The sequence below is a fragment of the Ursus arctos genome, unplaced genomic scaffold, assembly GCF_023065955.2.
Source record: "Ursus arctos isolate Adak ecotype North America unplaced genomic scaffold, UrsArc2.0 scaffold_15, whole genome shotgun sequence".
Lineage (NCBI taxonomy): Eukaryota > Metazoa > Chordata > Mammalia > Carnivora > Ursidae > Ursus > Ursus arctos.
This window is the reverse complement of record NW_026622819.1, coordinates 32,843,369-32,915,457: the sequence shown is the minus strand read 5'-3', so window position 1 is coordinate 32,915,457 and position 72,089 is coordinate 32,843,369. Positions and strand designations below refer to the sequence as shown.

Genomic DNA, 72,089 nt, shown 5'->3' with positions numbered 1-72,089 from the left:
TTTGGTTTACTATTTTCCTAGGTAGAGGCAGCCTTAGTGGCTTCTTAGTGGCTTCTACTTGGCCTTTCACACTGCAATAACACCACTTCATAGGTCAGAAAACCAACGTGGGGCTTCTGCCAGCTGCTAACTATGTCAGTACTATTATGAACTCTGAACTGGGGAAATAAGCACAGGATGGGTTTGGGGACCCACTGGGCCCACTGTGAGACAGACGTGAGATAACTCTCCATTGATCAGGACACCTGAGTGCCTCAGTTCGCTGAGCATCTACCTTCAGCTCAGGTCATGATCCCAGGGTTCTGGGATGGAGTCCCTGCATTAGGCTTCTTGCTCAGCAGGGAGCTTGCTTCTCCCTCTGCCTGCCACTCCCCCTGCTTGTGTGCGCGCGCGCGCGCGCTCTCTCTCTCTGACAAATAAATAAATAAAATCTTAAAAAAAAAAGTCCATTGATCATCTGACTTCCATAACTCCCTACTCTGACTTGTGGACCACAGAGACATTTTGGGTCTCCCAGAATTAGTGGCACTTCAGAGCCAGTGCCCAGTAGTCCACAGAAGTTTTCCTGAATGCACAGTTACCCTGGTAAAAGGCCAAAGATCCCTTTGGGGAAGGCTGGAAGGAAAATAAACAGTATACATTTTTACAAGTGTACTGGGGACCTTCCTCAAGGGGACCTGGCCTCCCATTCGTTCAAGGGGTCTGCAAACTGGCTCAATGGATTTAAATGCCATGACTCTCTGTTTTTATGATTCAGGTTAGACTTTTGTTCCCTTAAGCTAGAACTTTTCTGCTTTACAGATCAAGTAAGAATTTAATAGGCTTCCTATCTATTTACCTCTAGGAACACCATAATCATCTAGCCACAGCCATAGGGGTGCAAGAATCAGACTATTCTGATTGCTCTTTTGACTCTGCTCTTCCTTGAGGTTTAACACCCCCATCTTTTTTTTTTTTTAAGATTTTGTTTATTTATTTGACAGAGGGAGAGACAGCCAGCGAGAGAGGGAACACAGGCAGGGGGAGTGGGAGAGGAAGAAGCAGGCTCCCAGCGGAGGAGCCTGATGCGGGGCTCGATCCCAGGACTCCGGGATCACACCCTGAGCCGAAGGCAGACTGAGCCACCCAGGCGCCCCTAATACCCCCATCTTGCCTTTGGTAGTTGAGTACCATCACTTGTCACTCCAGGATCCAATCACTCCCATTGCATTTAGGTTTCCTAATTAAGTGACTGTATCACCCACAGTAAGGTCTGGGCTACAGACAAGAGCGATTACAGACCCTTTGAGGGTACTGGAGATGCCTTAAAATGTTTTATCTCACAGTATTGGTGAAAGGTATGTCTTCTGAACCCTCTCAGTAAGGGTGAGTATGGGCCTGCTGGGACTTGAATTTAGTTATAGGTCTAGAAGCAAAGAGGGGTGGCAGGTATGGATCTGAGGAGACTCATCATTGTCTCTCATGCAAACTGCCTTAGGGGAAGCCATTATCTTTTCCTCAGGCAATACAGTTTTCCCCCTCAGATGGAGAAGTGACCAATTCCACTGAGGGTGGGAGTATACTTCAACTAGCAAAGAAGATTCATCAAAATTTGAAGGCTCAACGTCCCCAGCTTCATGAGGGTCTTCCTATGTATTCTATCCCACGTTATAAGATTCCACTGGTTCCCAATCAATGTCCTACTTTAACAGTGAACTCCCTGGCCTTGCAACTTGGGTTGCAATTAAGACAGTCACGGTATGAGATATTTGTGAAGTTAATCATCAGTTAATCTTGAAAAAAAAAAAACTTACTCTTCTCTAGAAACTCTCGGGTGATTTTTTTCTTTTCAAATCAAGGAAAACTGTTCCTCAATAATTTTCATATGTAGAAATGAATTTCAAAATAAGTGAGGCATATCTTTTGGGAAGGTGTTTTCATATTAGTGTACTCAAGAGCCTGATAACCTTGAATTGTAACTGAATGGTGAAGAAACCTTTGTTGTGAAATAATAAGAGATATATGTATTGGTCTCTGCTCCACGTTCCTGATACAGAGCTACTAAACCCTTGCACTTTTCTGAGTGGTGGGGCGGTAGGAGGGTCTTACACAGAGCTCCTGAATCCCTTGGAACTTCCTGGGTGATAGGAGCATCTTTCATTCTAAGAAGGCAATGACTGGTGGGTTCCTGAATGGGGGTCTTGTTACCAGAAAGTTCAAGCCACGATTAGAAGCTTGGAACTTAGAGGGGCTCCTGGGTGGCTCACTTGTTAAGTGTCTGCCTTCGGCTAAGGGCGTGATCCTGGCATTCTGGGATCGAGCCCCACATCAGGCTCCTCCGCTGGGAGCCTGCTTCTTACTCTCCCTGCTTGTGTTCCCTCTCTCGCTGGCTGTCTTTCTCTCTGTCAAATAAATAAATAAAATCTTAAAAAAAAAAAAAAAAGAAGAAGAAGAAGAAGAAGCTTGGAACTTAGAGCCCCACCCCACATCCTCCAGGAAAGGGATAGGGTCTGGGGACTGATTTAACAATCAATCATGCCTATGTGATGAAGATTCCACGAAAATCCATAAACCCAGGTTTCAGTGAGCTTCTGGATTGATGAACCCATCCACATGCCCTGAGGTTGGCAACCCAAAGCAGTTCTCTTTCCCCTCCCCATATCTTGCCCTATGCATCCTTTGCATTTGTTTGGTCCTGAGTTGTATTCCTTGTAATAAACCAGTATTCACAAGTAAAATCCTTTACCGAGTTACGGGAGCTGTTATTGCAAATTATTGAACTCGAGGTTGGATGGTGAAACCCCCAATTTATAGCTCAGAAGTATGGAAGACAAGGACTTGAGATTGGCTTCTAAAGTAGGGACAGTTTAGTGGGACTGAGCCCTTAATTTGTGAGATTGGATACCTACTCCAGATATACGTGGTTAAAACTGAATTGAATTGTATGACAGTGTCCTGAGAGTTTGAGAATTGCTTGGTGGGGGAAAACCCACACATCTGGTGTCAGAAGAGTTTTGAGTAGAGTAAAACAAGTAGACTTGTTTTTCTTTTATTTGTATAACTCGCTTGCATGAAAGAAGCTTTGTTTTTACTGTTCTAATGTTAGCAGGATGACCTGAGGAGGAATAATTTTCATCATTGGGAGATTTGCTTATTTACACAAAAATATAGACTCCTAGAAGGCAGCATAAAACCCTGTAGCTGGGCAGTTGTTGAATCCTTTGCCTTATTTCTCAGCACAACAACGTGGAGGCTGTGGTGGGGGAAGGAAAGTCTCATTTGGAGCAGACTTAGAATTCACCACCTCTTGAGATGGAGCCCCAACTGCCCCCTAGAGGAATCAATAGCAGAACAAGCAGGCCTGGGATACCTGGGTCACCTGGTGGGTTAAGCGTCTGCCTTTGGCTCAGGTCGTGTTCCCAGGGTGCTGGGATCTGGTCCCAAATCAGGGCTCCTTTCTCAGCGGGGAGCCTGCTTCTCCCTCTGCCTGCCACTCCCCCTGCTTATGCTCTCTCCCTCTCCCTCTCTCTCTCTGATAAATAAATAAATACATAAATAAATAAATAAATATCTTAATTAAAAAAAAAAAAAAAAAAAGAACAAGCAGGCCTGACTTTTCCACTAGGCAAAATGCCTGGGACCCCACAATACCTTCATGGGCCCACAAAATTGTTTTAATTTCTTTTATTTTTTTATTTTAAAAAAAGATTATTTATTTATTTGAGTGAGTGAGAGAGAGAGGGTGAGAGAATCAGACTCCCGTTGAGCAGGGAAGGCTGATGTGGGGCTCCATCCCCGGACTCTGGGATCATGACCTGAGCCAAAGGCACAGGCTTAACCGACTGAGCCACCCAGTGGCCCCTGTTTTAGTTTCTTTTAAACCCAGAAGAGAAAAATTAAATTCTAGGTCAAAGAAAATGTATAATATTTAATATTAATATATTGTCTTAAAACCAATGCACATATAAAATACATGTTTTTTTCTTTTATGGATCAAGGGGCCAACGAAGGCAAAAGTGTGCCTAGCGTTCACGAAGATGATAATATAGTCACGGGACGGGCGGCGACGCTGTTCCAACCCAGGCTGGAAACCGCTGCGACTCCTGACGCGGTGCACACGTGCGGGGCCGGAAGCCTTGGTCTGAGTCAGCAGAGCGTGCGGAACACCGCACGGCAGGGGTGAGAACTGCGCCTGAGCCGATGCCAAAGTTATCTATAAAATTAACTGGCTAAAGATTTCATTGGTTTTGAGAACATTATTTCGTAATGACATTTTACCGTGTACCAAAGCTTTTCTCTTACGTTTTACAGATGTGGTTGATTCCGAGTCTGGCCGCTGAGGCGGAAGGAGGGTCGCTCCGAGCGAGTGGGTGGGCGTGAGGCAGCAGAGCTGGCAGTTACCGCGGAAGTGGGGACGCGGGGAGGCCCCTTTCCGAACCTACGCGACCCGGAGCCGCCAGGTCAGGGGCGCAGGCAGAGGGGCTGAGGGCGGGCTGGGGGCGCGGGCAGCGCGGGGACTGGGGAGGCCTCGGGAGCCATCTGGCGTTGTTAGGACCTCAGACGCCGAGCGAATCTCGGCATCCTCCCAATCCGCGTCTAGACTGGCATTCCGTTGGGGCGTTGGAGGAAACTGCGGGCCTCGAGTTAGGCCCCTGGTCCACGCGGACTCGGGAGGATGACCCCGGAGGAGGAACCTGGAAGGCCGGGCGGAGCAGTCACCAAGAGGCCAATTGCGGAGGAGTAGATTTGGGGAAAAGCAAAAAGTCTCCCTTCCTCCAGGCTATGCAGTTTTCCTTCCTCGCAATGGACAGCTCCAAAATTTCTAGGATGGAGTCGGGGGGCGGGGGGAGGCACGATTCTCCTGGGAAACTTGAGCGTGTAATTGTGTTTGGGTTACCGTTTACACTCAGGCTCACAGAACGTCAGGTCTGTGAGACAGAAATGGAAGGAGAGGGGGAGAGGGAGGGAGGAAGGAAGAAAAGGAAAGAAAAAAAAAAGAATGGGAGGGGTTTTTGGAGGAGGGTAGTAAGAGACTAAACTATGAGTGCTTGGAGAGCTAGGAGGCTTGGCTTGGCATTAAGCAGCCCCCCACCCCGTCCGTTGTTAGGCTGGTTTCCTGCGCACTTTAAGGAGTGTGGCGGGCTCTTTTCTGCTTTCTTTCTAGCGAGCCACCCCAAGTGTTTTCCATTGCCCTGCTCTTCTAATCCTTTCTCATGTTAACTTCTGCTCACCCTACCCTCGCCTGGCGGTGTTAGGTCACTGCAGCCCGGTGGGGATCCTCATATGGAGAAAGGAAGTAGAAAAATTGCTTCCATTTTTGTGGTACTGATTTGGAGCCAAAAGTGGGAGAAAAGTTATTCAGCAGCTTTCCCACAACAGCTCCTGAATGTGCCCGCGCCCGTGCACGGCTTGGAGTGGGGCAGAGGGGGTAGTGGGGAGTTAGGAGGGAATGCCCCGCACCTAAAGCCTTATAAGTTGCAGAGGAGGCTTTCCCATCTTTCTTTCTATAGCATATTTTCCCGGAGCCATTGTGACGGATCGAATAAAATAATACAGCATGGTTAATCTGAATGCTTATAGGAAAATAAGTTTTGTACTAACATATAAGTTAATGGAGGGGGCCTGGGTGGCTCAGTTGGTTAAGCATCTGACTTCAGCTCAGGTCATGATCCTGGGGTCCTGGGATTGAGCCCCACTGAGAGCAGCACCAGCAGTGTTGGGTTTCACGCTCAGCAAGGAGTCTGCTTCTCCCTCTCTATACCTCCCTCCCCCACCACTCGTGCTGTCTCTCTCTCTCAAAAAAAAATAAATAAAATCTTTTTAAAAATATGGTAACAGAGATACATTAAATTTTTGTGTAAAAATATGGGTATGTATTAGTATATATATAGGAAATATGTATTTTCAGGGTACCTGGGTGGCTGAGTCAGTAGCTCAGTCGGTTAAGCTTCTGACTTTTGGTTTGGCTCAGGTAATGATCCTAGGGTGAAGAGATCCAGCCCCACCTTGGGCTTCCTGCTCAGTGCGGAGTCTGCTTGAGATTCTGCCTCTTCCTCTCCCTTTGTCCCTCCCTCTGCTCTGCTCACTTGCTCTCTTCTCTCTCTCAAAATCTTAAAAAGAAGAAAATATGTATTTTCAGATGAAAATAGAAAATTCAAACTGTAAGGATTATCTTGAATATTATCTTTCAGTTTATAAGAAATTTCTATGAAATCTTGCACAAAATTTGTATTTTGTAATGAAAATGTCACCAGATTCCTTATTATTTGATCTTAGGCTTCAATCTTTTTTTTTTTTTTTAAGATTTTATTTATTTGAGAGAGAGAGAGAACAGAGGGAGGGGGAGATGGGACACTCTCCTCTGAACTGGGAGTCGACTAGGAGCTTGATCCCAGGACTCTGAGATCCTGACCTGATCCAGTCAAATGGCTTAATTGAGCCACCCAGGTGCCCCAAGCTTCAAATGTTTTTTAGTTTCTCCTCTTACGTACACGAAATCTGGAATTTCTATCTGCACCCATATAAATAAATTTTTTATGTTTCATGTTATGTTCTGACCTTCTTGATATAGTACCTTTATTATTCATTTCCATACACATTCCAAAGGTTTCTGCCAATATAAATTATCTACCTGTTGCAATTGCTTTGATATATGAACAATAAGTACAAATTTAGACTTCACCGTTGTCCCTTTGAGGCATTCTAGTATCTCCATCTAGTTATGGGGTTTGAAATGAGTTACAATGGTTATGACTTGAGGCTAATTGGCATTCTTCCAGAAGTTAACTTTCTCAGGTGATATCTCAGTGTCTTTAATCAAGAAAGGGCTAGCCTCCTCAAACAGAGGTTTATTTCTTTAAAGGAAGCTCAGATGTGGGGATGCAAGGTTCTTATATTTACAAAGATACTCCCAAATTAACCCATTTGAATCCACAGAGTCCTATTATTTGCTAATCAATCCCACTGCTTGCACATGAGAGGTGTGGTGAAGGTGTGAATTCAGCTTATATTTTAATTCTGCCTCTAAAAGGATCAAAGTTGGGATCCGATTTTTGGCTCTCTCATCACTGTACCTGTAAGAAATAAGACTTCTTTTAGGGGCATTACTGAAATTTTTGGTTCAAAAAATTTAAATCCATGAATCTTTTGTTTTTGTAAATCCTGCAATTCAGTGGAGGTAGCCATCACACCCTACAGTCATTGTAGCCCTCAATCCCATCAAAATGGCCTGTAGAGACAACCAATTAGACATTCACTATTTTGACTTCAGTAGATTCTTCACTACAGACAAAAAGTTATAACCTGTCAACCATGTTTCAGTAGAAATGAAGCAATCATCGTGTTCAAGTTTAGCAAATTTACCAGCACTCATCATCTAGGGTTATGTTTATTTCTAGGTCTGAAAACCAATTCTAAATTCTCATTTTTACATTGTTTCCTGACAGTTACTTTGTAGCTTTGGACTGATACTTAAATTTTTATTTTGTGGGGTGCCTGGGTGGCTCAGTCGGTTAAGCATCTGCCTTTGGCTCAGGTCATGATCCCAGGGTCCTGGGATTGAGCCCCACATTGGGCTCCCTGCTCAGCAGGGAGCCTGTTTCTCCCTCTGCCTCTGTCTGCCTCTCCCTCTGCCTGCTGTTCCCCCTGCTTGAGATCTCCCTCTCTCTCTCTCTCTGTCAAATAAATAAAATCTTTAAAAAATTAAATACAATAGGATGCACTCTTAGAATAAGTCATTGAAAAAAAAAAAAACAGCCCTACATTACTAGAAGCAATTGTATCAGGAATAAAGAAACCAAGAAGTAGAAATTATCCGGAGGCACACTGAAGATGACAGCCACAGAGCCCTTCTGTCCACTGTAGGACTAGAAGATCCTGGGGTTTGTAAGCTATCAGTCTTTTGTGGAGCATGTCTGAAAAGAAACCCCTCAGAGTTGAAGAATGGATACAAAACTAAGACTAGATGGGAAAAGGGTACAGTGAAACTTCAATCAAGAATACCATAAATAGTCCATTTTTGGGGAATCGATCTAGTGACATGGTGGAGTCTTCTATTGCCACAAAAGGCAAAAGTGAGCATTCTTCACTTTCTAACTTAAACCAATCCAAATAAGGAAAGACCTTGATGAAGGAGCCACCTTTTTAGACCAGGTGGCTTGTTCTATGATTTTATGTAATGGAATTTCAACTTCTCCACATGTGCTAATCCAGGTACAGCAGGTGGTATTAGTCACAGCACAGACACCTCCTTGCTCAGCCAAAAGAGAATCAAGAATTATCCTATTATTAAGAACTACCTTGGACAGAGAGTCTAAGGGTCTTCGTTGGGCAGCTATTGTCTTAGCAACGGAGTCTGCAGTATCTTCGAGAGTTAAAGAGAGGCTCCAGATCATATTCTCATTTACATTTACTCCTATTACTCCTCACTCCTCATTTACATTTACTCCTAACCAGCCAAGCCAAAGGAAGCAAATCATGAGTCATGAATGCCTCCTGGTAGGCCCTTTCTACCAGGGGATTTAACCAATGAAGTGTCTTAGTTTGTCTGTGGAAAGTTACAGGCACAATTAGTAACCTACAAGGCCTTGCCTCGCTGTGCACGAGCCATCTATGTGTCATAAGCCCAAGGAGAATGACAAAGACAAACCCTGTTGAGGACAGACCATTCCCATTAGGATGGTACTATTAATGGGTTCATTTACAGGGATTACTGCATTTTACTTGTTCAAGCCAGCAGTCAGTCAGATTTTCAGAACAAGTGGAAAGAATCCCCAAGCCTGAAAGAAGAAGTCATTCTAAATGTCTTGAAGACACAGGTGCTGCCAGTAAGTTCTTTTGATGAGTGGGGGCAGATCTGATCTAGATAATCATGGGAATGTGGGGGTGCCAATGTACTAAGATTTACATAGGTATTTCTATCTAGTTGGGTATTCCATGAAAGGGACAACAACCTCCAAAGGCAGAAAGAAGACTCCAAAGACTGAAGAAAAAAGTCTAACAAGTCCAGCTTGACAAGAAATGGTTTATTAAATGGACTTACAGGCAGAAGTGTGTTTGTCTGCGGCCACAAGATGAATAGATCCCCACAACCCCACCTCCCATAGGACCTTCTTTTATAACCCTAGAGGCTGGGGTATATGTACTGGGGGACCACCCAGGAGGAAATGTTTTAGGGTAACATTCATATCTCCAGAACAGGTTAAGAACATTATACCCAAAGAGCGCACTTCACACTGTGGTTAAGCAAAATTTAAATGTGCAGTTAAACAAAAATTAAAAATGAAGAGGGTGTTGTGCTCAAGAAGTCTTCAGGTCACAGGACGATCATCATGGCAGATTCGTCCAAGATGGTGTTAGTCTGGTTCACACACTCCACCTCTCAGATCCAGCTCTTACAATCTCACGCGCCCATCTCTTCCGCAATATTCCCTGAGCCATCATGGAGGGGTCCTGGGGGTAGGTTTTTGCCAGACAGTGTTACAGTTGAGGACGTAAACCATAGCAGCAGTACAGACAGCAACAGTAAAAGAGACCTCTGAGAAAGGGAGCAAAAACCACATATCCAGCATGAATACCACTGTAAACCATTGCTGTAGGTCTGTGCCCATTGCAGAAAAGGGTTTCCTTTACCAGAATAAGACAGGAGAAGCCAGCAGCCTAAGGACAAAAGAATAAATGCTTAGCAGGTACTTGTCTGGGAAAATCCTCTCCCCAAATTAAGATAATGCTAGTGGCTGGGGTGCCTAGGTGGCTCAGTCGGTTAAGCATCTGCCTTCAGCTCAGGTTGTGATCTCAGGATCCTGGGATCAAGCCTCACATTGGGCTCTCTGCTCAGCGGGGAGTCTGATTCTCCCTCTCCCTCTCCCTCTGTGCTCTCCTTCTGTCTCTCTCAAATAAATAAATAAAAATCTAAAAAAAAATAATAATAATGCTAGTGGCTTCACTCCTGTCATGAGGACTGAGGCAGTCTGAGCTGCCTGAGCAGGAGGGACACACTGAACATGTTGCCCAGGGGCCAAAGAATCAGCCTGTACATGTAAAATTAAAGGTGGCGCAAACAACCACGTTAGGTAACCAGCTATATAGTGCCTTGTGGTAGAGGTGCCTGTCTGGAACATATATGTTGACTGTTTTGGCCCCAACTCCAGCAGGATCAACGGGGACCACTTTAGCTGTCCAGGATACTTCTCACACTCTGGCAAGAAATAGCCTATCCAACCTGGGGGAAGTTGCCGTTACAACCCCCACTCAAGTGTCCCCTCCCCCGTGGAGAATGGGCTGAGGAGCACAGAACCACAGTTGCTTCTGGCCTGCTCTGAGCTCAGGAACCAGGGCCTCAGGCCTCATTTTCCAGACAGCAATAGTCATAGGCATGCTCGTCATGCTGGTCTTGGTACCTAACCGTGTGTATGGGGTGTGGCTACAGGCTGTCAAAGTTAACAAGTGTATGGCCTCTGGCAAGATGTGCAACTGTGATGTCTGTTAAGAGGGCTCTGAGTTGAGCTTTAAGAATGTCTTTCTTCCTTTCAGTGAGTCCAGCAGCTTGTGGATTATAGGGTAAATGTATGTCCTGCTCATAAGCCCAGTCCTGCACATGATGTGCAGTGAAATGTACTTCCTATCACTATCTATCCTTCAAGGTTATCCATACATGACACTAAGTTGTTCTAGGCCATTGATGTTGGCATTTTGATTAGCCCTTTTACAGAGGAAGGCTTGTGGCTATATCAACACAAGTTAGGATGTACGTTTTTTCTTGACTCATGGGTAGAGGACCCATATAATCAATTTGCCGGTCTAAAACTGGCTGGATCCCAAGGTGAAGGTATGCTATGTGGACACTTCCTAGGTCTCAGATGCTAGGAGATCAGGCAGTTGCTGATGGCTGCTAGGACGTCAGTACAGCAAAGGAGCATGCCAGCTCCCTTCACTATGTTCAACCCACCTGAGCATTGCATTGCCCACTGTGCTTATGAACCCATGCAACCAATTCTGAACTTTGTACGGGGGTGAGGGCTCTGATCTTTGCTAAGGTGTCCATCTCAATATTGTCAGGGGGTGAGGGTGGCCTGCGCTCTGAAACACGGAAAACAGTAAGCAAGGCAGTGGGGTCCTGCATCCTTTCCCATATATTTTTCAATAATTCTGCTCCCTATAATGGTTTCTGTAAAACTTTCTAGTTGTCCCTAGCCCATTGGCCTCCCAGGTTGTCAAACCCTTATAGACAGCCCAACTGTCTTTGCAGAGGGTAAAGAGCCAAGGTTCATATGTACTTATACCATCCAGGAAGCCTTCAGTTCAGCCCCTTTGTTGCTTTTATTATCCCCAGTCTCAAACCAGATAGTATCAGTCTGGGGTTGGATTGCTATTGCAGTCCAGTGACTAGGACTTTCCCTACTAGAGCCATCTATATACCAAGCATTTTTAGAAATAGGGTATGTGCCTTCTTTACTTATGAGGAGGTCTCCATAGGAGGGGGGGGGACATTAAAGGTCATATTTTACCGGCCCAAAGATAGCATGTAATTCAGCTCCCAATGGACTAGTGGAGAGAACACTCCATTGTTGTAAATAGGTATCGTAGAGGCTTGTGCTATGGCAGATGCCAGTCTTGCAAACATCCCATCTATCCTCCCCTTTATAGGCAAGCCAGTCCAGACATTTACCAGAAGAGTGGTCATTAAGAGCTCCACTTATTAAAGGACCTTATAGACTCAACACTTTTTCAGTAGGAGAATATCAGATCTTTGCTCCCTGCCATTGTTGTGACCAAAAGCCCAATGGAGTTAACTTCCCATGCTGTTCCTGCCATAATGCCCAATTCATCTAATCTTGTGTAACAGCCACAGCTATGGTCCAGGGATACAAGGTAAAGGATCATTCCATGACCTGAAGCCTGTGCTTGAGCAACTAAAATCTTAGCTTGGTCAAAGGTAGCTTGATGTTCTTCTATCCAATGCTAATTCACTCCCTTTTTTACCAGATGGTATAGAGAGTGCAGGCATGCTAAATGTAGTCCTCACGGTTGGGGAGTATGTGCTGGGGGACCACCCAGGGGGAAATGTTTGAGAATCACAGTCATATCTCCAGAAGAGATCAAGGATGTTATGTCCCAGACTGTACTTAAAAGTGTGGTTAAACAGAAAGAAAAAATGGGGAGGGTGTTATGCTCAAGAGGGCTTCAGGTCATGGAATGGTCATAATAAGTGGATTTGTCCAAGATAGTGTTAGTCTAGTTCACACAGTGGGTAAATACAGTTATTACTGGAGAAAGGTAAAAACAAGGCAATGGAGGTTCTGGCCATAAAAATTGAACTTAGTAAGAGACTTCTAAGGGTGATTGATTGTATTTTGCAGTGACATTAGGAGAAGAAGAGAAATTGGTCACAGGGAGGATGAGAGGATGGATCTCTAGCATCATGGATAGATCAGAATCTTTGATGACCAATCCAACAATCTGAAAAGTTATGCCATTTAGCAATGGCCTGGTGATATGAATGAGGGTGTTCTTTCCAGGCCAATGCCAAAGGAAAGGAAAGGAAAAGAGGGAGAAAGTATTTCACGTTTAAAGTATGATGTCTTGATCCACTGTCTTAGGCAGAAGCAGTTTACCTCAACGTCAGCTACTTCTCTTCCTTGTCAATTTGTTTCAGAGGTCTCCAGTGTCTATACAGGACCAGATATCAGGTGGAGCCTTCTTCAGTTGTAAGATGTGTATCCAAGGCACAATGCCTTCTAATTTTGCAGCAGTGTCTGTGGTCAGGAGCACTTGATAATGTCCTTTCCAATGAGGCTCAAGGGCTGTTTTTCTCTAATGACATTTCCAGGATAACCAATCACCAGCCTCCACATTGTGACCAGCAAGATCCTCTGAATTGGAATCTGGGGAGGCTTCTTTAACCTGTTGATGACAGGCTTTAGCATAAGACATTAAAGACAATAGCCAGTCTTATTAGCATGAGATAATAAAGGATCAGCAGAAAGTTGTATACCAATAGACATTGGTCTGTTGGTGATTATATAATGTAGAATGAGTTTATGTTTCCCAAAAGGATACCATGAGCAGTCAGCAATATCAAAAGCATACCTTAGGTCAGGGAAGTCCAGTTGTTTTGGCAAGTTTAGAGGTTTTAAGTTTGAGGATCCCATTAGTTCTCTCAACCTTGCCTGAAGATTGAGGGTGATAGGGACAATGATAATTTCAAGAAGTTTGCAAGGTTTTCATTAAGGTTCATATTATTTGCCTGGTGAAGGAGGGTTCTTAAATCACTGGAGACTGGGAAAGATATACCAAGTGGGAAACACATTTTCTATCAATTTCTTTGCTACCAAGAGGACATCAGCCTTGCAGCAGGGGAAACCTTCAACCCATCTGGAAAACCACATATAATAACAAGAATATATTCATAACCCATAATAAGTGGTAGTTGAATGAAGTCCAGCTGCAGGTGTTCAAAAGGTCCAGAAGGAGGTCTGAAGCTTCTGGGACCAAAACCAGTTTTACAGGATTATGACCTATGTTCCAGGATTGTTGTGGTAGGCTATTTTTTCAGTGCTATGGAAGTTTTTTCACCAATGTCTATTCATAATTTGAGTCATTTTAAATGTATTAGGGTGGGTGAAAGAATGCAAAACCAAAAAATGGGGTTTGCCAGGAAGCTGGGAAGAACCAAGCAGGTGTCTTGGGTTTCCCATTGACCTGACCATTTCATTTACAACCATTGTTCACCCATCTTAATATCTCTGATTCAGGAGCAGAGTGCTGCCATTTTACAAAGACATCAAGATGGCAAAAGCCCAGCAATGAGGGACCATTTCTTGCAGAAGGAGAATGGACTTCATCCACATGTGCCACAATCTTAAAATACAATATAAAGAAGGCTTCGTATTACTTATTTGACTATAGATTCCATGAAATCTACATATCAAATAAGCGTAACTTAACAAAAACTTTACATTTGTTTACATTTCAGATAAGCCTAGTTTAACAAGTACTTTGAAATATTGCATGTCAAAAAGACTTCACAATTTGACTTTAGGAAGTTTGTAAAAAATATTTTTAAAAAGGTTTCAAAGAACTTGTCTAAATAGGACCACAGATTATGATGAAACTTAAAACTTAAAAGGTAAATAAACTTGGGAAGTGTAGCCAGTCAGTGGAGGGAGGCAGTGGTGGTGGGAGAGGTTTGGCGGTTGATGGTGGTATAGGCTCAGAAGCCTCTCTAAGGCTCCCTCTGTCCCGGAGTCCTTCGAAGGTTTCATAGTGACATCCCTTCAAGAAGTCCCCTTACAGGCTTCCAACTTTGCCCATGTCATCTTTCAAAATGTGGCCGAGAATTATCTTCCTAATGCACACCTGGAATGTCATTACACCTTAACTCCATATAACCATCCACATTCAAAAGATTGGGTTGGTATACTCAAGGTTGGATGGAGTACTGCTTGTGATTTTTACACAATTTTATGGTCTCCTATGCCTGAGCACATCATAGAAGGATCAACAGTTAATTGTGTATTAGCCTTTCAAGGATATTACCTTCCAAATGATGATGGAGAATTTTATCAGTTCTCTTATGTTACCCATAAGGGTGAAATTCATGGAACAAATACACCTTTCCAGTTTCAAGCTTCTCCAGTTGAAGAGTTACTTACTATGGAAGATGAAGGAAATTCTGACATGTTGGTAACCAAAAAGCTGGCCTTCTTGAGTTGATAATTGAGAAAACCATGAAAGAAAAAGAACTATTAAAGGTGGGAGAATGGAAAGAGAACTTAACCATCAGAAAGAAAGATATGACCAACTGCAAGCAGAGCAAAAGGGTGTTGTTGAAGTATCACAAAATGAAAAATGGAAAATGAAGAATTTAAGAAGAGATGCAATGATGCTACATCCAAAGCTCTCCAGTTTGAGGGAGGTATCGTGTCAGTGACATATAAAGCAAATGAAAAAGAAACTGAATTAGACAGTTTGAAGGACAAACTCAGTTAGGCACAATATGAAAGAGAACAACTGGAATGTCAGTGGAAAATGGAAAAGGATGAGAAAGAAGTTCATAAGGTACATCTGAAGAACACTGAAATAGAAAATACCAAGCTTGTGTCAGAGGTCCAGACTTTAAAGAATCTAAAGATAACACGATTACTCAGGGGTACCAGACTGGCTCAGTCGGGGAGCATATGCCTCTTGATCTTGGGGTTGTGAGTTCAAGCCCCATGCTGAGTGTAGCTGTTCCCTAAATAAACTTAAAAAAAAGAAGAAGAAAAGAAAGAATGATTACTCATTTCAAAGAAGAGATTGGCAGGCTGTATTTCTGTTTGGCTGAAAAGGAAAATCTGCAAAGGGCTTTCTTGTTTACAACCTCAAGTAAGGAAGATACTTTTTTTTTTTTTTGAAGGAGCAACTTCATAAGCAGAGGAACAGGTTCAGGCAACTCGGCAAGAAGTTGTTTTTCTGGCCAAAGAACTTAGTGATGCTGTAAATATGCAAGACAAAACAATGGCAGATCTGCATACGCACTCTTGGAAAAAAGCTGATGCAGTGGCAGAACTTAAACTAAATGCTGTGGGGGGGAAAAAGGCCAGGAAAAGACTGATATATGGGAACGTGAACTGAGAAGACAAGTTGAAGATTTGAAACTTTGTCTTCAGATGGCAGCAGGATCACTATAAAGAAAAGGAATGCCAGAGGCTCCAAAAACAAAAAAATAAACTTTTAGACCAATCAGCCAATAGCAACAGTGTCTTCACAAGGAAAACTGGGAATCAGCAAAAAAGTGAATGATGTCTCGATAAACACAGACCCAACTACCGCTGGCTCTACTATCCATATACAGCCACCACCATCTGCAGACAATTCTGACATTGTAACAAAGGGGCAAGTCTGTGAAGTGAGCAAAGAAATTGCTGACAAAACAGAAAAATATAATAAAGGTAAACAACTCTTGCAGGATGAGAAAACAAAAGTCAACAAATATGCTGATGAACTTGCAAACATGGAGCTGAAATGGAAAGAGCAAGTGAAGACGGCTGGAAATGCAACACCAGCACTAGCTGAGGTAGAGGACAATTACAAACTTCAACTGGCAGAGAAAGACAAAGATAAATGGTCTAACTTCACAATTGGAAAACTTCTCCAGAGAGAAGGAACCTACAAGGAGTCTAGAAAATCAAGCAGTAAGGAAAATGGAAGGTCAGAATTCCCAGAGTCCTCAGAAGATCTCACGGTGTCTCAACACCTGCTCAGAGCAAAATGGTCATGTCGCTGCGGTGTGGAAATAGACAGCCAGTGCTGCAGTATGGTCATCTGTATGCAACACAGAAAACCAGACACAGAGCAGATGGTGCTTTTTACCCAGATGAAATCCAAAGGTCACCTGTGAGAGTACCTTCTTGGGGACTGGAAGATCATGTTGGCTGCAGCCAGCCTGCTGGAAACCTTAGTGGGCCCGATGGTTTAGAAGACCCTGAGGATAGTAAAGAAGATGAGAATGTGCCCCCTGCTCCCGATCCTCCAAGTCGGCATTGCATTGACGTGGGCACAGAACAGGCTTGTGCTTTGATCCCAGCTTTGACGTTCACAAGAAGTGGCCTCTCTGTGAATTAATGTTCCCTCTCAACTACGATCAGAACGACTTTGAAGAACATGTTGAAGGTCACTGGAAGGTGCACCTGATGTGCAGGCAGCAGTTCCCTCCTATGACCAGCAGGGCTCGCTCTGAAAGGCATATGCAGACCCATTTTGATCAGAATGCTTTAAATTTTGACTAATTACTTTTTATTATGAGTTAGTAATACAGTTTAGCAATTTAAAAAAATCACCTCAAATAGACCACTATGGAGACTACAAGGTATCACTTCCATGCACCCTTACCACACTTTTCTGAACAAGAGCTGCTTTTGAGTTTTGTGTTCCTAGGGTCAGGGTGAATCATTGGCTTATCACTAAATAGAATTGTAATCTCCATTAATCTTACCAGTTTAAGAAAAGAAGTTTTTCTGTGTTTGTATCCTTATTTATTCCCCAGTTTGCAAAACTATGTGAATAAAGGAAATGGCTTATTTCAATGTTACCACATTGAAAATATATGTATGTAGAGTGTTGTTATTTTGCAGAATATTTACAAGTTTCTGTTGACCTTCTTGAGTAGGACTACTAAATATTATGTAATAAAAAAAGTTTATTATAAAAAAGTAAAGAAACTTTACACAATCTGTTATCAAAAACATACCCCAAATCCAAGAAAACTGTCCTTTTAACAGAGAAAAATCCAAATTCTAATTGTGCACCAGGTTACTTTTGAAATTAAAATTCATTTTTAAGTGAATGAATTTTAATCTTAGCCAGTTTGACCACACATTAAAATTCCTTTTCATACATTCCTTTTCTATAATCCTTCTACAACTTTCTTTTCTACATTCCAATTTTGTCCTGTTTTTCTTCTTTAAACAATCAGCCTCACTTTAAGACAAAATTACTTTCTTTTCCCTTAAGAAAAAACACACCTCCATTCTTCACACCTTGTCTTACTGAAAACACCTACTACATTTCTGGCATATGAAGATGCTTCCCTTATTATTTCCAGTAGCTTTGATTATATATATTATTAAGGATTCCTAACCCATAGAAACCTTAACTTCTAGGGAAAACTAAGAAGTAAGTGTGAACTGAGTGTTATACCAGCATTCTTTAAATCTGCAAATTTATAAATACATTACATAATTTCTTTGTTTTACTTTTTTTTTTAGAGAGAGAGAGGTGGGGAGGGGAAGAGGGAGAGGGAGAGAAAGAATCTTAAGCAGGCTCCATGCCCAGCACAGAGCCTCAAGACCCTGAGATCATGACCTGAGCTGAGATCAAAAGTCAGACGCTTAACTGACTGAGCCACCCAGGCACCTCTACATTTCATAATTTCTAGAAGCATATGCCTTTTTCAGTTTTCCTACAGAGGAGCAACACAGCCAATATCTTTTAGTGTTTCTGCAATGAGAGGACCAGATGATGCCTAGAAACTTGACAGATAAAACTGGGCCTGCATAAATGTGAGGTGTAAATGTGACTGTGAGGGTGTGCAAATCTGCCTATACTGGCTCCTCAGAGGGAATAATGTCATAATGTCCCTCAACAGAATGTCATCAATATAAAGCCAAAATGGCACCTTTCCAACTGTAAAGTATTTAAATCCTATAAAGCCTGATAGCAGAGATTATGTGCATTTGCAGGACTGTTTAAATATCCCACTGGGAACTGAGTAAATGTATATTGAGTCCCTTCAAAGGTGAAAGAAAATTGGGCCTGAGATTCCTACACAGTGGGAACAAAATAGAACATATTAGCTAGGTCAGTGACTGTGGAGGATGTTCTTTGGGCCTGTCATATGTCCTCAATCGGTTCTATAATATCAGGAACTGGAGCCTTAATCTGGGAACCTGAGCAGTGAGGTCTGAATAGATAGTCAATGGTGAGATGCCACGCGTTAGTGACTGGCTTAAATACTGGCCAAATGGGGCTATTGACAAGGGAGCTTTTGGGCTAATGACTCTTGTCTGAAGCATATCTTTAGTGACAGGGCATAGGCCTTCAGTGCTCTGTTTAAGCCATATTAGGGAGTGTTCACCATCCTTACTGGAGAGGGGTAGTCACAAGCATCCCTTTGGCAGTCCCACTAGGAAGTACAAGAGCTGGGGCTTATTCCATGGGGCACTGGCATCCTGTCAATGCATCCATGACTATAGTAAGGAAAGAAGGGGGGGGGAACACCACCAGAGGAGGCCATGTAAGTGAATGGTTCCAATAGTTACATCCCAATGGGTCTGTACAACTTTGATTGTTTTATCAGCAATGCCCTATAAGTAGAAGGACTTTCCGTTTCGGATTTGAAAGGGATTTCCTGGAATGACAGTGACTTGGGCCCTGCTATCTAATAGGGGATAAAAGACTGAAATTTTATTGTCCCAATGGACTATGAGAGTGGCATAGGAATGATTGTCCTAGAAAGGTGGGACAAGTTCCAGGGAGCCGCCAATTCCTTGGTTAGGGGCTTGAGTGGCTGCCAGTCCATGTGGTTAGGGAAGGGGGCAGAGGGAGTAGTGGAATCAGGCTAAGGGGAGGTCAGCGGAGTTAGAGGGCTATTACATGTCCAGGGATGGCCAGCAGAAGGGGGCTGTGGCTGGCAGAATGCTAGTTCAGAACCTGGAGTTTAGAAACTGGCTGTCGAGAGATGAAGTGGCCAGGAACCCTGAGTCTTCACAACTCCCAGTAGGGGTTTGCCTATGTATTCCCATAAAGGGAAAAGTTAGATGAGCCCAATGGTACTGAGAAGGGAGTAGGGAACTCTCTCCCTTGAGGAAAATTTGTTCCAAGGAGAACCTCCTGGCTTGGCCTAAAAAAAAAAATTTTCCTTATACCCAAGGGGATTGATTAGGGGATGGAGAGTGGGAGCTTTCAGGCGGTTTATGGGCTGCAGGACAACCAGTTCAGAACTAAGGGATTCCCACTGACAACGCAACTTCTTGTGAGTGCCCGTGGTTACCGCGGGCAGCACAGTTGATCTGGAAAGGGGATGTTGGTCTTTGGCTCCACCGCTGCCATTTGCTGGGCGGGCGCAGGGCGTGTCCCAGAGCCATTCCTTCAAGGGGGCCACGGGTCCCTCCCGCAGCTCCTTGTGGGATCCAAGCTGCGATTTCTCTTTATCAAAAATGCTGGGAGCAGCGGGTCCAGCGGCGGGTTGGTGGCGGCACAGCTCCCTTACCTGAGCCCGACGCCTTCCACACTTGCACCGCTCTGCGCTCCCTGCGGCCCCTTGCTGGTCCCAGCTCCGTTTGGTGCCCTGTGTTGGCCTGTGTCAGCCTCGGCTCCACGACTTGCACGGGCTGACCGTGCGCCCTCCCCCTTCCTGGCAAGCAGAGCCTGGCTGGCGCTCTCCCGGTGGCAGTGGCACTGGAGGCGCAGAGCTGGGTGTGTTTCCTTGGCGTCGCCCCTCTTTCGCTCAGCGGGCGGTTCCGTTGGCGGTCCTAGTGGAGCCCGGAAGCCGGGGGTCCGGGGTCCGGGGCAGCACCTGAGCCACAGTGAGGTCCTGCACCCCCAGGCCTGTTTCTCATCAACACGTTCACTAGCAGCGCCCACCAGGCAGTTCTGGATCTCGGTGCCACTAACTGGCCGAGAGCAAAGTTCAGGGTCGCGGGGTGCCATCCCTTCCTCTGTCCCAGGACGGCTAGCGCCGGGCCTTCCCCTTAGCACTTGGACCAGTAGCTCCTAGCCGCCGACCTGTCACCGCCCAGATTTGTGCCCCGTGTCCGCCACAGCGCCGCGCATTTGTCACAGCCGGACTGTTCTCAGCGACGGCACCATTGAATTCGTAACGCGGCTGTTTCTCGGGGGCAACACCGCTAGTTTCGCCCACTTTGCATTTCTCTAGTCACGCCCATCTGGCCATTTCCAAGGTGCAGTTCCCCTACTTTCTCCGACCATAAGGTGTCTTGGTGGCGGCGCGTCGGCCAGGGACCAGCCCCGCCACCTCTGCTGGTCCCTTTGCTGTAGAGACTGGCCGCCCTCTCTCTTTCCCAGAGACCACAGCGACGGTAGATCGCCTCCCTCCTAACATTAGAACAATTATTCTCTGTCTCCGAAGCTCGAGATTCCGCGGTCACCATCCATTTCTTGCTTTTTAGCAGATTTTGACTTAGCGGTGCGTGGGATTTCTTTGTGGTAGCAAGTCCGGTGTAGTCCGCCCAAGATTTCCACAGCTTGTACCAGTCCCGGAACCGCGGCAAGGACATTTCCCAGCCGCACCAGACCAGGCTTTAGGCGATCAAGGGTTTAGCCCTGCGGGGACTGCTTACTAAGAGGAAGTCCACGTGGACTCCTGGCAAATCAGTATTTAATCCTGCCTTGGAGATTTCTTACTGCGACCAAATCCCGGTTTAGCGATTTCTTAGCGCAACGTGAGGCGCTTTCGTTGAGCCAAAGTTTTCCAGTCCTCCTAAGTCCAAATAAACCCATGCCTGGGATATCTAAGATCCGGTGAATTCAATTCCAGACCAAACATGTCCAGATTTTCCAGGAAACTGTACCTGTTTATCAGGCCTGTCATTTCTCAACGGTAGCAAACTGTGGTTTGGAAACAAATATGCTTGTTATTAGGTCCGATGGAAGTAGGAGTCTATTGGCAAAACGGACTTTTTTTGGTGGCATTTAGTTGTTTTCCCCTTTGTGTTTTGTTTTGTTCTGTTTTGTTTCCAATAAGAAGTCCGCCTGAGCTATGCTTTTTATTACTAAGTCCAAGAGAAGTCCACTTCAACAGACTACAGAAATTTCTTATTCTTGGGAATTTTAGGAAATTCAGAGTTAACTGCTATTGATTGTCAGCCTCATAGAAGTCGATGTATGTTTGCTAAAGCCATTTTTGACTTGGAGTAACTCTGGGTATTCTCCCTGAGCTATGGTTGCATCAAGTCCTTAGAAGTCGATGCGTACAGGCAAAAGCGATTTTTCAGTCATACCGATGATGGATTCGCCTCTTCAAAGTCGGTATAAACTGGGGAAAATAATAATGTCTTCATCATAGCAACTTCTGTAAATCTAGATTTAGCTGCGTTTCTGTTTGTTATGGCACCAAAGTCGGTGTACATAGGCAAAAATGATTTCTTAATCATAGTGAGTTAGGCCTTAGGAAACATGAGGTCAGCCAATCATTTGTTAATATGAAAGTCTGTAAAATCGGTATATACTGCTGAAAACAGTTTCTTCATCATCGGAAGTTTTGGTTCTTCAAGAGACAGTCTGCCTTAGCTGGTCATTCCTAGCAGTACCAGGTTATGTTTTGTCAATGGGAAGTTCGAACTTAATTGTACTTTTTAATACAGAGTCCAGGAGAAGTCAGCGTCCGCTAGCTGAAAAGATTTCTTGTGCACAGCGAGTTCAAGGCAGTCCTGATTTCGCTATGTTTTTGTTTAATGACCCTGTAGAAGTCAAGTTCTTAATCATGGCAATGCTGTGTTCACAAGTGAGGGTAGCTGTGGAGTCCACGCAGACAGGCTGATGAGATTTTTTTAGGTGTAACAAATACCAGTCTGGTCGAGTCAGCCATTTCTTAGTCCTCCTTCCTCTCAGTCTGTGTGTACCGAATACCGGATTCCGCGGACAGGAATATCATAATCACAGGACAGCACCATTTAGAATGTTTGCAATTTCTTTCCTTGGGTGAGTTCTGTAGATGTATTTGCTCCGTTAGTTTCTTATTTTCCTGCGGTGTATTTTCTTCTGAAATCTACGCATTTTGATTTCCTTTTCTGTTAACAAGGGTTACCACTGATGTCTCTAGATTTCTATGTACATTCTGGCAGTTTATCGAACGCTTATTTTATTCGTTACTTACTGAATTTCACCCTGAATTCCACCCATATTCTACTTATTTCCTGGAGCATTTCACCACTCAGCTGCATGCTGGACCTGTGTTCACCTACAAGCCAGAGAGCAAAGCTCGGTCTCGGCCCAGCAGGTGCTGGGTCTCTGGGCTTCTTGCAGGCTGCACCAGCCCTTCTGCCAGACAGAAGGAGCACTGTGTCTGCTTTATGGCCTGTAGCTCCACTCCGACCATTCTTGGTTTGGGCACATTTCCTAGTAGGCACTAGGATGAACCCTAGTAGAACCCAGGGTTCTCTGTGCCATCTCTTTCTCAGTCCCAGCACCACTGGTTTCCCTGGGCTGGCCTGTCCATCATTAAGCGACGACATGTGAGGTCAGCTGGTTTAGAACTCGAGCTCGAAAGCTATCCTCTTCATGCCCTTATTATCCTATGTTTTCTTTGTTGGGTTAGTTTCTGTACGGTATGCTTATTTTTCCCGTTTCATTTCGGTTTGTTTTCTTTCTGCTTTGTTTTGGTAATGGAACTACCACCTCCTGCTTGAGTTCTGGGTGTGCTCTACAATGTTAGCCTGTTTCGTTTTTTCTACTGATTTGTTGCCACCGAGTCTCATGACTTCTACCTTGCCTCCGCCCACAAGCCCAGGAGAGCACAAATACCCAGACTGTGTGTGGTACTGCCGCAGGCTTTGCCAACTTATTCTGTGCAAAGCTTGAGTCCTCCGGACCAGAGGCCTCCTCTGCGATGGAGCGGCGTTTTCTGGGCTGTGCGAAAGGGGCTTGGGATTCCACCGAGGTGGCACCAGAGCCCCAGCCTCCATCTGTGCTGTGCTCAGAAGGTTCTGGGCCTCACCTGCTCCCTTTCTATCCTGTGCTGGGAAAGGACTAGGGAATATCAAGTGGGGTCCTTCTGCAGGTTAAGATCTCTCCACCACTTGCATTCTACTCAATCTACTCAGATGTTAAGGCTCACTTTTTTTTTTTGAGGCTTACAGTGTGGCAGCAACTTTTGTTAATAGTTATGCTCACCCCCTAAACCTTCCCCTCCTTAGGGAACCTTCAGAATGCCAGGGGAGGGGGCGACTGGGTTGCTCAGTGGGTTAAGTACCGGGTTCTTGGTTTGGCTCAGGTCCTGATCTCAGGGTCCGGAGAGCCAGCCCGGCCGTCTGCTCAGTGGTCAGCAAGGAGTCAGCTTGAGATCCTTTCACTCTCTCTCTCTGCCCCTCCCCCCCCTAAAATAAAATAAATAAAATCTTTAATAGAAAAGAAAAAGCCAGGGAACACACTTCTTCAAGCCTAGTCAGGCTAGGCCCTCAGGTGTTAGGGGATCCTTGCTTTCTCCTTACACATTCCACACTCCCACCCACAGCCACCTGGGTGGTACTTAAAGCTGGAGCAAAGACAAACAACCCTCCCCCCCAAAGAAACACTACCTCCCCAAACACCCCTCCCCGCCTTTGATATTTCTCTGTAATTATACTGAGAAAGACAAGGAGCATTTTGCAAAGGAACATGAAAGCAAACTTTTTTCGTTAGGAAACGGAAAGATGTTACTGTAAACGATATTCATTTCAAAGAGGAAGATACAGTGGAAGCCATGAGCGGAAATCTCAAGGCTCCTAGACCCGGAAAACCCCAGACAAAGTTGCGGTGACTGTAAAGCGAGCACTGGCGGCTAGGTGGGAGGGGAAAGCCTGCTGCGGCATCCGGGGACTGCGAAGGGCGCAGCTGCCGAAGGTCCTATCTGCCAGGATCTCTCTGGCTCCGGTCTGCACTTTTTGCTCCGGGGCGGGCCAAGGAAAGCAGCCTGGGTGGGCATAGGTCGTGCCCTCCACTAGCGGTGCTGGGATCCAAAAAGCCCAGACTCGCTCCGCTAGTGAGAGTGCTAAAGAAAAACTGCACACGCGACGTCCCAAGCGTGTTGCTAGCAAGACCCATCCGGCTTGGAGGAAAAGATAGAGCAGCGACCAAGAGACAGCCCATCCCAGGAATTAGCAGTGCTGGCACCCAGAAACTTTTGCCTTGGAGGAATGGTGGTGCCAAGAAAAGGCCAACTTGGTGCAAATGGGCTCAGTGACACAAAAAGTGGCGCCGTGCTGCTAGCGAAGGTGCTAACAAAAGGCTTGCACTGTTCCAATGCCCTGCTGCCCGCGCGTGAACCAGCTGAGGCGACCAAAACTGCCCAAGGACCCACACCACGACCAAAGGGAGCACCTACCATCTAAGAGAAGTGAAAACCATCTGCTCCTGGCCTGGAGCAGTGCCGCAGAAAACGAGGAAGCGCCACTAAGCTGGTGACAAAGTCCTGCAGGAAACCCGGGTGGGGAGGGGAGGGGAGGGGAGGGGAGGAGCCGCCAGGAACCGCAGGCTCCGGCAGCCCACCCGCTCAGCTCGCACACAGCGGAGACCTGAATGACTCACGCCGTTGGAAAGGTGAAAAAGGAAGAGGTAAAATAATAAATGGAACAAACACATTTTAAACAAGAAATGGATTTCCCCAGTTTATCTGAGGACTTCCCCGGGGTTAGCAAACACGAACAAACCCGAGTCCTGCACAGAACTGGCTTGGAGGAAGTTTCCCTAGTGTACACCGACTTCTAGGAAGACAAAAAACACAAAGCAAAGTCCTATGTTTTTGTCATGGCGAGGAGGAAGATACTGTCTTCACCAGTATACAAGGACTTCTGAGGGTAAGCAAGCAAACAGAGCTGCGTTCTGTTTTTCAGCAATGTGCTGGGACCAAGAAATCGTTTTCACCAGTATGCAACGACTTCTACAGAGATGGTAAAATAAAGAGTTAAATCGTGATATCCTAAATCTTTTGAGGAGAAAGAAATCGTTTTTCCCCACTGCACACTGACTTCTTGAATGTGAAGAAAAATGAGCCAGTCCATGTGGTAATTTGTATGATATTGCTAGCAGGACGATACAGTGTTCACCAGCATACAACGACTTCTACAGAGATGGCAAAATAAACAGAATTAAATCGTGATATCCCAGAACTTCTGAGGAGAAAGAAATCGTTTTTCCCCACTGTATACCGACTTCTTCAGTGTGAAGAAAAATAAGCAAGTCCATGTGGTAATTTTTGTCCTATTGCTAGCAAGAAGATATCCTGTTCATGATCATAAAATGACTTCCACTGAGGTGGCACACAGAAACAAAGTTAAATCGTAATATCCCAGAACTTGTGAGGAGAAAGAAATCGTTTTTCCCCACTGTATACCGACTTCTCGAACGTGAAGAAAAATGAACAAGTCCATGTGGTAATTTGTATGATACTGCAAGCAGAAAGATATCGTGTTCACAATCATAAAACGACTTCCACTGAGGTGGCAAATGGAGTTAAATCGTAATATCCCAGAACTTGTGTGGAGAAAGAAATCATTTCCCCCTACTCTACACCAACTTTCTGAGTGCGAAGAAAACATGTCCATGTGGTAATTTTTATCATATTGCTAGCAAGAAGATACCCTGTTCACGATCATAAAACGACTTCCACTGAGGTGGCAAATGCAAACAAAGTTAAATCGTACTAGCCCAGAACTTGTGGGGAGAAAGAAATCGTTTTCCCCCACTGTACACCGACTTTTTGATTGTGAAGAAAAATAAGCAAGTCCATGTGGTAATTTGTATGATACTGCAAGCAGAAAGATATCGTGTTCACGATCATAAAACAACTTCCACTGAGGTGGCACATAGAAATAAAGTTAAATCGTAATATCCCAGAACTTGTGAGGAGAAAGAAAACGATTTCCCCACTGTACACCTACTTTTTGATCGTGAAGAAAACAAGTCCATGTGGTAATTTTTATCATATTGCTAGCAAGAAGATACCGTGTTCACGATCATAAAACAACTTCCACTGAGGTGGCACATAGAAACAAAGTTAAATCGTAATATTCCAGAGCTTGTGAGGAGAAAGAAATCATTTTTCCCCACTGTATACCGACTTCCTGAATGTGAAGAAAAATGAACCAGTCCCTGTGGTAATTCGTATGATACTGTAAGCAGAACGATATCGTGTTCACAATCATAAAACGACTTCCACTGAGGTGGCAAATAGAGTTAAATCGTAATATCCCAGAACTTGTGTGGAGAAAGAAATCATTTCCCCCCACTCTACACCAACTTTCTGAGTGCGAAGAAAACAAGTCCATGTGGTAATTTTTGTCATATTGCTAGCAAGAAAATATCGTGTTCAGGATCATAAAACGACTTCCCCTGAGGTGGCACATACAAAGTTAAATCGTAATATCCCACAACTTGTGAGAAGAAAGAAATCGTTTTTCCCCACTGTATACCGACTTCCTGAATGTGAAGAAAAATGAACCAGTCCATGTGGTAATTTTTATCATATTGCTAGCAAGAAGATACCGTGTTCACGATCATAAAACAACTTCCACTGAGGTGGCACATAGAAACAAAGTTAAATCGTAATATCCCAGAGCTTGTGAGGAGAAAGAAATCATTTTTCCCCACTGTATACCGACTTCTTGAACGTGAAGAAAAATGAACCAGTCCCTGTGGTAATTTGTATGATACTGTAAGCAGAACGATATCCTGTTCATGATCATAAAACGACTTCCACTGAGGTGGCACACAGAAACAAAGTTAAATCGTAATGTCCCAGAACTTGTGAGGAGAAAGAAATCGTTTTTCCCCACTGTATACCGACTTCTAATGTGAAGATACTGAACCAGCCCATGTGGTAATTTGTATGATACTGCAAGCAGAAAGATATCGTGTTCACAATCATAAAACGACTTCCACTGAGGTGGCAAATAGAGTTAAATCGTAATATCCCAGAACTTGTGGGGAGAAAGAAATCATTTCCCCCCCACTCTACACCAACTTTCTGAGTGCGAAGAAAACAAGTCCATGTGGTAATTTTTGTCATATTGCTAGCAAGAAAATATCGTGTTCAGGATCATAAAACGACTTCCCCTGAGGTGGCACATACAAAGTTAAATCGTAATATCCCACAACTTGTGAGAAGAAAGAAATCGTTTTTCCCCACTGTATACCGACTTCCTGAATGTGAAGAAAAATGAACCAGTCCATGTGGTAATTTGTATGATACTACAAGCAGAACGATATTGTGTTCATGATCATAAAACGACTTCCACTGAGAGGCAAATGCAAACAAAGTTAAATTGTAATGTCCCAGAACTTGTGAGGAGAAAGAAAACGATTTCCCCACTGTACACCTACTTTTTGATCGTGAAGAAAACAAGTCCATGTGATAATTTTTATCATATTGCTAGCAAGAAGATACCGTGTTCACGATCATAAAACAACTTCCACTGAGGTGGCACATAGAAACAAAGTTAAATCGTAATATTCCAGAGCTTGTGAGGAGAAAGAAATCGTTTTTCCCCACTGTATACCGACTTCTTGAACATGAAGAAAAACGAACAAGTCCATGTGGTAATTTGTATGATACTGTAAGCAGAACGATATCGTGTTCATGATCATAAAACGACTTCCACTGAGGTGGTACACAGAAACAAAGTTAAATCCTAATGTCCCAGAGCTTGTGAGGAGAAAGAAATCGTTTTTCCCCACTGTATACCGACTTCTTGAACATGAAGAAAAACGAACAAGTCCATGTGGTAGTTTTTATCATATTGCTAGCAGAAAGATATCTTGTTCACCATCATACAATGACTTCCACTGAGGTGGCAAATATAAACAAAGCTCAACTGGGATTTCCTGGGATTGCCTCTGTATACACCGACTTCTAGGAAGTGAAGAAACAGGAACAAAGCTAAGTCCTACTTTCTGATGTGGACTATGTAAGGAACCTGAGTGTCGTCAGCGACCTGTAAGGAAAAGGAGAACTTCAGAGCCAGAGAAGCAGAACTAGACATTGAAACCTAAAGCCACATCTTAATACTTTTTTATTTTGCAAGCTTCACAAATGAGAATCCCTTTCTGAAGGAAGCTAGAAAAGGGCTCCTGCCCCAATCTCAGGGATCCTTAGACCCAAAGATGCAGGGGCAGCAGCTGCAACTCATGGTATACATGGTGCGACCAATCCACTCCAGGCAGCCCGAGAACACCCGGATGTGGCTCCCCCAGGCGAGGAGGGGAGGCCTCCTGTGCCCCTGCTCTGAAGGATGCCCACTGTCAGGTCTCCCTGTCCAGCCTCGTGTCGCCAGGTGGGGCATCCTGGTGGAGGAAAGCTGCTGGTGGGTGAGTGGCTCGGGTTCCTCTGCAGGGTCCACCTCTCCTGCAGCTGCCTCTGGCTTCATCTGTGTCCCGGGCCAGAGGCCCGCAGTGGGCAGAGCAGGTGTTGGTTCCAAGGTGCTCTGGGCTCTGGGACAGACTTCGTTTTGCAGGTAGACCCAGCGAAGCCGCCAACAAGGACTGGAAAGCAGTCCCGAATCCAAAACACTGCCCTGACCTGGGAACTCTCCCAGCACAGGATAGAAAGGGAGCAGGTGAGGCCCAGAACCTTCTGAGCACAGCACAGATGGAGGCTGGGGCTCTGGTGCCACCTCGGTGGAATCCCAAGCCCCTTTCGCACAGCCCAGAAAACGCCGCTCCATCGCAGAGGAGGCCTCTGGTCCGGAGGACTCAAGCTTTGCACAGAATAAGTTGGCAAAGCCTGCGGCAGTACCACACACAGTCTGGGTATTTGTGCTCTCCTGGGCTTGTGGGCGGAGGCAAGGTAGAAGTCATGAGACTCGGTGGCAACAAATCAGTAGAAAAAACGAAACAGGCTAACATTGTAGAGCACACCCAGAACTCAAGCAGGAGGTGGTAGTTCCATTACCAAAACAAAGCAGAAAGAAAACAAACCGAAATGAAACGGGAAAAATAAGCATACCGTACAGAAACTAACCCAACAAAGAAAACATAGGATAATAAGGGCATGAAGAGGATAGCTTTCGAGCTCGAGTTCTAAACCAGCTGACCTCACATGTCGTCGCTTAATGATGGACAGGCCAGCCCAGGGAAACCAGTGGTGCTGGGACTGAGAAAGAGATGGCACAGAGAACCCTGGGTTCTACTAGGGTTCATCCTAGTGCCTACTAGGAAATGTGCCCAAACCAAGAATGGTCGGAGTGGAGCTACAGGCCATAAAGCAGACACAGTGCTCCTTCTGTCTGGCAGAAGGGCTGGTGCAGCCTGCAAGAAGCCCAGAGACCCAGCACCTGCTGGGCCGAGACCGAGCTTTGCTCTCTGGCTTGTAGGTGAACACAGGTCCAGCATGCAGCTGAGTGGTGAAATGCTCCAGGAAATAAGTAGAATATGGGTGGAATTCAGGGTGAAATTCAGTAAGTAACGAATAAAATAAGCGTTCGATAAACTGCCAGAATGTACATAGAAATCTAGAGACATCAGTGGTAACCCTTGTTAACAGAAAAGGAAATCAAAATGCGTAGATTTCAGAAGAAAATACACCGCAGGAAAATAAGAAACTAACGGAGCAAATACATCTACAGAACTCACCCAAGGAAAGAAATTGCAAACATTCTAAATGGTGCTGTCCTGTGATTATGATATTCCTGTCCGCGGAATCCGGTATTCGGTACACACAGACTGAGAGGAAGGAGGACTAAGAAATGGCTGACTCGACCAGACTGGTATTTGTTACACCTAAAAAAATCTCATCAGCCTGTCTGCGTGGACTCCACAGCTACCCTCACTTGTGAACACAGCATTGCCATGATTAAGAACTTGACTTCTACAGGGTCATTAAACAAAAACATAGCGAAATCAGGACTGCCTTGAACTCGCTGTGCACAAGAAATCTTTTCAGCTAGCGGACGCTGACTTCTCCTGGACTCTGTATTAAAAAGTACAATTAAGTTCGAACTTCCCATTGACAAAACATAACCTGGTACTGCTAGGAATGACCAGCTAAGGCAGACTGTCTCTTGAAGAACCAAAACTTCCGATGATGAAGAAACTGTTTTCAGCAGTATATACCGATTTTACAGACTTTCATATTAACAAATGATTGGCTGACCTCATGTTTCCTAAGGCCTAACTCACTATGATTAAGAAATCATTTTTGCCTATGTACACCGACTTTGGTGCCATAACAAACAGAAACGCAGCTAAATCTAGATTTACAGAAGTTGCTATGATGAAGACATTATTATTTTCCCCAGTTTATACCGACTTTGAAGAGGCGAATCCATCATCGGTATGACTGAAAAATCGCTTTTGCCTGTACGCATCGACTTCTAAGGACTTGATGCAACCATAGCTCAGGGAGAATACCCAGAGTTACTCCAAGTCAAAAATGGCTTTAGCAAACATACATCGACTTCTATGAGGCTGACAATCAATAGCAGTTAACTCTGAATTTCCTAAAATTCCCAAGAATAAGAAATTTCTGTAGTCTGTTGAAGTGGACTTCTCTTGGACTTAGTAATAAAAAGCATAGCTCAGGCGGACTTCTTATTGGAAACAAAACAGAACAAAACAAAACACAAAGGGGAAAACAACTAAATGCCATCAAAAAAAGTCCGTTTTGCCAATAGACTCCTACTTCCATCGGACCTAATAACAAGCATATTTGTTTCCAAACCACAGTTTGCTACCGTTGAGAAATGACAGGCCTGATAAACAGGTACAGTTTCCTGGAAAATCTGGACATGTTTGGTCTGGAATTGAATTCACCGGATCTTAGATATCCCAGGCATGGGTTTATTTGGACTTAGGAGGACTGGAAAACTTTGGCTCAACGAAAGCGCCTCACGTTGCGCTAAGAAATCGCTAAACCGGGATTTGGTCGCAGTAAGAAATCTCCAAGGCAGGATTAAATACTGATTTGCCAGGAGTCCACGTGGACTTCCTCTTAGTAAGCAGTCCCCGCAGGGCTAAACCCTTGATCGCCTAAAGCCTGGTCTGGTGCGGCTGGGAAATGTCCTTGCCGCGGTTCCGGGACTGGTACAAGCTGTGGAAATCTTGGGCGGACTACACCGGACTTGCTACCACAAAGAAATCCCACGCACCGCTAAGTCAAAATCTGCTAAAAAGCAAGAAATGGATGGTGACCGCGGAATCTCGAGCTTCGGAGACAGAGAATAATTGTTCTAATGTTAGGAGGGAGGCGATCTACCGTCGCTGTGGTCGCTGGGTAAGAGAGAGGGCGGCCAGTCTCTACAGTCTCCTCTAAAGGGACCAGCAGAGGTGGCGGGGCCGGTCCCTGGCCGACGCGGCGCCACCAAGACACCTTATGGTCGGAGAAAGTAGGGGAACTGCACCTTGGAAATGGCCAGATGGGCGTGACTAGAGAAATGCAAAGTGGGCGAAACTAGCGGTGTTGCCCCCGAGAAACAGCCGCGTTACGAATTCAACGGTGCCGTCGCTGAGAACAGTCCGGCTGTGACAAATGCGCGGCGCTGTGGCGGACACGGGCACAAATCCGGGCGGTGACAGGTCCGTGGCTCGGAGCTACTGGCCCAAGTGCTAAGGGGAAGGCCCGGCGCTAGCCGTCCTGGGACAGAGGAAGGGATGGCACCCCGCGACCCTGAACTTTGCTCTCGGCCAGTTAGTGGCACCGAGATCCAGAACTGCCTGGTGGGCGCTGCTAGTGAACGTGGTGGTGAGGAACAGGCCTCGGGGTGCAGGACCGCACTGTGGCTCAGGTGCTGCCCAGGCCCCCGGACCCCCGGCTTCCGGGCTCCACTAGGACCGCCAACAGAACCGCCCGCTGAGCGAAAGAGGGGCGACGCCAAGGAAACACACCCAGCTCTGCGCCTCCAGTGCCACTGCCACCGGGAGAGCGCCAGCCAGGCTCTGCTTGCCAGGAAGTGGGAGGGCGCACGGTCCGCCCGTGCAAGTCGTGGAGCCGAGGCTGACACAGGCCAACACAGGGCACCAAACGGAGCTGGGACCAGCAAGGGGCCGCAGGGAGCGCAGAGCCGTGAGGCGTCGGGCCCAGGGAAGGGAGCTGTGCCGCCACTAACCCGCCGCTGGACCAGGTGCTCCCAGCATGTGTGATAAAGAGAGAAATCGCGGCTTGAATTTACTGAAGATTATTCCAGTTTTTGTATACCTGGAAAACATGTGGGTTTGTTTCTATATTTCTGAGAGTTTCAGATATAATTTATGCAGATGCCGTCCCACTTTTTGATTATTAATTAGAGCTCTTTAGAAAAATAACACGTATACCTAATGTGAACCGAAAGCAAACCTCAAAATAGCTTAGTAAATGCTATATTCATTTTCTTACTGAGGATTATAGCCCAGGAGACAGTATTTTAGATGCTCTGAAGAACTGCTCTGAAGCTTGTTAGCTATTGGAGATAATACATACAGAGAGGATAAGGGGGTATTGGTACTTGCAAGCAGTTCTCCAAGGACTTGCACATCACAAGGTATAATTTGTTTACTGATTTCCACACAGACATGTGAAAGACCCTTAGGTCATTTTAATATATTGTTTCTAGCATATCTGATTGTTCAAAAATATTGCTTGCCTGCCTCTACTTAACTGGTTTTCCAGTTGTTCCTATTTTTGATATCTCCTTGAGTTTCACTTGAAATGGCCCACTGAAGGCTAACATCAGTCCTCTACTGCAGTTTTAGTGCACAAAAATATATATCCATACATAGATATAAATAAACACATAAATGCAAATATTACAGCAATCATTTTAAAATCTTAGCCAATGTGTCAGGTATAATAATTCAAAGTTCAAAAGAATAGCTGAGTCCAAACTGTGTTTTTGGTAGATGCCGTAAAATTAAGCTTACCTGATGGGATGGGTACAGGTTTTCAATAAAGTTTTTTAATTTACTGGTATAAAATTTTCAGAGAACCTATTTTTGGAGTTTTTGTTTTTTAGAAACTTCTGCATACCAATAACAGAGTGCATTCCCTTGTCTTGGAGAGGTCAGGGGTTCTCTCTTTTGAAGGGCACCCCTGAAATAGACTTTTTTATTGAAGTTAAAAGTTCCCTAAAGTGGCCACTGCAACTTCAGATTATCCACAAGTTTTTACCAGTTTTCCAAAAAGGCACAAGATCCTGCTCCAAGTGTTGGATCAGGTGGAACTCATCTCTGCCTTTAGATTTCCTAAGACAACAAATCTATTGGGAGCCAAGGAATTTGCCACTGTTCCAAAACCCAGGGAAGCCTGGGCATTCTCTCCTTACAGATAGGAGTGTGACTTACCCAGAAGCTTCAACGAAGTTGCTCAATCAGTTGGAGAGGTCAACATATGGGAGTGAAGCTTGGATTTGGGAGAGATTACCTGGAACTCCATGATCAGCAAGAAAGCAGGGAGCAGAATGGACTCAATGGGTACAGCTCTCAGTTACTCACCAGACTGGGGGTTCTTCAAGGGTCTTTTTCAAATTCCACTTCTGATGCCAGTAACTTTACAAAAAAAATATACCAAAAATCAATATAAATACTTCAGTGAGTAAGAAGCAAACTGTTCACAAAGAAGGAGAATACAAGTGCAAAAGTGGTCTGAAGTTCAGGGCTTTGATGTTACAGGGTAGCTTATAAAATGATAGTGAGGAATCTGACCTTTACCATGATTGGTTATTACAATGGGGGTTTCCAGGTGGTTGGGCATTGATTGGTTAAAAGTAACTCTTATACCATCTTGGGAAGGTATGCTTCATTTATGAAAACCAGAGGCATTTATAAGAAATAACCTAAGTTTCAGTTATGTTCATGACATCAGTTGATTTAATTTGCTTATATGGTTAATTGTTATGTATGCTTTTTTATGTAGATTTTCAAATCTACTCTCTAAAGACAAAATCAGCCCTGACATCCAAGAGCAGGATGATGCTATGTACTATGTCTGTGTTGCCATGAGCTAGCTGGGACTCATAGGTAGGCACTGATGTTCTTCAGTTGAATATAAACAGTTTCCTAGAACATCACCATCATACAAGGCCATCCAGTGCCAATAAAGCATCAAGACAGAAACAAGACCACCCCGTAATCATATCTGATCAGAGACAAAAACATGAATTTTACCCTAACCACAAAAATAAGCAAACATGCCTGTCCTCGATAATATCAGTGGACTGCTGCTTTTTTTTTTTTTTTTTTTTTTTTTTTTACCCATTTTAGCTAAGCTCTCTGTCCAGACTTCCATTCTTCCAGAGAGATTTATCAAGATACTGAGTCATAGCTCGGCACCTGTATGGCTCAGTTGATTGAACATTGGATTCTTGATTTCTGCTCAGGTCATGATCTCAGGGTCCTGGGATAGTGCCCCACATCAGCCTCGCTGCTCAGTGGGGAATCTGCTTGAGGATTCTGTCTCCCTCTGCCCTTCCCCCTGCTTACGCATACTCTTTCTCTCAAATAAATAAATAAATCTTTTAAAAATATATTGAATCATAAAATTACCTCTGACTCCTTATAGTATCTAATGCAGAGCAAAAGTTGCTTGCTGAAACCCTCCACAGGGTCAGTAAACAAGCCCAAACACATCCTACAATATGTCTAAACCCTCATATTGAGACACCTCATGGTTCCCCATCGCATAAATTCATCTTGTGTCATTAGTAATAAACCAACTTATTTGACTGAAAGTATATTCCTGGTGGTCTTTGCCTGTAACACGTTGACATTAAGGAATTAATGAAATCAGTATACACCAAGGACGTTAGTGGTTCTTTAAGTAGTTTGATCTTTCTGATTGGCCTTTATTTCAAATGAAAGCATGTAAGAAAGGAAAGACATTAAGTTGAAGTGGAGGCATTGCCAGGAATTTGTTTTTATCTTGACCTTTCCCCTAGATTTCAAGAGTAATATTTTTATTCCTTGTGGAATATACATTATGTATTTAAACTCATTGGTTGGGGCACCTGAGTGGCTCAGTTGGTTGAGCGTCTGCCTTTGGCTCTTATGATCCCAGGGTCCTGGGACTGTCAGGCTCTTGCTCAGCGGGGAGCCTGCTTCTCTCTCTGCCTGCTTTTCCTTCTGCCTGCCATTCCCCCTGCTTGTGCTCTCTCTCTCTCTCTCTCTGGCAAATAAACAAATAAAATCATAAAAAAAAATTTCCTAGCAAATGTTATCTTCAAAAGTTACTATTCCCTCTGCTCAAGTTTCTGTCCTTGTTAAGTTCTAGGAGAGTTTAAATTCCATGGAATTGACTTTTCTTATTATGAGAGAAACTCTCAAAATGAGATCAATGTGTAACAGGCACTATAGATTCTAGAAATAACCCCATGGAATTAACAAGAAGTAATTTGATATGCCCTGTGATCATTATCCTCTACAGACAATATACACGAAATCAACAAATTGGAGAAGAGTCATAGACAGAATTCCTAGGAGCAGAGAAATTTGTGGCATTCACATCCACATCCCATCCAGAAGGGAACCAAGATGTATCTCTCAGAAAGCAAATGATGTTGTACAGTCCTAGAAATAATTTTCAGAACATTTAGGAAGCACTTGTAAGAACGTAAGACATTTTGCTGCTTGACTGGATGCTGCCTGTTTGGCAGAAAAGGACAGAATTACCTCAGAATGGCCACTGTTGTATGGCACCCTAAGGGAGGCTGTAGACCTTTTGCCTGCTCTTTGGCCAGATAAATGTCACAGCTAAAAGATGGCTGAAATGAACTCTGCGGACAGGGCTGACAGTGCAGCAATGTGATCAAACTAAATTTCCACCCCACTGTGGAATAAGGAGATTGCCTTTCACACTATGTATAATGTAGAGGAAGAATAAAGATGAGCTGTCGATGGTGAATTTCAAAGAATGCTTTTCTTTTTTTTTTTTTAAGATTTATTTATTTATTTATTTATTTATTTATTTATTTATTTATGAGACAGAGAGAGACAGCCAGCGAGAGAGGGAACACAAGCAGGAGGAGTGGGAGAAGAAGAAGCAGGCTCCCGATGTGGGGCTCGCTCCCAGAACACCGGGATCATGCCCTGAGCAGAGGCTTAACAACTGCACCACCCAGGCGCCCCAGAATGTTTTTCTTTAAAGGTGTTCTATTTAAGGCCGAATTCTCTTTGTATTACATCTCCTTTCACCTACTTAAAGGGAAAATATAGCCACTGTCCTTCATCAAGAATTTCTCCTTAACTATAGATTCATTCCCTTTGGGACACAAACTGTATTTATAGAACACATTTTTAAAAAAAATCTAGAAAATCCTTCATTTATCTTCAGCTACCTCATTTCTCTGCTTCACCGCAAAAGCACTTAAGAATTTGAAGATCTAGTGCCTAGAGGTGGTTAAGCAGCTGCCTTTGGTTCAGGTCCTGATCTCAGGGTCCTGGGATTGAGCTCTGCACCAGGCTCCCTGCTCAGTGAGGAGTCTGCCTCCCCCTCTTCATCTACCTCTCCCCCAGCTCATGCTCTCTCTGTAATAAATAAATAAAATCTTAAAAAAAAAAGAATTTGAAAATCAAAATAGGGAGAGAATGGATTATACTTGTAAAGACAGAAATTCATTCATCTATACTAATTTTAAAATAAACAATTAGAGAAGAATGGAAGATTCTTTCTTAAAGCAGCATTCCAATGGAAAAATGTATAGAGAGCTAGCATTGGAAAATCATTTTGCAACCAATACATTAAACGTTTATTTGGACAGGAGTTGCCAATGGATACTAAATATGGAGAGGGACTTTAATGAGAAGCAGAATATTTGCATTATCTCAACTTCTCTTTCTTTTTTTTTCTTTTTAAAAGATTTTATTTATTTATTTGACAGAGAGGGAGAGAGAGCGAGAGAAAGCACAAGCAGGGACAGCATCAGAGGGAGGGGGAGAAGCAGTCTCCCCACTGAGCAGGGAGCCCAATGTGGGGCTCTATCCCAGGACCCTGGGATCATGACCTGAGCTGAAGGCAGATACTCAACGACTGAGCCGCCCAGACGCCCCAGAAATAGAATATATATTTTTAAAAGTCACCTTAGCTGCATATGTTCACCATCTCCATTTTTCATTTCCCAGCCTCTCCTAAACCTCTACGATGAGACTTTCATTTCCACAGCCAGACTTTTCCATCCTCACCAGACTCCTGGGGAGCCTATTTCCTTGGCTTCCACCGTATCCCACTCTCCTCGTTTTCCTTTTACTGCAGCGGACACTCGTTCTCAGTGGGCTCTGCTGGAACCTCTTTCTATGGCCTGCTTCTGAAATGCCCCAGGACTAAACGTTTTGGTTCACTAAATACTTTGGAGTGGTTGTGTACTTGTAGGCGGGGCCTGTAAGGATCGCTGCGTTGCCATACACAACAAATGCACCCTCCAGCTCGGTAACTGAGGCGTGTTTGACAGCGGGTGTGGACAGGTTGAAGGAAGACAGCCGTGGATGCGGGAGCACTCCCAGGCCGGCGCCCGACCAGAGCATTAGCTCCCTACATCACAACGGACAGGAGAATGAGGGAGTTGTACAAAGAAAGTGCTGGCAGAGAGGCTCACCTCACCACAGTTTTGCCTTTAGATAAGGTAATTTACCTGGTGCAGCGGCTGGGGCGAGCCGGGGGAATAAACAACTCACCTCACTCTTCCACAGGAAACTGCTAGAACCGCTGCTCGTGCCTCCTGCCCGGCTCTGCCAGGTGGAGAAAAGGGCTCCTTTCGTGGAAGAGGCGCCTCTGGCCCCTGATGCCGCCCAGGGACTGTGTGTGACTAAAACAAAACACAACAAGCTCTAGCGCTCTGGAAGTCGGAAGATGGCGAGGCGGGCTGTGAGGTGAGGCGGCTCCCGGCGCGCTAGCTGGGCGCCGGGCTCAGGTGCACGGAGGGCGCAAAGGGCGCACAAGCTGGGCAGTTTCGCCCGAATCAGATAACCTGCTTTCTGGGGTTTTCCCCCGGTTAAAATTCTAGACCATTGAGGGATCATTTATGATTCCCACACCTGCCAGATCCCTCTCCAGCCCTGCCGGGCGCAGCCCCTCAGCCGAGTCCCGAGCGCGTCGCATCTGGAGGCCGCGACGCCTAGGGACCCTCCCCCTCCCCTCCCCACCTCCCTCCCCTCCCCCTCGCCTGCCGGCTCTGTCTCTCCCGCGCCTGGAGACCAGCTCTGTGGCGCCTTCCCGCCTTCCCCTCTTCCTGGTCTCCGTCAGTCAGGAGCCGCTGTCCCCCTGTGAGCAAACTCGCATTTATGTTGGTAAGAGTATATATTTTTAAGATTTTATTTATTTATCTGAGAGCGATAGAGAGCGAGAGCACAGAGGGGAGAGGCAGAGGGAGAAGCAGACTCCCCACTCAGCAGGGAACCCTATATGGGGCTCGGTCCCAGGACCAGAGACCGTGACCTGCCCAGGACCAGAGACCGTGACCTGCCCGGAAGGCGGACGCTTAATGGACTGAGCCACCCAGGTGCCCCGGTAAGAATAATTTTTAGGTGTTTGATATTTTGCAAAAAGAATCCAGAAACAGTTACTCAGTTCCCTGAACGCCAATTAATTGTAAAGATGAATTCTGTAAAATTCTCTTACTGCAATCAAAGGTGATTTCGTGTGGAAGGAAGGGAAAAATAAAATAAGATGAAATCAGAGAGGGCGACAAACCATAAGAGACTTTTAACTATAGGGACAAATTGAAGATTGCTGGAGAGGAGGGGGGTGGGGGGATGGGGTAACTGGGTGATGAGCATTAAGGGGGGCATGTGATATAAGCACTGGGTGTTATATGCAACTGATGAATCACAGACCTCTACCTCTGAAACTAATAATGCACTATATGTTAATTAATTGAATTTAAATAAAATAAAATTAAAAAATAAGTAGGAAAAGAAAGGTCCAGAAGGCAGGCTGGGTTTGAGAGACCTCAGTGTCCTTGGCTGTGGGAGGCCCTGGCAGATCCCCTGGCTAGAGTCCCATCACCCACTGCAGCGAGCTGGGTCAGCTGGCGCCATGCTCTTGGGAGAGAGCTGGGGCCGCCAGGCTGTGCAGGCTGCACACAGTGGGATCTGTGATCCTCACAGCCTGCAGGGACAGAACCAGCACTCCCCTGGCCTGGCCTCAGGCTCCAACCCCTCCTGGACTTGAATCCTAGCAGGTCCAGGCAGGGATCGGGGCCTCCTCCTGGCTTGGCTCCGTCTTTGCCCCCTTCACTCCCAGTGCCCCAGTGCCCCGGGACTTTGTATCCTGCCCAGCCCTGCTCCAGCTATTCCCCAGCTGCCACAGGTTGGGGGAGTAGAGGGTCCATCCTACTTGGTGCTGGCCACTTTGGGGCTTCACCCCTACTGCAGAAAGGCAAGTCCCAGAGGCCAGTCCCACTGCAGCTCCCGCACAGCTCCTGGATGGAGAGTGATAAGGCAAAGGATTCAATAATCGCCCAGCCTTAAGTTTTCTATCCTGATCCCAATCCCGTTCTACTCCAAAAGAGGCAAATTGTGAAGTTTTCACATTAAAAATTTTTTCTCCTGAATGAAACAAATGGGCAGCATCCAGTAAGCAATTCTTCCGAAGCATATTTGTGCAAGCTGGGATTAGCAAAAGAATAAACGTTCAGGTTAGATTTTGCTGCCAAATGAGTTTTGGAGTCCTATTTACATCTTATACTGTAGGTAGGCAGAACTGTTGGGATTCTAGCATTGCTAATAAAGAACTGTGGAACTATACTCTGAATTTGACCAGTTACTGACAAGAGGGTTTTTAGGGGACTGTTGTTCTCTCAATGAATTCACAGTGTGTTTCATTTATTAAATGCCTCCCCCCCCCCCCGTTAAGTGTTACTATTAGAATCGCTCCCAGAAAAAGTTGAGGATGAAATAATTCTGGACAATAATTTATCACCCATCTTTACTCATTTTCTTTCTTAAACACACTTCCCAAGAAAAAAGGCCAGAAAAGAAAATGAAAGACTTTGGGTAATTAATGTCTCCAACACACATCTAAGTTAACAGCTTCTAGGGTGGTAGCCTAGCTCTTACTGAAAAAAATCCCTTACTGGGAAAAAAAAAAAATATATATATATATATTTGAGACCAAAAAGGCCAAACTGTCACCCTGTGGTCCAAGACATGGATGAGCAAGTACTTTGGAATGCACTGCAGACGTGATGTTCACAGTGGCCTGGCAACAGCACCCACATCAGCAGGGGTGGCCTAGGAAAAATCCTAACCGAGAGGAGGGAAAGGGTGGGGCACAGGGTGGGATCCTGGAACTGAAGAGGTGAAGTAAAAGGAGCAGAGAATTAGCTCAGGGGAAGAAAGCCCAGACTTTCATACCACAGGGCACAAAATCTCAGTGAATTTTCTTGCTCCAGAGAAACAGCAGAAGGAGAAGGATTTCAAGAATTACTGTACGTAAGCTTTCCCTTACCACTGATGACTGCACTGGGCATTGTTGTTAGCTCACTGCTCCCTTTGAACCCCAGGGTGGTGTGGATAAGCTAATTCCACTCCCTTTCCTATTAAGAGGGGAAATGCCTTGGAACACCACCACGTCAGAGTAGGGATCTGAAGCCAGCACACCCACTCTTTACCTCAGGGTGTAAAGGCCATGCTGTCAAGGGTGGTGCCTTGTTTTTTATTTTCCAGCGCCCAGGCCACGTCTGCCTTTCCACAGCACCCCAGCAGTCTTCCGGCATGTGAGCTCCAATGCACACACTACAAATCCAGATCTGGAGAGTGTGAGACAGAAGAGACACTTCTTTAGATTTTTGTCTGCAGCTGAGAGACACAGAACCCTGGCCCTGAAAAGCAAAAACTTGCGTGGGGCTTTGGAAAGGGAGAGATGCTGTAGATGGAGCCGAGCAACTTGAAGGGACAGGCAGGCCCCTGGGATGAAATTGGAGAGAAGGGCCAGCACAACGGAGTAGGAATATTCCCTGGCTAAATGGAGTCCTCAGGGCTGCTGGCTGTTTGGCTGCTGGACCTCTTGGAGGCCCAGTGTTTGTGAGCAAGTTTGACCACCGGTTACCCTGACCTCTGTCACTCTGGTGTGCACCCTGCCACCAGCAAAGCCAGGTGACCAAGGGTCCTGCCTGGGAACAGCACCCGCATTGTCACCCTAAACCTGGTCCTTCTCTAACAGACAAACCAGGAACATACAGGAGGAAGAATTTTTCTTCTGTGGCAATTGAGAAAGGGAGAGGAGAATGTACAAAGCAGTCTTAAGGAAAAATTTCTCCATCGAGTTTGAGCAAATAGAGAGGTTACTGTAACATCATTTATTTGGGGTGAATAGTGAATGGAGAAGGGTCTCAGTGGGAATCTCAGCAGAAACCTTGGTGGTCAGGGTCCCTGGGACCACAGCCTTCCAAATCCATTGCCTTGGGACATGCGGGGGTGGTTCCCGGGTCCAGGACTCTGCTCCAAAGGGTCCCCTCTGTCATTGGCCTAGGGCTCCTCTTGTGGGTCCCAGAGGGAGATGACTGCATCCAGGGAGGCTGCAGGGGTGTCTCCAGCATGTTGTGAAGACAAATGCATGAGTTGCATCTTTCCACAATGTCAGCTTCATTCAATCATGAAGCAGGTTAACATAACAAAAAATAACCCTTGACAGGATTCCAAACTCAAGGATATTTCACTAGGTGCTTAACTTGGCTTCTTACACACCACACAAAGCAAATCATGGTACAAAGTCACACAACAAGATACAATAGGGGTAGGAAGTTAATGAACCAAAGGGGAAGTCAGTCTGTGAGTGGTCAGTAGAGATGAAGCCTTGGTCTGTCGGTGGCAGCTCTCAACACATGCAGCTTACTATGTTCAAGTGGTGGAGAATCTGTTCTGTTCAGAGATCAGTACGACCGAACCTTAGGAGGCAGCCGCCTTTTTTATCCGGTCATATGTGAAAGGGTCAGTGTCTAGAAAGTCTGACAGTTTGCTGCTAAAATCCTCCCTTTTAAAGGGATTTGATCAATTGGGTCTTTGCAGACCTCCTCTGTTTCCGCTGGTCATCAATTCTGAGTGTGTCATCAGCTGGTGCTGGTTTTGGGGGTATCTGGTCTTAGCTGCAACGCCCTTGGCTGCTTGTGTCACTGCTTGACATAAGTCACTGCTTGACATGAGTGACTCCATCTTGCTCTCCACACGGGGTGGGGTTGCTGCAGGCTCCTCAGTGGTGCCTGGGTTGCCTGGGGACATCTCTGGTTCCTCATGAATGTGCGTGTCCAATCCAGGCAGCAGGCTCTGTGCCCAGCATCAGGTTTTCCAGGCTTAAAAGTGTTGATTACTCGAGTAGCACCAGCGCAGAAGCCGGCAGTGACTGGAAAGCCTTTCCCAGTTGATGTCTTGGCAGTCCCAAGAGAGCCCACCCAGGGCGGGAGAGAAGGGGAGTGGCCAGGGCTCCGAGGCTGCGGAGAGCTCAGGGCTGGTTGTGTCTAGGGCCCTGGAGCCTGGACTGTGGAATTCCAGGCCCCCTGCTCACAGTCGGGAAAGGGCTGCAGTGTTGTGTACAGCTCACAAAAGGAGACTGAGTGTTTGGTTCTAAATGGATAGGGGAAAGCTGGATGGTGACTGGAAGCTTAGGAGCAAACTGCAACAGAAGATAGATCAGAGATATTAGCATAAAATCCTATCATGTTGGATGAAATTATCCTGAGTCAGACTCTGTGGCTCATAGATTGGTGTAGGAAAATAAGAAGTATTTTGGGCTTGGGGGAAGAGGGCCATTTTAGGGGACCCTGGTTTGTACAGAAGTTATTACTGCTCCCAATCATACTGGTAATCCTGGAGCAGAGACTTGAACCCTGTTTGGCCAGCAGAGGAGTGCTGGCTGGGAGCATCTCAGGGATGATTTGAGATGTCAGTGAGGAGCAGGGAAAGGCTAGTTGCCCAATTCTTAGCATGGTCTTTCACGCTCCTAGTTTTGACTTCTATGTCTGAGTTGGCAAATGGAAAGGATTTCAGAATGTGTGTATGTGTGTAACAGCCAGAAGCCAAGATCTCAGGCTCCAGACAATGCCTGATTTAAGAGGCATTCTGTGTCTTTCTAAACAAGTGACCCTCAGCAAGTTTTCTAATTTCTCTAGACCTTATTTTATAATCTCTGAAAAGGAAGCCAAATTTGTTCTTGTTTTACAAGGTAGCTTTCATGAATACATTCGGTAGTACAAGTTAATGTTTAGACAGTGTTTGGCAAAAAATGATTTCCTCAGTTGTTCCTACTATCATTATTATGGATTTTACCATGCATAGAAAGATGACCTTAATGGGAACAAATGTAAAATGGCAACTTTTTCGATGTACTCATTCTGTAAGTGGGTTGTTTTTCCTTCTCTTCACCGTGGTGAGGTTATATTATAATACATTCTTCATCTGAGTCAGTTTGCCACAGCATCAAGGGATAAAAATAGAATTTCTTGTTCAGGTATTATTCTTTACGCAATGAAGTTTGATTATTCTCAACATTTAACAAGCAGGTTGGCATATCCTTCCATGTTACAGATGCTGTGTTGGGAGCCACAGACACAAAGATGAAAAAGTGGCTTCAGCCTTCATAGACCTTACAGTCTAGTGAGAGTGCAAAGCCATAATCAAGAGACCGTGCAGAATACAGCCAACTCCATGTGCATCGGGGTATCTGCTTAGAGACTAGAAAGAATGATACTGAATTCGATGCCTCCTTTCAAAGCTATGTGTTTGTTTTTTTCTTGGACTGAGAAAAATATACACTTGTAAAACAATAAATGAGAAATAAGGAAACAGCAAAAAAGGATGATCAGCATCAAGTACGAACAAAGCGCTTTAGTAAAGGTATATAACAGGAATAGCAGACCGGAACCAAAGAGGCAACAGACTTGGGTGTAAATATTGACAGAATGTCTCCTTCAGCTCTAAAGTTCTGGGAGAATCCTGATGCAAGGTAATCCCATGTAATCCCAAGGGAATCCCAAATATTTATGGTAAATATTTACTGAATTTGACATTGGCAGCTCAAACAGATTTTTAAATACATTTTGCATATGTATCTATTTTGCACACACTTACACATCATAAACATGCTGTCTGAATGCTCAAGTCTGAATGAATTTATGTTGGTATGTGTCAGATACCTTTTGACATCATCCTTTTTTATTTCAAAATTTTATTTGAAAGAATTCACATACACACTCCATGCACAAATAGAGAAAAAAGTACAAGGAAGCCTTGTGTGTCTATTACCCCATCTTTAATCATTATCAAACTTTGGCAATCTTGTTTGATCTATGTGTCCCAGATTTCAGGTAAAATGTTTTATTTATTTATTTTTTAAAGATTCCATTCATTTGAGAGAGAGAGAGAGAGAGAGAGAAAGAGACGGAGAGTGTGCATGTGACTGTGCACAGGAGCTGGGGGAAGGACAGAGGGAGCCAGAAAAGCAGACTCCCTGCTGAGTAGGGAGCCTGATGTCATGCAGGGCTGGAACCCAGGACCCAGAGATTATAACTGAGCCCGAGATCATGACCTGAGCCGAAGGCAGATGTTTAACAGACTGAGCAACCCAGGCACCCCTCAGGTAGAATGTTTTAAAACAGATCAGAAATATCCTATCATTGTACCTGTCAATACTATAGCATTTATGTAGAACAGATCAGACCTTGTTTATAATGCCATCATCAAGTCTTAGAATTTTAACAAGAATTCTTTAATACCATTTGGAAGTCAGTACCCATTACAACCCCTTCCAGTTGCCTTAAAAGTACCTTTTAAAAAAAGAGATTTATTTATTTATTTTAGAGAGAGAGAGCGAGATCAAGCACACATGAGAGTGAGCAAGCACTGGGGGGAGGGGCAGAGGAAGTCGGAGAGAGTCCCAAGCAGAGTCTGTGCTGAGCACAGAGCCTGACACAGCGTTCGATCCCACAACCCTGAGATCATAACCCAAGCAGAAACCAAGAGTTGGGTGCTTAACTGACTGCATCACCCAGGTGCCCCTGGTACCCTTTAAAAAAAATATTTTATTTTTAAGTACTCTACACCCAATGTGAGGCTCAAACTCACAACCCTGAGAGTAAGAGTCCTATGCTCTACTGACCCAGCCAGACAACCTATTTATATTTGAGTTCTTTATATGAGGATTCAAAGAAGGTCTATACACTGTATAGTTAATATGTCTCTTAAAACTCTTGATTTATGATTCCCAGTTCACCTTTTTATTCTTGCCTTTCACTTCTGAAAAAGCAGGGTAATATAGCCTGTAGAATTCCCCACATTCTGGATTTGGCTGATTGATTGCTATGTGTTGCTTATTCTTTTATTCTTCATAACTCTTGTATGCTGTTAGATTTAGAGGTGTGATTAGACTTAGACTGCATGTTTAGGGACAAGATTACTTCATAGGTAATGCTAGGTTTCCTTTTAATTAGGGGCCACATAGCCTGTGTTCTATCTCCCTGTTCATGGGTCCCACTGTTAGTGAGATTCAGAAATGATTAGAGAAGCTCCAGGGTGAGAACCATGCTTCAGTATCAGCTTCAGTATAACTGTCTACAACTAAGACGAAAGGATGAGGAGAAGGTTGCTAGAGAAATATGGAATCCTGACATGCTTCACTGTGGACAATGGCTGGGAGGAGGGATAGGGTATGGAAACAAGAAAAACGTCCATTCATTGAAGGATACATAAAAAGTGATAGATGACACTCAATAGAAGATTAAGGTAGAATGGCTGAAGTGTATATGTATATGAAGAGAGGCTCAAAATGATTCTCGAAAAGGAAACACACTAATTAAAACTATGCAAGTGTCATAAAGTTAGAAATGTGGGTAACTCATGGCTTTGGTGGTAAGGACTTGAAGTGAATAGACCTCTGAAAAGGCTGGTATTACTGTTAATTCTGAAAAGCATTATGGAAGTATTTGTGGAAGGTTGTGTCCTTCGTTCCTCTAAACACCACTCCAAGACTCACATCACAGATAATAGCTCATCCGGGTCCCTAGGGATTCATACAAGATGATGTTTATCACAATATTGTTTGTGATGGAGAGAGAAGCTGGAGGCAATTGTGATGTTTCTGTGAAATGTCCTATATTCATTCTATAAAAATTCTGTTTCAGTTAGATAAACAAGTTGTACATATAGCTAAATAGATCATCTTAAAATCCTAATGAGGGGGCACCTCAGTAGCTCAGTCAGTGAAGCATCTTCCTTCGCTCAGGATCCTGGTACGGAGCACTGTGACAGGCTCCCTGCTCAGTGGGGAGCCTGCTTCTCTCTCTCCCTCTGCCCCTCCCCTTGCCTGCTTGTGCTCTCTCTCTCACTCTCACTTTCTCAAATAAATAAAATCTTTTTTTTTTTTCATAATGATTTTTTATTATATTATGTTAGTCACCATACAGTACATCCCCGGTTTTCGATGTAAGGCTCGATGATTCATTAGTTGTGTATAACACCCAGTGCACCATGCAATATGTGCTCTCCTTACTACCCATCACCAGTCTATCCCATTCCCCCACCCCCCTCCCCTCTGTAGCCCTCAGTTCTCAAATAAATAAAATCTTAAAAAAAATCCTAATGAGGAGTGAATGATCAAATAGAGATATGTACCAGAATAACATTTATGTATGTGAAGAAAGTTCACACACCAAAAGCTACAAGTTCTATAGGATACATACATAATTACATGTAAGATCCATGCAGGTGAGTTATCTCTTCCTGTGTAACAAACTAACTCAAATGTAAGCAGCTTACAACAGCAGACATTTCAAGATGAAAAGAGTTCTAGAGATGGATGGGGATGATGGTTGGAAATATGAGTGCATTGAACAGCACTGACCTGTGCCTGGAAAATGGGTAAGATGGTAAATTTCATGTTATGTGTGTTTTACCACAATTTAAAAAATGAGAAGATAAAAAAATTCTCAGCGAACATGTATCATCTCACACAGTTTGTGGAGATCAGGGAAGAGCTTAGCTGGGTGGTCTTGCCGAGGGTCTCAGGAGGGTGCAGTCATCTGAGGCACTGCCTGGAGCTGGGGGATCACTTTCCAAGCTCGCTCATCTCTTTGTTAACGAGAGGTTTCAGTTCTTTACCACAAGGGCCTCTCCTAGAGCTGTTCATAATATGGCAACTGGCTGCCCCAGAGGGAATGATCCAAGAGGGAGGACAGATGATGATGGAGCGACCAAATTTTACCTGCAGCATCTTCTATAGCCTAACTTAGAAGTGACATGTCCCCACTTGCATATTTCTGGGTCACACAGATCAATCCCAGAACAATGGGAGAGGGGCACTAGATAAACGTGTGAACGCCAGGACCATTTCTGGCCATCTTGGAGGCTGGCCATCTCATTACTGTAAAGTTTAGTCCACATGAAGAAAATGTAATTATGAAATAATTTTCAAGGGCGATAATATCATTAATGCGGCCAAAGTTCCTACAAACAGTATAAAATCATGCCCTAACTCTCCCAATTTTAAAGAAATGAAAGTTTAAAATTGAGATATGTTATTTTACCTATCATAAGTATTTTAAGTTGATGATACCCAATGTTATAAGAGTGTAGTGCAGGGGCATCTGGTGGCTCAGCCGGTTAAGTGCCTGCCTTTGTCTCAGGTCATGATCCCAGGATTCTGGGATCAAGCCCCACTTTGGGCTCCCTGCTCATCAGGGAGTCTGCTTCTCCTCTCCCTTTGCCCTTCCCCCTCAGTCATGCCCTGTCTCTCACTTTCTGCCTCAAATACATAAATAAGATCTTTAAAGAAAAAAAAGTGTAGGGCAGTAGACACTCTCATATAATCCAAGTTGAATTTGTTGCTACTGTATTTTGAAGAAAAATAAAACTACAAACTGAATTTATAACACACAGAACTTTATACAACATATAAATTTAACTTCTAGCAGTGTATTCCACCATCCCCTAGGATAACAATAACTTGAGCCAAGAAGTAGAAACTGGGAAATGTCTAATAATAGGAAATTAGAAATAAACATTTCTGGCTCCCCTTAAATGACATATACTGTTGGTGAAAGAAAGAGAACAGTTTCACTATCTAGCCATTATAAAGGTAGGTTGGATGTTAAGGATGTTAAGAGGTAAAAGGGAGTCACAATGGTATCTATATCATGATTACATATTTATATATAACTAGAAAAATACAGGAAGCATGATAGCTTTTAAGAAATACTTAGGGCATGTTTGGTTTAAATTCAGAATGTAGAAAATTTTAGACAGGCAAGTGTGTGCCCATCCTGATATAAGCCTGAGCATCTTTGCCTGGGGTACCACTCTGTACTGTGATATTTCCACTGTGGAAAGTATCACGATTTTTGTTAATTGGGAGAAATAAAGAGCATAATGTACCTTCACTTCACTTCAGGTCTGCTTTGATGCAAAATACATTTGGGACCAATTGTGTGTGTGGGGGGGGGTGTGGAATTCAGGATTGAAGAAGTTTTGGACTTTAGAACATGTAGGAAGGCATTAGAGAACTGTACTCCACACTCTGTCAGTGGTTACTGGCAAGAGGATTGTAGAGTACTTTCATTTCTCAGTCAATACAGGAGCTAGTTATGCCTTTCCCCAACCCCTTTTGATGAGTTATTGCTTTGGAAAGAAGAACAGAACAGGTAGAGAAAAAGGAAACAGTGTAATTTCTGGCAAACTTTTATCTTCAACGATTGTCTCTTTTCTTACATACAGTACTTTTTTGGCTCCAAGCGAGTGTATTTAAATAAAGGCACACTGGCTCCTCCAACATACAGCAACGTGTTCGATTCCTCAGGTGGTAGAATGTACGTTTCACAAGCTCATTGTGACTGGAGAAATCAGAATAGAATCTGAAGTAACAGGACTATCATCCTGTAGCTAAACAGGTGGACGTGAACAATGCTTTCCAATTCTCCAAGCAAGGCCAATGCTTACTTACCGGGAAAGCTACAGCCTCAAGACCAGTGAGGGTGATGTCTTGGTGACAGGGAAAGATGGAAATATCCCAGAAAACAAAGGAGGGAAAGGGGCTTGGGAAATAGGTCTTGGGAAAGAAAGCCTGGAGCGTTCAAGCACCACAGAGCTAGCACTGTTGAAAACCTTGCCCTTCCAAAATAGCTGGAAAAGAGCAACTGGTATAAAATCCCAGTTAACATTTATTGATTTCAGTGGTGCTGGATGTATGCCTAAGGGAGTGCACCCAATCAACACATTGATTGATATGGTGGGAACTATAATAATAATTTTTTAAAAGATTTTATGTACTTAGTTTTGGGAGAGAGAGAGGAAGAGAGAGAGAGCAAGAGCAGGGGAGAAGCAGACTCCCCACTGTGCAGGGAGCCCCATGTGGAACTTGATCCCAGGACCCCAGGATCATGACCTGAGCCAAAGGCAGATGCTTAATCCACTGAGCCACTCAGGCACCCATGGTAGGAACTATAATTAAACCCTGTTTTCCTTAATGAGGAAAATGTGGCAGAAGGGATAAACTAACTTTTGAAAGTCAAGAGGTGACAAATTTGAACAAAGGAATGACCATGGCAGATTTCTAACGCTGAACCCATCATCCTACATAGGCCAGGTGTCTGATTTCACCATGTCTGGACTACCAAGGTCACTGGACATCCTCCCACCTGCCCTCTGACCCACCCTGAGAACGCGGACAACAGAGATGCCTCTTCCCTGGACTTCCACTGAGTTCCCAAGATGACACCAAACAAGCCTTCATCTTGGATGTGTTTTTGGTGGGAGAGGGGAAGTTCAAGAAACACTGCTGCTAATGACAAGGAATCTGAATATACTAGGAGGTACCTCAAGATAGACTCTGAGGGAAAATGTCCTAGGTAGGCCTATGAGGAGAGCATTTGTTTCTTAATTATATTTTTTACCCCAGCTGCTCCCCATCATGTTGTCCTGACTCCTGGATCCCAGGATGACAGCTTTGGTGAGAAGGTCTTGCTGGGCGACTGCCTTCTTTCTTGTTGCTGCTCTTTTTGATTTTGAGACATAAATCAGATAAAATGCAGGCTTCATAAGAGGAAAACCACAGTTGTTTTTCTCACCCTAATTGCCCAAGGAAGTGGCAGCTGTGGGTGCACCTGCTGTACAGGAAGTGGGAGGTGGAGCATATAGCAAATCTCCTGTACATATTGTGGTTCTAATTTAAACAATTATTGTGCCCTATAAGTAGTCTAATTCTAGAGAGGTTTATTTTCTCTAGATAAGTTTACATCTAGGAACTTCATTTAGAGTGTAGTCTATAAATTGGGTTACCATGCTGCTTTAAGTAGAAGACACTATTTTTGAATAAGGAAGGAAAGATATCCAAAATATTGTGACAGGTTGTTGATTCCTGTATATAACAGGATTTCTTTGGAGGGACATAAAATTAGTATGTTTGCATTTGCCTAAAATAATGGAAATACTCCAAAATTTGTCAATTGTGTAACTTACCATTTGGGAGGTCGGGAAAGTGAGGGTGTAACTTCTGCTTTCACTTTATATCTTACTGTTTGATTTCATTTGGAAAGAAATATGTATTATTTTGATGGTAAAATATTTAGGGATAAAAAATAAGAAAATAATTCTGTTGTTATTCACTTTAAAAAATTCTGCTGATGGGGCACGTGGGTGGCTAAGTGGGTTGAGTGTCTGCCTTTGGCTCAGGTCATGATCTTAGGGTCCTGGGATAGAGTCCCTCGGGAGGCTCCCTGCTCCACGGGGAGCCTGCTTCTTCCTCTGCCTGCTGCTCCCCCTGCTTGTGCATGCTCTCTCTGTCTTTCTCTCTTTCCAGATAAATAAATAAATAAAAATTCTACTGATTTGTGAAGAATTTACTATAAGGTAGGCAGTATGCGTCTTATTTTCATTATCTTATTTATCTTTGTGTATGTTGATTATTTAGCTATTATTATGTCCATTCTATAGGTAAGGAAATGTAGCTTTGCAGAATCTGAGTAATTCGTTTGCATGAGGGGCTGCTTGGCAAGTGTTTAGTCTGGTAAGGTGGCTTGCCACTGGGAGACCCCATACCTCTGTGTATTATAGTCACCAGGGCCAAGTATTCACATCACTTTCCACTTGGAGAGTCTCATCCAAAGTCATGTGGCTGCAGAGTGGATACATAACCTCTTCAGTTTGTTTTTAAGGAAGATAAAAAAATGATGTAGATTCTTAGTAAGATATGGGGAAAAAGAATGTGTCTTCAAAAGGGTCCCCCCAGCAGCAGCTCTTCCTGCCCACGGGTCCTGCTCCTGTGCTTTAATAAAACCACATTTTTGCACCAAAAAAAAAACCTCCAAAATCAATAAACAAAGAACAAAAACACATACAAAAGAGGCCCCCCTCCAGTGCTAAATCCAGAGAAGTGAGCCTCCACTTTCAACTGCCATGTCACGTCTAGAGAAAGAAGAGGCAAAAAAATATTTACATTAGCCGATGTGAAGCCTTCTTTAAAAATAGGAATGGGAACTCTCTTGAGAAATGTGAATTCCTGAAGTTGGTCTCTAGGTGTCTGGAGGATGGACCATGAAAGCAAGGTGTAGGCCCAACTGGCAAGTGATCACTGAGGATTCCAGTGGTGAGCCCAGGAAGGTGGCCTCAGCGTTTCCTGGGCCAAGGAGCAAGGATATGTCTCCCAGGTGTGAACAGTGAGTGGACACTTGCGTGGTAGAAAGTGTGCAGTGCCTGGGGCCTGTAATACCCAGAGCAGTGGGGTTTCCCAGTGGGGACCCACATTACCCAGGCAGACACCTGCCAAGCAGCCTTAGATTCGTTGAACTCCCCAAAACAGAAACTACTCATTGTGACAGGGGAGGCTTTATCAGGGACTCTTGATTTGCACAATCTAAAATTACACTCTTATTCTTAAATCAAAATGTTACTGGTCTCCAGCGACTGTGAAAGTTTCCTTGAAGGATCACTTATAACATTTTGTTCTTACACATTTTTTTCTTTTCTATTCTAACCTGGAAAACGTGAGTGTGTCATTCTAGACACTAAGGAGCCCAAGTGATATGGGGTACTATAACCTGACACACTTAGGAAGAAAATGTAGAAACACAGCTTCACACACAATTGGTTGGCTTTCCCTTGCCAATCTCTCAGGTACATCTCTGGCCAAGCTCATAATTTATTGGGTCAATATCATATATGTGAGGAGTCTTACTGTCAGTAATCAATTGAAACTGAACCAAACTTCCATCTTTCATCTAAATCGTGTCTTATGTCTGCGTGGAGGCCAGCTGGCCCTCTCGGACAGGATTGATCCAGTCCAGATACCTCCCACTTGGGTCACCAGTTGCCTTCTATCTGTCCATGATTGGATTAAACTTGTTCTAGACTCAGGGCCCTTTTACTTTATATTCTCTCTTGATGATAACACCCCTCTCAGACTTTGCATGTCTTCCTCCATTGCATTATTCAGATTTCAGTTGAAAGGATGTCGTCACAGCTCTGGCAATTCCTTCCTGACTACCCTAAGTAAGATTGCACCTTCCCAGCTACATCCTTTCCAAATAACTTACATAACATTCTGGATAGCACTTACTATACACACATCTTTTTTTTTTTTTTAACTTTGCAAGCATGTTTCCTGCTTGTTTCTTCCCATGAACGTGTCAGGCACATTACACAGAACTCATGTCTACCTTGTCGATCGCTGTATCTCCAGGACCTTGATCACCATGTAAGATAATATAGACACTTAGTAGGCATTCATGACAGAAGAAGGAATGAATGTGTACAAAATATTTTGCAGCCATCAGCGCAACAGGGGAAAGGCAGGTGTAAATATCTTCCTTGGGAGCCTTTGTTTGTTTATTTCATTGTGCTTCTCAGAACGCAAGTAAACTTGCCTCCACCGTCTAATGCTAGCCTGACCCAGTGAACTAGACCTGTAAAGCTATCCTGAACTTGCGTTGATTAATGTCATGCAGAAGGAGCAGATTTATGTGCTTCCTCTCACCAGGCCAGGCTTTCTGAAGCAATCTGTACTGCAAGTAAATATCAGCATCCCGTTTTCAGCATCTGGTTTCTGCTAACTCAAAGTCCTAGGCTGGAAGACTGCTGCTTCCTTCTCTCTCTTGGCCCAGACACTGTTTGACCATCTAGGAGCCTGATGGATTGGAGCTTAGTCTGTCTTGCTGCCAGGGTTTGGTTGTCTGCCTACAAGAAGCAGGAACCCTGGCCGCTGGCCCCACTGCACATGGCAGAAGCCTGGGTCTGGGCAGCGTGCAGATACTGAGAGGAGGCTTGGTCAAATGCGCCAGAACTGCCGGGAATAAAGGCGATCTGGAGACTTTCTCTGTGCCACCAGCAGTTTGAAAAGCTGCTTAGATGGGCTTTCCTGGGAGTTGATACTGAGATTCTGACTGTGCCATAGCAGATCCAGCGGAGGTGAGTCCTATAGACCACGGGGCTGAGTGGGACCCAGAAAAGCTGGCACATGCTTTGCTGGTGGAAGCTGAGAGACCTGTGCCCTGGTATCCGTTCAGGCAGAGGTCCCAGAACTCTGTCCCCTCTAACCTTCACCTGGCGGTTTAGCCACAGTGCTTTCCTCTCTGACTTGGGTTGGTCCACTCCTTCCAAGCCGTGATGTTGCAGCTGCCAGCCCACCCAGTGCTGAGTCCGTGGTCCTGTAGGGTAGCTTTTCAGAATACTGTACTTCATTTTATTCCTAAGGGCTGCAGAGTTTTGGGTTTTCAGTTGTATATAATTTTCCCCAACTCTTTCCTGAAAAACTTGTGTATTTGTTTGTTTGCTTTAATAGACTTTCTTCTTTCAAATAGTTTTAGAGCCCAGCAAAATTGAGCAGAGAAGAGGGAGAGTGCCCATGTATTCCTCCCTTCACACTAGAATCACTACCCCACTGTCTACCTCATTCACCAGAGTGGAAGATTTATTCCAGTCTTTGAACCTAGGGACCACCTGATTTCAGAAAAGTTGTGCTGGAGAGTTCTATCTGTGTTAACATATCCCGTCAAATATGGGTGGTGACGGGCGTTCTGCTTTTCCTGAAACCGTGGAGGACCACTTAGCCATGTACAGTGCTGAACTAATACCCCTGGTTGTAAGCCTCGAACACTGGGGGTGGAACATTTATGGATGGGAAAAAGTAACAGAATGGAGGGCTTAAAGAATTTGGCAATTATGCGCTTGGCATAATACAATGTATTAATTCAGAGCAAGCATATAAGCATCACAGGTATCTGAGTGTTGTATTTTTTCTCACCATTTGTTCCTTTCTGGGCAGTTTTGTAAAAATAGATGATGCAACTCTCTGAGCCATGGTTTCCAGGAAAGGCAGTGAGGTACTGGGTACAGGTCTTGCCCCAAACAGCTGCTACAGTCTTTAACCATCATCAACCTTTGGTAATCCCGTTTGATTTATGTGTCCCAGATTTTAGGTAGAATGTGTTAAAGCAGATCAGAGACATCATATGATTGCACCTGTCAATCCTATAGCATCTATGCAGAACAGATCAGACCTTGTTCATAATGCCATCATCATGTCTTATAATTTTAACAAGAATTGTTTAATACCTTCTAGAAGTCAGTACTTGTTACATTCTCCCTGGTTATGGCAAAAGTACCATTTTATACTTGAATTCTTTACATGAGGATTCAAAGAAGTACCATGCATTGCATGTGGTTAATAGGTCTCTTAAAACTGTTGATTTATGATTCCCAGTTCACCTTTTTATTCTTGCCTTTCACTTCTGAAAAAGCGGGGTAATATAGCCTGTAGAATTCCCCACATTCTGGATTTGGCTGATTGATTGCTATGTGTTGCTTATTCTTTTGTCCCTCATAACTCTTGTATGCTGTTAGATTTAGAGGAGTGATTAGACTTAGACTGAATGTTTAGGGACAAGAATACTTCATAGGTGATGTTGTGTTTCCTTTTAATTAGGGGCCACATAGCCTGTGTTCTATCTCCCTGTTCATGGGTCCCACTGTTAGTGAGATTTGGAAATTGTTAGAGAAGCTCCAAGGTGAGAACCGTGCTTCAGTATAAGCTTTAGTATAAGAACTGCCTACAATGAAGACGAAAGGATGAGGAGAAGGTTGCTAGTGTAATGTGGAATCCTGACATGTTTCCCTATGGACAATGCCTGGGAAGAGGAATAGGATATGGAAACAAGAAAAACTTCCATTCATTAAAGGATACATAAAAAAGTGATAAATGACACTCAACAGAAGATTAAGATAGAATGGCTGATGTATATATGATGAGAGGCTCAAATTCATTTTTTTTTAAAGATTTTATTTATTTATTCTACAGAGATAGAGACAGCCAGCGAGAGAGGGAACACAAGCAGGGGGAGTGGGAGAGGAAGAAGCAGGCTCATAGCGGAGGAGCCTGATGTGGGGCTCGATCCCATAATGCTGGGATCATGCCCTGAGCCGAAGGCAGATGCTTAACCGCTGTGCCACCCAGGCGCCCCTCAAATTCATTTTTTAAAAGATATTTATTTATTTATTTGAGTGAGGGGGAGCTAGAGAGCATGAATGGTGGGGAGGGGTAGAGGGAGAAGGAGAAGCAGACTTCCTGCTGAGCAGTGAGCCTGACTCAGGGCGGGATTCCACGACCTTGGGATCATGACCTGAGCCAAAGGCAGAGGCTTAAGGGACTGAGCCACCCAGGGGCCCTTGAGCCATAATTTTTTTTAAAGAGGAAGATCTAATAAGAATAATAGGTTTTTTTATTGAGAATATTTTTAAAGAAGACAAGAAAGATTTCCAAGCTGAGATCTCAAAGTTCTTGTTTGTCAAATGACAGGAGGCAGCTGCCCACAACAAGAAAAACAAGGAGTCAACCCACTCCAAGCAGATGGGGGAATCTCGGCAGTGTCTCCTGCCAGCTGGACCTGGAGGAAGGAGGTGCTCAAGAGGTCCCGGTTGTGAGGACTCTGTCTTGAGCTGTCTGTAGACATGAGTGTGGCCAGGGAAGCCTATCCGGGAAGGAGCCTGTCTGATTTGTGTGCTTTGCCAACTCTCCAGGTAGTGATTTGAGTTCCATGGAATTTGTGGTCACCCGTCTGGCTTTGGCATGTCCACCCTGTCTTCTGGTGTTCTGGGCCCTCCACCAATGTTCCTGGGTGGGCACCAGTGCAGCGACTTGCAGAAACTGCAAAGCATTCCAGTGGAAATCCTGGCTATCCCAGGAACATTTACACAGAACTGGACATTATTTTAAGTCGCTCCCTTTCACTGTTGTCACAGCAGAGGGTATGATTCAGTCCCTGTACTATTGAGAAGTAGGCACCTTTGAAACGTCACCAGATTGGAAACAGGGATTGTAAGCAAGCATGCCAACTCTGGAATCCAAGCCCATGAAGTCCACATTTTCCAGGCTTGTTGACTGGTTTTCCTGTGTCCAGGCCATGACGACCTTCCACCTTACTTCAGTGTTCTGACAGCAGGTCACCCTGGTTGTCCCCACTGGGATTTGGGGTTCTGAAGAGGTGGAGGCCGAAGGGACACTTGTTGGGGTTTCCTCAGCGCCTAAGGAAGATAGCTGCTCTGGGCCCCGGGGCTGCGTAGTTGGGTAGATGAGTTTGGAGTGGTGGAAACTCAGTGGAAGCAGCAGAGGAACAGTAAATACACCAGTCTGATTTAACAATTACAGCCTCCCTGTGTCACGTGGCTGCACCTAGCAGGCTTCGCTTCTGCTGGGTCTTGAAGCAGCATCCATGTGGTTGTTGGTACAAGGCAGACCCCGAGAGAAGGCGGGAGAGGTGGATTCAGTAGCTGCCCGGATTGTCTAACCTGGACTGATGCCCTGGAACCCCATGGCTGTCAAGTCAGCACAAAGCTCAAGATCTTCCTCTTGGCCCCCCTAACCTTGACCTGTACCTTCCCCTTGCTCATGCATCCTTCAAAATATTCAAGGAACAGGACTGACAGACTGACGTCTGCTCTCTGCACTCAGCTGGAGGGCCACACTCAGCTTCAAGAGACAACCCCCCACCGAGTGTCCTCCGCTGTTCCTTCCCTCCCCAGCAACACCTGGGACTTTGGAAAGAGCGTTCTAGTTCACCGCCAGCACTTCCTGCTCCAAGGCCACCCGGATCCCTTCCCATCCTGATGCCGCCGGTCTGAGAAGTCAGTCCTCACTGGAGCATAGGAAAAGGGTTTACTTGTTGTCTACACATTCAGTAAGAGACCATGACAATTACAAGTAAATCTAAAAGTTCCATATTATGGATGACATTAAGAGCGTTTTTTTCTAACTTAAAAAATGTCTAATAAGGCATTCAGGAGAGGAAAAATAAGGAATGCTCGCTACTGCAGTGTAAGAACTTCTACGGGAGGTGTTGCAGTCTTCCAGGGCATCGGTTGAAGGGGTGCTGGGGGCCACAACAACGCTGAAATTCTTTTCCTGTCCGGGTTCCACCCAGTTTTAAGGCCCGGTTTTCAGCAGCTTCCGGGGGCGGCCTGGGCTCCTGGCGGCGATCTGGCCGTGGGTCTGTCCCCCTCCGCTGGCGCGGGCATCTCCTGGCTGCTTCAGGCCCCAGTGGGCAGCGCTGTCTGTCGCGTCTGCCTCTTGCGGCGGTGACTGTAGCTCCACCGCGGTTTCAGTCTGGACCCCTGGGTCCTGGCAGCGCTTGTGGCCCCTCTCAAGTGGGGGACCAGCTCCGGGCCCGGTGCAAGCGCGGCACAGCGACCCGCACGCACAGTAGCTCCCGTCCGCGCAGAACTGGGGGTGCTGGCAGGAGCGGCGGCTCAGCGCGGGGAAGTTGTTCAGCGCCCAGGCCCAGGCCTGTTCTCGGTTCAGGCCCGGTGGCATGTGGGGCTCTGGACGTGCCCGCCAGCAAGACAGCTCTTGGAGCGTCGTAAGATGCGGATCCATAGCTTCGGCCTCCTGGCCAGGCGGGGAGCACAGGGGGTCCAGGAGAAGAGGCCAATGATGGAGTCCGGCGAGTGCGCCCTTTTATACTGCTCTGGCGGGTCTAGGAGGTAGGAACAGACAATCCAAACACTTGGAGTTGATCTTTATTTGCCTTGCAAATTGCCTCAGAGCCTGATAGGATTAAGGAGAAAATCGCATCATTCTGGGAGGTGCTGTTGAAATTCGAAGGGTTTTGATGATTGAATCAGGCAGAGGAAGGATTGTCGGGTGGGGGAAGGGTCCAGTTACTGACAGCTTCCATTGGCTATAGAAAGACCTATGTTCCAGACAAGCCTAGACAAGTTACACTTACTGTATCTAATTCTCTTCCCGTGTATCAGAGAGTGTTGCCTGGTAGTGGAGATGAGACTCTGTTGAAGTTGGATCATAATCCAAGATCACAAAGCTAGTTCATGTGAGCACTGGACTGAAAATCTAGGTCCTTAAGCATGTGTCTCAGGTAAGGGAATGAGCAGAGGAATAATGAGGTTGGGTAGGGAAAAGGAGAGTCTCATACCTGCTTAGAATTGTAATTGTTTTATTTTTGTTCACACTAAATTACCTGAAAGGGACATTCAAAATTGCTATGATTTTCATACCCTGTAGGCAAATGGGTTGACTTAAAGTCACATTTTCAATAGTGTTTTTGCTGAACCCTATTCTTTTTGAATGCAAGTATGTGCATTCTTAGCTATTTTCCTTATTTGCTGTCCCTTTGTCCACAGCAAACCAATGCTATTTTACTTTAAATGTGTATTTTCCTATCAACCAGTCTTGTAATATGTGATTTATCTTTTGTGCGTGCTTTTATTTTCAATTCATGTACAAACTATTAGATTGTATGTTATTTTATTTATCATTTTGCACTCATTTGTAAATTTCTAACATCTTTACACGGACATTTGAGCTGTTGCTTCCAAGTCTGGCATATTCATCTCTGATGAGTCTCTGCCACTCTTTACCTATCTGCTGTCCCCAGTGGGTACTCAGATTGCCATTCAGTCACCATCACCACCTATAGGAGTCCCTTACAGACCTGCGAGAGAATTTCTCTAGGCTGTGAACCCATGAGCAGAATTCTCCCATAGGAAACATATAAAGGTAATTTACTGAGTTCTGCCAGGTTGCTCTTGAGCATGAATGCAGCATTTGCTTTCCAACCATTCATGAGGATTATTCCATGCACACGTTCCTCACAAGTCCTTGGAGAGACCCGGCATTGGAAGACTTACAGAGGTGGCGTGGTTCTGAAGAGATTAGCTGTGGTGGTGTCGGCCTGATTCACTGTGTTCCGATTTCTGCCAGTGTCTCTCTGGGTATGTGTGCTTTTGAGAGCTATTCTCTGATATTCAGTCTAAAGTCTGTGGTAACCTTTCTGTTGGATTTGAAGTTATCTTTATCTGCTCAAACCCTTTATGCTTAAACTATTAAGTGTTTCTGTTACAAAAAATAAAAAAAAAGAAATGATAGTGACCTCACATTCAGCTTCATACTATATTTTTATTTTTTAAAGATTTTATTTATTTGTCAGAGAGAGGGAGCGGCATGCAGAGGGAGAGGGAGAAGCAGACTCCCTGCCGAGCAAGGAGCCCAATGCAGGACTTGATCCCAGGACGCTGGGATCATGACCTGAGCCAAAGATAGACACTTTACCGACTGAGCCACCCAGGCATCCCAACTTCATACTTTAGCTTATTGCAATCTCTTTTCTTTTTAACAAACTTGATAGAATGGATCTAGATTTTCCTCATAAAACAGTTTTTCTATTTTCTATTTTCAGGGTATTTCAAGAATTTTATTTTATTTTTTAGAGTTTATTTTTAAATAATTTCTATACCCAGCATGGGGCTTGAGCTTACAACCACGAGATCAAAAGTCGCATGCTCTATCGACTGAGCCAGCCAGGCACCCCTATTTCAAGAATGTTAGTTTGCCATTGTCCATGATTTTTAGATGAGAAAAAGGTAAATATAAAAGAAAAAACAAATTGCCTTCATTACCGCACCTTGAAATTTTACGCTTTTCCTTTCTTTATAAGCCCTTCCATCAAGAATTAAATTATTTAAATAAAGATATTTTTATCCTTTCTGGATGTGTTAATTTCATTAACACAGGGATCTTGGGGCAGGAGCCAGGAGGGCTGCTTCCCAGGACCTCCTCTGATCCTGGTGGGGTGTCTGCTGATCCACTGGGGCCTGACTCTATGGCTGGGGGGTAGAGAGGGCAGAGAAAATGAAGATGTAGGAAGTTTCTTTGGCTAAACTCAGAAGAATTGTTCAAGCAGAAATATATCCTACTTAAGCGGATTCCCAGATTCCTGCATCATTGTATATCCACTCCCAGACTTGCCCAGATTTTAAGGCTGACTTTGTGAGGCTAGAATTGGCACTTCTTTGCCACTGGCCTCGTTGAACACTTTTTACCCTCCTGTCCAGGACCAAAGGAGAGAACTCTAAGTGCCTATTGCCTGCCGGTCCCAAGGGTAGCTCAGGATCAGAGCTTTGTCCCCTACCCTTCGCCCTTCTCCAGCTCAATACTTTTATTCAGAGTACTAAAGGGAGAGAAAAGGTACTTCCTCACATAGGTACCCTCCCTCTTTTCTCTTCCCTTTTATAATTCTGTCTACTGTTGAGAAAGAACACAAAACTTTTATGAAGGCCTATAAAAACAACATTTATTGTCTTATTAGTGACTAAAGGAAGAGAGATTTATAACTGAAAAGTCTCTCTAGAAGAAGATGAGCAAAATACAAATTTGCAGCCTGACCCTTCAGCTTTCCTAATGCCATGGTCACAGCTCACTGTTCAAAAGTAGCAGGTATCCGGAGCGGGAGAGGACAGCATCATTCTGAAGTCCTCACTGCCATAGATCTCAGTCTCCAGGGGTGAGTCTGGAGTTGGATGGATCTGGCTAAGAGCAAGCCAGGGCAGGTAGCTGTCCCAGTGTTCTGCAGTGCCCTGTTCTGGGAGGAGGGGGTGGTGGTGGTGGGTGGGGGGAGCTGACTGACTCCTTCTGGCTCATGGGTGATGACTCCTAGGCAGACAGGTCTAAGTCTGGTTTCAAAGTGTTCTGGGCTCTAGGCGGGTGTCTGTGTTGAGGGCAGGCCTGGCTCAGTGGCCCACACAGACTGGAAAGCAGTTCACCGTTGAAATATAGACTGTCCCACCATGGCTCCCCCAGCTTAGGGTAGAAAGGGAGTGGCCAGGGCCCCAAATCTTTTGAGCTCAGAGACAAAGGCAGCTGCGGTTCCAGCACCACCTCGGTGGCAGAATCCCAAGCCTGTTTCACACAGTGGCAAAAGGGCTGGTCCATGACTTCCGCCTTAGATCTGGAGAAATGGAGTGTCTGGATGGAGAGAAGAGGCAAAGGACTGAGCTTAGCATGGGAATTTATACTGTTTGCTCTCTTGTGCAGTCCCGAATTACAGTGCATTAAGTGAGGTGGTGACACTACTTTTTGAGACAAATTGCTTCAGAAGGCTGAGTCCGATGATGTTAAGTCGAAATGTAATCATATTGATCTCAGTTTATGAAATTAAACTGGTATCAGTGATTAACTGGATTAAGGTTGAAAACAAGAAAGACCACAAACGGGGTTATTGGTTGTGAAAAACCAGATGCATTCTGTGTCCTTTATGTGTGTGATGTCTGATGTTCTCATCACCTGAAATCAAAGCACAGGCTGCTAGAGCCGAGATGAAAACCTGGGTCTCCAGAGAGACTTCTGTAGAGGGGAGGGTTTGGAGAGGCGGTGGAGACCAAAGTAATTGATCAATTCTTCAGTCTTGACTTGAACTCTCAACTTCCTGCTTCGGTCCTCTACTTGGAACTCCTAAACTACAACTGAGAGAAGAGAGACAAAGGAGGTTTAGATATCAGAAAGTTACATATTTTGGATTGCAATTCTTATTTCAACTTTTCCTAAGTATATGTAATTATTACTTAAACTCTCTAAGCCAGTTTCTTTTTTTTAATCTGTGAAGGGAGGACAAAAAATACTAATTTCAAAAAGCAGCTGTGAGGATTTAATAAAATCATATAGGTAAGAAACAAAACAGAGGATCATTGGGGAAGAGAAGAAAAAATAAAACAAGATGAAACCAGAGAGGGAGACAAACCATAAGAGACTCTTAATCATAGGAAACAAACTGAGGGTTGCTGGAGGGGAAGGGGGTAGAGGAATGGGAATACTTGGTGATGGACATTAAGGAGGGCATATGATGTAATGAGCACTGGGTATTATATAAAACTGATGAATCACAGACCCTTACCTCTGAAACAGATAATACATTATATGTCAACTAATTGGATTGAAATAGTTAAAAAAATAATATAGGTGAGGGGACAGTTCTTGACACACAATATAATTAAAAACCTTTGTAAAGGTATAATCATTCTTATTAGATTAATGCTATTATGGTAAAAGCCCATGGTTCTATCATGGTGCTTTTTTTCTTTTTTAAGATGTATTTATTTGAGAGAGAGAGCGCATGTGTGAGCGAGCACGGGGGAGGGGAGAGGGAGAGAAGCAGACTCCCCTAAATGCTGAGCTCAGGCGGGGCTCGATTCCCATGTTCCTGAGATCATGACCTGAGCTGAAATCAAGAGTCCCATGCTTAACCGACTGAGCCACCCAGGTGTCCCCTACTCCCTATTATGGTTGTTTTTCCAGACGAAGAACAAATGGAAAACGTGGCTTTTAAGAAATGTCTCTTATTTAAGTAGATTTTTACATTCTTGTATTGGATCCACAGTAAAATTATAGCCAGCATACCTATTCTCTGTTCAGCATTTTGCATGATCAGTTTCCTCTTCAATGTCATCAACATTGCATAATCATTCAGTTAACGGGCATGTATTGACAGCCTGCCCTTTGCCAGGTGTTGTGAAAGGAGCTACATATATTGAGACAGTGAAGGCCCATTTCACCTCTCCTGCCCGAAGCAGGTGCAGGAATTTGCAGCCCCAGAACTTGAGCTTACTCTGGGGAACTGCCCTCTGAAAAGCACTGAGCAGGCAGGAACCCCAGCCAGCCTCCCTGTGGACTGCTTGGCCCCACTGTTAAAGACCCTGGCAAGGTCTGGACACGAAGCCTGATCTTTGCCAGGCCAGTTGGGGCCCAAGCCCCTGTCGTGAGTCCGAGAGCCCGAAGCAGCCCCGGGGAAGTCCTGGTCCACCTTGGCCGGCCAGCGGAATGTAGGGGCCTGCAGGGGGGCTGGTCGTGCACCCAGAGGGATTTCTGAGCTTCTGCTATCTCCGACACCCATCCCCCCTGCTCCCAGCACACACACTGCCCGCCCTCGCCCCGCTGCAGGCCTCTGCGCTCCCAGCTCTCTTCTGGTGGGTGGGGAGCTGGGCGCAGCGCGGGGCCCCCGAGCCTGGCGTGCGCAGCCATCCGAGGGCCTCGGCGCGGAGCCCGGTTCCTTTCCGTGCCCTTCGTTTTCTACGCATTTAAGAAGTTTTCTGCTTTTGGTCCATAATAACGTAACAGGATTTGTCTCTACGGGGTTTAGAGATTTCGAGGGAATGTTTTTCAAGGAAATTTTAATCCCCGGCGCCTAAAGTAGCAGTCATTTCACTAATTTATTCGTTCAGCTGTGAAGCACGAGAGAGAGAGAGAGAAAAAAAAAAAAAGAACAAAAAACCCCACCACTACCACAACAAAAAACCCTTCAGAGGAACGGGAAAATGCAAGTCCTTCGCACCCGCCTCTTATCCTCCAGCTTAAGCCCTGACACGTTTTTGAAAATCATTAGCATGCGTTTCAAATCTAATTTGCTTAAAATAAGCCTACTGGCTCAAGGACGGAGCATCATTAGCTAATGAAAAGAAACAAAAAACATTCACATTAAGAACCAGCAGGCAGCTACTAGGCATTTAGAACAAAGCTTAAAACACAAAGTTAAACACAATAACGGGGAGCACAAACAGAGGGGATCCCAAGCGTTTTCAGCACAGGAAACGAAGTGACGTGATGGGTATGTTAATTAACTTGATTGTGGTAGTTATTTCGCATTGTACACAGTATATTAAATCCTTCTGTTGTACATCTCAAAAAACTTAAAAAAAAAAGAAGGAAGTTTGAACCAGAGAGAGAAGCTTCCTCCAGATGAAACAAGTTTCCACCCTGTTCTCTCTCTTCCTATCGCCCAGTACTTTACAGCAACACAGCTAATATATCTATTACCCCACAATGCGCCCACAGCCATATCAGAATAACAGTTCCAAAACCAAGAATGCGATGACCAGAAATCACAATTTTGGGGCACTTAAAAGTCTTTGGTCTATTCCACTAGAGAGAAATAGTAAAATCACTGTTTTTTTTAAAGTCGCTTGAAAGAGTTCCTCCTGGCGTGGTCACGACAGAAATCTGTTCCACATTAAGGACCTTTGTTGTTCATTTTGGTTTCAATTCTTCAGAATTATTTTATATAGGGGCACCTGGGTGGCTCAGTTGGTTAACTGCCTTCGGCCCAGGTCACGATCCAGGGTCCTGGGATCCAGCCCCACCTTGGGCTTCTTACTCAGTGGGGCGTCTGCTTCTCCCTCTGCCTCCCCTGGCTTGTGCTCTCGCTCTCTCAAAAAAATAAATGAAATTTAAAAAAGAATTATTTTATATAATCAAAACAAAATTTTAAAGTATTCAATTTTCCCAAACCAAATCCACAGAGAGAGAGAGATTGACGATATTCATTTCCTTGTTTTTCTTCACTTAATATATTTCCAGCACCAGCTTCTCCCTTGGCTGCAATCCTTCCCCCATCTTACAGGATTCCATAAGGAAGTTCTCATTACATTTTCTTGTTGGTAAAGGACATAATTTGTGATAGAAAATTGAGATTTCTCCCTTCCACCAGTCTTCCTGATTTAGAATGAGAAAATTAGAGGGGTGAGGGCAGAGGGTGGAACAGGAGAAAAGGGATTCCCATTCAAGAATGAAGGAACGTAACCTTGATTAATAATTGAAAGCATTTGGATAAGTGGATTCTACTTTCCTGATTTCCTACCATTTGAGCTGAAGATAGACTCTCCTGATCTCATCCCTTATTTTGAGGTTTGTGAAAAGATGTTTTAGAAAATAGGGAAAAATATTTAAACCTGGCTAGAGTGGAAGGTAGTGATGATTCATAAAGTTTATTAATAATCGCTTTACAGATGATTGAACCTACAAGGTCTTTTTTTTTTTTTAAAGATTTTATTTATTTATGTGACAGAGAGACAGCCAGCGAGAGAGGGAACACAGCAGAGGAGTGGGAGAGGAAGAAGCAGGCTCCCAGCGGAGGAGCTCGATGTGGGACTCGATCCCGAAACGCCGGGATCACGCCCTGAGCCGACGGGATCACGCCCTGAGCCGAAGGCAGATGCTTAACGACTGCGCTACCCAGGCGCCCCTGAACTTACAGGGTCTTTACTGAGATTTAAAAATAGTTTTCACAACCTAAAAAACCCCTCCTTATTCTCCAACATCATTAAAACCTTGGAGTGCATTGAGAAATTTCAGACTGCTGTCTGACGGCTGTCTCCGCACTACTGTCCTGAGGACAAGTGTTTCTGACCGATTCCCAGTAGCAACCCGTGCGGAGTTTTGCTTACAGTCAGATATCACCCACCTCCCCGTGCCCAACCTGCCATGCTCCCAGCACATTTTCATACCTTCCCTAACAAAGACCTTTCCTACTGTCCTTTGCGCTGGCAAGTCGGTGCTGCTGTAATCGCCCACCAGAGGGTTTGAATTGTTCATGGAAAGCAGAAAAGACTCTCTCCCCCACCCTTCCCTCCCAGCGCGGCCCGAAGTGAGCTAGAATTTATAGTCTAACTTGCTGCATGTGTGGTCGGCAGACAGCGCAAGCATCACCTGGGAGCTTGTTAGAAATGCAGTATCCCAGGCTTCACCCCAGACCGACTGAATCTGAATCTCATCGGGGCCAGGTGATTGGTGTTCACCTTCGAACTGAGAAACACTGTGAGATCGGGTTCTGGGAGTTTGGGAACCAGCTCCTTGTAAGAGGTCTGGGGGACACAGAGGCCCGATGTGGTCGTCAGATCCTTGGTCACAGGCTTTGGAACACACATGGCACACTTGCTGCTCAGCCCAGAACCACTGTTCCCAGGAGAGGTCAGGCTCCCGCCTGCAAAACAGCTGACAAACGGGCCCTGTGATTCCAAGCCAGACAAAGCCAGAGTCCCCTCTTGGTAATCTCTAGGAGGTAACCCCCAGGCAGCTGAAGTACTGCAGTACCTCTCTCTCCTCCTCCCCCTCCTCCTTCCCCTCCACCCTCTAAGCTGAGGACAGGGCACCTGGGTGGCTCAGTCGGTTAAGCATCTGCCTTGGGCTCAGGTCCTGATCCTGGGGTCGTGGGATCGAGTCCAATATTGGGCTCCTTGCTCAGCAGGGAGTCTGCTTCTCCCTCTGCCCTTCACCCTGCTTGTGCTCTTGCTTGCTCTCTCTCAAATAAAAAAAAAAATAATAAAAAAATAAATGTGAGGACAGTTATTGGGAGTTATTGTGGGACTGCTTTCTGTTATTTGGGAGTTATTGTGGGACTGCTAGTCCACGGTACTTTATACACAAATTAAAACTGTTCGGTTCTCATTGGGCGGACTGAACTAGAGGTTGAATCCAGAGGCATATGGCAAGATCCTTATGAGTGGGTAAAACGTCTTTTTAGTATGAATGAATATTGAATTTTCATTAAATGATTTTTCTATATCTGTTGAGGTGATAAGATTTTCTTCTTTTATTCTTTCAATGCATGGAGTTGCATTCATCAATCTATCCCTTGGATACACCCAAGTTTGTCTCAGTATATTTCTTTCTTTATACATATTGCTGATTTCAAATTCCTAAAGGGAAAGGGAAGCTGAAGGGACTCCATAAAAATCTGCTTTTTGCTCCTTTTCCTGCTTGTATTCTTGCTAGGACAGGCACCCCCATCTTACACATGTCTTATCATACAAACGCGTATGTCCTCTTTGTAAGGAGGAAAGTTAATGTTTTCTTTAGAGCCTTCCAATGCAATAGATAATATCTAAGGAAGGACCAGGTGAGAATGACTGGATGAAGCCAACGTGCATATTCCAGACGACCAGCGCTAGACATCTTGGAACCAAGCTCCCCTGGCTCCAAGGAATAAGTGACTTATGGAGGACACCTGGACCCTTGTCCTTGTTCTCACTAATTCCTGGATGCCTGATAGGACACGTACACCAGTCCATAATCCTCAGTAAATACCCAGACCCCAAGCAAAGAGGGACTCTCTCTCCTTTCCTTTCTGAGTCTCCTCAGAGTGTCCATACCTGTGCTCTCTCTATACCTTCAACAAACTCTGCTCTCACCTCCTGCTGGCTTGAGTTTGATTTCAATCCTGTGCGAAGCCAAGGACCCTCTTGGCTAGTCCTGTGGGACCCCCTCTGGTCCTTAGACCCAGACAGCCTGTATCACTAATATTTTCTTTAGAATATTTGTATTACTGATCATAACAGATTAGCCAGAGGTTTTCCTTTTTTACAATATCCTTTTCAGGTTTTGTATCAAAGTTATTATGGCCTCACAAAATGAGTTGGGAATATTCCCTTTCTCCACTCTCTGGAAGTTTGTGCAAGTGTAGAGTTATTTCTTCCTTTATTTTATTTTTAGGATTTTATTTATTTATTTGAGAGACCACAGGCAGAGGGAGCAGCAAAGGGAGAGGGAGAAGGAGACTTCCCACTGAGCAGGGAGCCTGATGTGGGGCGTGATCTCCTGACCCTGAGATCATGACCTGAGCTGAAGGCAGCTACCTAACCGACTGAGCCACCTAGGCGCCCTTATTTCTTCCTTTAAAAAGCTGGCTTCCCAGAGGGACAATGATGAAGGCAATCAATCCTGGTAAACAACAAAATTTGGTCGGACTCCAGTCCCAGATCTTGCCATGGTAAGGCTGGATACATTCTGAACCATGAGTGTCAACATGGCTAAATCTATACTGTGAAGAGATATCAAAAACCATAGTCCTGTAATATACTTTGTGACTTGAATAGAATCATTGCACAGTGAATTCAAATTATTTTTTTCAGTGAACTCCAGTTTTGTTTTTTTTTCCTACCAACAAGAAGGAGTCACATTGTGGGGCACCTGGGTGGCTCAGTTGGTTAAGTGGCAGCCTTTGGCTCAGGTCATGATCTTGGGGTCCTGGGATAGAGGCCCACGTCAGTCAGGCTCCCTGCTCAGTGGGAAGTCTGCTTCTCCCTCTGCCTCTGCTGCTCCCCCTGCTTGTGCTCTCTCTCTCTCTCAAGTAAATATAGACAGTCTTAAAAAAAATAGAATGAATCACCATGTAATTTTACTGATATAAAGAAACAAACTCATATTTATCATAAAACTTTGAAAGTATTGTACCTGAAAATTTTATATAATTAAATATTTACTGTTTTCCTGAATAGTCTGTGTTTTTATCATAATCATAATATTAAAAAGTAAAGGTTTTTAAAACCAAGCCCCATAAACCTCTCCCCAGTCCTCTTCACTTTATCCTACGTGTCAAATATTTTCATTTTTTATGCCAGGATATGAAAACATTGACAAGTGTTGTGTGAAATTATAGTACAACTTAGTTACAAACTATATTTATATTCCGTATTTTTCAAAACTGCTCCTATAGTTGTCACTTATCTGACTTAGGAAAACAAATCTTTGATAGTTTAAAGCCTCATCCATTTCCATTTTTATGAAACAATGGAATGTCTGCAAGGATGAATGCATGCTTACAATCCAGTCATGCTTTCTGTGGTCACTCACTATCACTGAGTGCAAACCATTATGTCACTTTAGACCACAGAAGCGTTTAAAAAATACTGGAATTCGTAATTTTAAGAGACTTTACTGCTGGCCAGAAGTCCCAGTTAACACTTAGCTCTCCTGCCACACCTTTTATGGCTCCCAGTGCTGAGAGAGTCAGCCCTACAAGAAGTGTTGGAATAATCAAGACAAATTTGAAACATTTCCCCTGAACTCAGATAAAATCGGGCCACAGTTTCACTAGAACATTTCCTCCCTCTTTCTCATTCCTCTTCCTTGGTCCTGTATTTACCCCTCTAGTACATCTTCTGTGTACCCTTTACCAGGTGACTCCTTTTCTCAATGCAATTTCTTCTTCTTCTTCTTCCTCTTCTTCTTCTTTTTTAAAGATTTTATTTATTTATTTGAGAGGAAGGGAGGGAGAGAGAGAAAGAGGGAGGAAGAAAGTGAGTGCTTCAGCGAGCACAGGAACAGGGGGAGGGGCAGAGGGAGAAGCTGACTCCCCACTGAGCAGGGAGCGGACTGGCTGGATCCCAGGACCTGGAGATCTTGATCTGAGCTGAAGGCAGACTCTTAACTGGAGCCCATGGCAAACTCCCAACTGACTGAGCCACCCAGGCACCCCCAACTCAATTTCTTAACAACCAAAGAATAGTCAATAACATAAACAAGCATTAATAGGTTGAATTTCAAAAGGAGATTCCCACCACAGTACAGATACTGTTTGCCCACAGCTAGGAGTCCAGGGATGGGGTTAGGAGGCACCCCAGGAAAGGGATAAATCAGAGCTCTGACCAAGCATAAAGGTCTGGAGGTCTCCAGTTCCCGGCACTGCAAGTGGGAGAGCCCCAGAACAGGCAGAGAGTTAATCTAGTGAGTCACGCAGAAAAAGGTGGTGGAGTCTTGGAGGAGTGAAATGGTACAATTGTTGCTTTCGGAGACTGGTTTCCTATTGTCCTTAAGCTCTAGAGGAACATCTTAAAGAATTAAAAAACAAAACAAAAAAAAAGCTTTCCTTCCTTCCCCAATAGCGCCCTTCTACGGAGAATTAGCCCAGCCCTTCACTTTGGAACCCCCAGCCCTCCGCCCTCTCCAGCAACCCCCAGTCAATTTCTTCCCTGCAATCCTCACACTGTGTCCTGTGCTGGCCAGAAGCCACATCATCCCACAAAGATGGCATTGGAGGACTCTGGTGGGCAGAAGAGGTAGAGAAATGGAGAGGACAGTTTAGAGGGTCTTTTGGAAAACTAGCAAAATTTGCTCTATGCTTGTGAAAGCACTTTATTCACTGCTGACCGTAATATTTCTACAGCATGTCCAGTGAATATTAGCACTGAAGGGATACAGTTTATTTTTGTGTATTTTCCACTCAAGCCACTCAAGCAAGGCATTTCTCTTTCTAAGCTCATATATGTATTATCTTCATTTGTATCTGACAACTTCTGCTAACAAGTCAAAAACAAATGTTCACCATCACTTGTCTACTGTTTGTCAATCAACTGAGGGTCAGAAATTAAAAATTCAGTTCTCTATCCATGAATATATCCATTCGTACACACATACTTACACATGATATACCAGGCACTGTGCTATGTAGTGGGAAACAGTGGAGAACAACACAGATACGGTTCTATAATTGTCAACCACCACCCCCTGTAATTCATCTGACTCTGGAGAGAGACCAGGATGCTTTTTCAATGTATTTTTTCTGGTGGCTCCATTGATAGCAGAAGATGATGTTCTATGGATTCTCGGTGTACACTATGCCACTTGGCTGATCCCTCATTATTGTATTCTTTGAGCACCAAGTCAAGTCCTGGAAGGAACCTAGGAATTCATAAGGAACTGGAGTGAGATTAGGTTGTTAGGTCTGCAGTTCAAGTGATTAGGAACTTATCTGTGGCGGCTTATTGTCCACCATCGAGCAGGTGGGAGAGTGAGCTGAGAAGGAAGAGCAAGTTGAGAGCTGGGATCAGTACTGGTTACTCATCCCTGGTCATCCTGACAGGTGGGGGGGGGGGAAGGGGAGGCTAAATTAAGCCCAGGTAAGTTGGATGGGGCTGGAGTGGGGGAAGCAATAAGGAACTGGTGTTGTTTTGGCTCCCAGCCATCTCCAATCTTAGATTGCTTGAGAATAGAGGGAGAGAAGCTAATCTCGCAGGGAAGTTGGAGGGGCTTCAGGGAGAACTAGCAGAGAAAGCAGTGGCAGAGAAAGAAAAAGGAGGTTGCAGAGCATTTACACAGGAAGTAACGAGACTTGGGGAATCATATTTCCCTAGAGTGGTGGTTCTCAGCCCTTGCTGGAGCTACCGTCCTCTGAGGGAGCTTCTAGAAACACTGATGCCCGAGCACCGTGCCTATTCAGTCACTGGTTGGTGTGATGCCTGAGCACTGGTGTCTCCAGATCTCCACGGCGGGTTCTAATGTGTAGCCAAAGTTGAGGACAAATAGCATCAGCATAACCGGAGCTCATTCCAAATACAGAGTCTTTAGCCCCAGATCTACTGAATTACAATGGGCATTTTAATGAGATCCTGAAGTGATCTGTACCTCTGCTAGGTTTGATAAACACTGGGCAAAAGGGAAAAGGTCTGCAGGCAGCTGGGAACTAGCTAGAGATGGGGCTGGGCATGCTTCCCCCCAGGTGGAGCCTGTCTTCCCTTTTTCATGAATGGCCGACCCCTCTAAGCTCCTCCTTCATCATCTTCTCTCTTCTTGTTCCTCTTCTGTATTCTTTGAACCATTGGCTGTCACCTTGCCCTGTTTACAGTCATCCCTTCTGATCCCGTTGAATTCAGATGAGGAATATACCAGCACTGGGATGTGTCCTGTCCTTTCATACCCACACCCACCCAGGAGAGAGGGTGTCTGTAGCTGTGTCATTAGGGCTGCATTGTTCTGTGTGTGGGTCTCCCTGACCCCCTCCCAGCCCAGAACTGTGCAAGTGTAAATCTGTCATCCTCAGCCTCTACTCAGCAGTGTGACTGGCCTGTGGTTCATGCGTCCCTCAGTGTCCACCATCTGCTGCCTGTTGCCTAAGCTTCTAGCCGCTGCCATTTTGTGAGGTCTAACCTGCCTTCTCTGATTCCCTCTGTTTTCTAAATTCTTGGGTTTAAGACATTGTCTTTATGTATTTCACCTCAGTGCACCATCATAAAATGTGACCTATTATAGAAGATATTAGGAGCATTCAGCATGATCTTTCTGGTGCTCAAGTCAACCTTAGGGTGTCCTGTTGTTTCTTGTCTGGCTCTCCAACTCGGCTAACGGTGTAAGGAGTCTGGGAGCTGGGCCTGATCCATTCATCTTC

General features: G+C 44.7%; 2 long non-coding RNA genes and 1 pseudogene across 2 annotated transcripts; 2 read left to right on the top strand and 1 right to left on the bottom strand.

Annotated features, from left to right (window-relative positions):
- Positions 1-11,829: 11,829 nt before the first annotated feature.
- On the top strand, positions 11,830-16,745 carry LOC113260760 (tax1-binding protein 1-like; annotated as a pseudogene).
- Positions 16,746-25,233: 8,488 nt separating this feature from the next.
- On the bottom strand, positions 25,234-33,789 carry LOC130543700 (uncharacterized). Its single transcript, XR_008959206.1, has 2 exons — positions 33,631-33,789; positions 25,234-28,163 (listed from the first exon to the last, which is right to left on the bottom strand). It is a non-coding gene; the product is annotated as an uncharacterized LOC130543700 (long non-coding RNA).
- A 3,789-nt stretch (positions 33,790-37,578) lies between these two features.
- On the top strand, positions 37,579-50,895 carry LOC123001466 (uncharacterized). Its single transcript, XR_006410392.3, has 3 exons — positions 37,579-37,748; positions 37,816-38,632; positions 49,686-50,895. It is a non-coding gene; the product is annotated as an uncharacterized LOC123001466 (long non-coding RNA).
- The last annotated feature ends 21,194 nt before the right edge of the window (positions 50,896-72,089 follow it).